The sequence below is a fragment of the Lytechinus variegatus genome, chromosome 3 (genome assembly GCF_018143015.1).
Source record: "Lytechinus variegatus isolate NC3 chromosome 3, Lvar_3.0, whole genome shotgun sequence".
NCBI classification, from domain to species: domain Eukaryota; kingdom Metazoa; phylum Echinodermata; class Echinoidea; order Temnopleuroida; family Toxopneustidae; genus Lytechinus; species Lytechinus variegatus.
This window is the reverse complement of record NC_054742.1, coordinates 32,106,489-32,178,577: the sequence shown is the minus strand read 5'-3', so window position 1 is coordinate 32,178,577 and position 72,089 is coordinate 32,106,489. Positions and strand designations below refer to the sequence as shown.

At 35.3% G+C, this 72,089-nt stretch overlaps 1 protein-coding gene across 2 annotated transcripts; it reads right to left on the bottom strand.

The window, feature by feature from the left end:
• Positions 1–14,970: 14,970 nt before the first annotated feature.
• LOC121410785 (tudor and KH domain-containing protein-like) lies at positions 14,971–41,567 on the bottom strand. 2 transcript variants are annotated; one of them, XM_041603096.1, is made up of 11 exons: positions 41,467–41,567; positions 35,544–35,683; positions 32,905–33,023; positions 31,316–31,517; positions 30,770–30,909; positions 29,528–29,675; positions 23,590–23,783; positions 22,592–22,767; positions 18,188–18,252; positions 17,485–17,639; positions 14,971–15,749 (listed from the first exon to the last, which is right to left on the bottom strand). In XM_041603096.1, the coding sequence occupies exons 2-11, from the start codon at positions 35,641–35,643 to the stop codon at positions 15,585–15,587; spliced, it is 1,464 nt and encodes a 487-aa protein (XP_041459030.1). In that variant the 5' UTR covers positions 35,644–35,683; positions 41,467–41,567; the 3' UTR covers positions 14,971–15,584. The 2 variants fall into 2 exon arrangements, with proteins under 2 accessions (XP_041459030.1, XP_041459031.1); XM_041603097.1 differs by lacking the exon at positions 35,544–35,683.
• Positions 41,568–72,089: the final 30,522 nt, after the last annotated feature.

Below are 72,089 nucleotides of genomic sequence, written 5' to 3'. Positions count from 1 at the left end.
TTTCATTTTTCATTTCTTACTTGTTTTTCTACACTTTTCCCAAACTTTACAATGATTAGCAAATTGAAAATCAAGCCTAAGCCATTTCATGTAAATCACAGCTCAGTGTAAAGCAAATATCGTCACGATGGCCTCTGTGTTTGGGGGAGTGGGATGGGGCGCAATGCACTCCTGGAAGTGTTTTGGGCAAGGAAACAAGTTTAAAAAAGGTAAAAGATATCTTCAAATCAATCTTACTAGCTAAATTACACGTGTTCTTCATGATTAAGATAAATTTATTAGCATAACTATTTCAAAGTTCTGCGCAAATCATTTTCACTAACTTTTCAAAAGTAAATGGTGCTCACTCAAGCAGAAATATTTTTCGACAGTTATATCGTCATTATTTTGCTTAAATGGATCTGTACCAAAGTTAATATGTGGAAAAATCATCAGGATTTTACAAATGTATAAGTTTACAAGATGTAAACAAGTTTAAACTTTTTTTGATAAGCACTGTATAATCTTTTGGCGTGTGTTTATATTGAGACCAAAAGAAGCAGAACTGCTCTGAAAAGAATAATTGATCATTGGAAAATACCCCCACGTACGTGTACGTGGAGAACTTTTCTTCAATGGGACAATGGCATTTATGACAATGACAAAGACATTTATTCCCATGTCACCCATTGTAGAAACAAAATAATGTATAAACTCATCAATAGCATTTCATCAAGTAATTCACAAATTATTTAGAGTATACCCAGTTGTTGTGTTATGTGTATCCGGACGGGTTGTGTGTCCGGACGATCAATTTTAGAAAGTCATTTGGAACAATTTACCAGCGAATTTTCATCAATTTTTCGTACAAAATATTAGGAAATATTATAAAGAACAAAATAGAAAATGATTACAAGTTACAAGTAATGAATTCATATTTTTAGTGGAATCCACAGACAAAAAAGAAGGCTTCAAAAAGATAAAGTGTCCGGACACCCCACCCCCCATCCTACATTTTAGAAAAATTCAATAAAAAAATGAAAATTTTAAGATTATGCGCGTTACCTATTGATAAGCGGAATTTGCGCAACTCATCGCGCATCCATAATCATTCGCGAAGTGGGAGCTCGCTTCTTTTGGAGGATCAAAGATCAGGCAGTTGTGGTGACTGGAGGAACTTTTGGGTTGGTGTCTGCAATGGAGATAGATTATTTTCTTCTTTTGCTTATTTTGTCAGAAGGTATGTACTGAATGGTACTTCACAAAAGTGAATGTAGGGGGGGGGGGTAGGGATTGGATCCGATTGGGAGGGGAGTTTGAGATAAAGGGGCATAATAAAAAAAGAGGTAGGATGGGGGTCGGGTGTCCGGACACTTTATCTTTTTGAAGCCTTCTTTTTGTCTGTGGATTACACTAAAATATGGATTCATTCCTTGTAATCATCTTCTATTTGTTCTTTATAATATTTCCTTACATTTTGTACTAAAAGTTGATGAAACTTCGCTTGTAATTTTTTTAAAATGACTTTTTAAAACTGATCGTCCGGACACACAACCCGTCCGGACACACAACAACTATACGGTAGGAGGGAGGAAAGAGATAAAGAAAAGTGGTAGGTTCTACAGATAGATCTGAATAAAGGTTCCCATAGCCCTAATTTAGACAAATTTTTGTACATCTCCGTTATATTCAAAACTACTTGCTAATATTACCAGATATTATTCTATAGGTCTTTACCGAAACCTAGGGAAATAGGCCTACCTCACATTTTTTCCTCTTCCAGACACATGTATTTTCGTTGGTCCTTTGATTGCGACCTAGGTATGAGATGGTTTAGTTTTCGAGAAACCTAGACACATGGGACAACCACGATAATGATGATTAGGAATGTTTCTGTGTTTTGTGTTGATGCTATTCTTTGATGTCATATATTTCACCAATAAGAAGTTTGGGTGCAACCCCCCCCCGCCCGATCTCTATTTTTTTATTCCTCGATCGAATGAAATTTTGTCATCGTTCTTTTTAATCTCCGAGAATGACTTATGACCCCTTTCAAGAGAGAGAATTGAAAGGGGTCGCTTTTAACTTAGGATCGAGAAGTGTTGTTTTTCCTTTGACGGGTCTGAATTATTATAAACACACACCAAAAGAAGACATCATATCATGCGACATTCTTTACATCATGATAATGTCATAGAAAGTTTATATGATGTTTTCTATATATTTTTAAAACTATTTCTTTATTCTTTAACTCTACATTATTTTGTGAATATTGAGATTTATATTAAGCATGATTTACCAACATATAGATTCTGTGATGAGGAAAATGTTTTGTAATTTATTCCTCACACAACCTCGTGACATGTACATGTATACTCAGTTGTGGGGTGTCCGGACGATCAGTTTTAAAAATGTAATTCGGAAAAAAAAATACAACCGAAGTTTCATCAAATTTTTGGTGCAAAATGTTAGGAAAGAGAACAAAATAGAAGATGATTACAACTATTGACTTCATATTTTAAGTGTAATCCAAAGACAAGAAAGAAGGCTTCATGAATTCAAAGTGCATGGGGAGTGGACATCCCCCCCCCCTCCGTGACAGGCGAAACCCCGGGGGAAACAAATTCTTTATCAGTGGCGTACCGTGGGTCATGGCATGGGGGCACCAGCAAAAATAGTCACCTAGTGAGCGCGCGAAGACCTAATAGAGAGATTTTAAGGACGGTGCCATTAAACGGATATGTATCACACTGGTCAAATAATATTAAAATTTTGATATTTAGACCTAAAAAGGGACATTAAAATCAATCTTTTGTAATCATGATACGTACCTGTCTCGCTAAATAATGCGAGCGCAAAGCGCGAGCTGAAATTTTTGTAAATATTGACCCCCAAACAGGAGGATTTTAAGGACATTAGTTTAGGAATCCATTAAGAATATACACATCTCACCTTAGTAATTTATTGCCAATAAGCGCTTGCTGATTTCATTAGAATTACACCTAAACATATGCATATAAAGCACTTGAAATCATGATTAACATACCCATCTCACTAATCAAATCTTGCGAGCGCGAAGCGCGAGCTGAAAATTGAGGAAATTCAGACCCGAAGAGGCTTGTTTGTAGGAATTCACGAGGACCATACGTAGTTCACTAACTAAATGATGCGAAGTGCGGGCTGAAAATTTTTGATATTCAGATCAGAGAAATGGACATTTTAAGGACTTATTCTAGGAATTCATGGAGAGCAGACATACTGCGAAAGTACGTAAGCACAGACGGGTAATGTTTTACATCACTTTAAGTAGTCATTAAAAAGAAGCATACTATTGTACATAAAACATTAACTCGAAGTGCGAGGAAATATATTTGGCAGTTTGGTGTATATTGACTTGAAAACGCGAGGTATTAAACCGTTTTAGTACAACATGATTATATATCTTGTTAAACAGACAATGTAAGCACCAGGAACAATGAAGACATGGGCCCTGATAATGAGCAAATTATTTTTCATAAAGTTATGAAAAAATGTTTCTTATGTAATATAACATAATTATGATAACATAACATTATAATGAACAATAATGTCTTTTTTTGCCCCCTGCCCCCCCCCCCCGTAGTTACGCCACTGTTAGTTTAAAATAACTCCTGAAAAGACCTGAATTATCAAATATATCTGCTGATTAAAAAAAGTTTTCACAATATCATTATGTGCGATATGAAGAAGTCACGAATTTGGCAGATCAAAAATTATTTGCTTGGTGATTAAATAAATAAAAGACTAAATAAGATTAGATTAGAGGGGTGGGGACTAAAGTAGCCCCATGCAGTCAGGTTAATCGTAGGCATTTTAAATAGCTTGGTTTTTGTCATCAGGAAACTAGTCTTGTCTGTTTATTAAAAGATATGTGTATAAGCTCGGAAAGTATGGTCTTCTTTTCACGTGTGTCGAAAGCTATAAATTCAGAAGTTTCTTCAAATTGCAATTTTAATCAGAATCATCATCCATCTCCTAATTCTTTGAAAAAACAAACCTTCAGTTTTCCTGCTGGAAGGCCATATCATCAGATCTCCAGCTCTCACATCCAACGACTCTCTTCCTACACTGAAATGGGATGAACTAATAGCTACCCCATCGAGTAATAGAACCAAGGATGCCCATCTAATTGCTCCCAAGTTATGGATGAAACATCATATCAGCATCAGGGAAGTGGCAGCTATTCCAAACCATCATAATCAGGCAGGATCGCTTGCTGTCTATGTAAGACAAAGTATTTTCCTTTAATTGCAACAATTATTACACTTATCACGGCCAGGAACCATCCCGATTGTAAGCCCCCATCTTTATTTTTTCCAATGATGTAGGCCTAAGGGCAACCCCCAAACAAAAGATGGCCAGACCGTAAAGGATGATTTTTCTTCTATTTACCAGGAAGGCCGTCTGAAGTTCGATTCGCATGGTTATCATTAAATAACTTACTGTTTGTTGGATGTGTCTCCATGTTTTTATTAGCCTCCGATGAGTAAAAAAAGTTAAATGGAACTAATTTACCCTCAAACCAATAAAACTGATCAACCATAGAGAGCGAATTGATTTTTACCATGATTTAAGGCCGTATAACTTATTTTTGCAATTTGGGCAAACACATACCAGCATTTCAAAATAACACATTTTAGTACGAGTCTAAATACATCCAGTTTTGAAACAATAATTCACTCTATATAATCATTATTACCATATCATGATCATCTTCACCTGCACCACCACATTTGACGTCGTCGTCATCATCATCCCCATCATCACCACCGTCACATCCTCCTTATCATCATCACTCCTATTGTCATCATTATCCAGTATTTTTTAAGTAACAGAAAAAAACAAGTGATAAAAAAAATGCTCTATCTATTTTCATTCAGAGTATTCCGGAGCCTCCCGTCGCCGAGAAGAAAGCCTCCAAATACTGGGATCCTACTATATTCTACTGCACCATTCTAATAATGTCATCTACTGTGGTTACAGGGTGCTTGTTAAGGAATTGTCTCTTTCCTGCACTCAAAGAGGATATCAAAATGTGCCCGTGTTATTGCTGCTGAATGCTACATCACCAACGGATCTTCTGCAACGAGCACGTTCCACAGAGTTGCAATCAAACACAACTCCAACAATCAAATGTTTCTTGATTTGCAACCAATCAAAAGTGTGTATTTTAGTGGGTTGCAATCAAATTGAATTCTGTTTGGAACAAGCCTGTTGCAGAAAGAATTGCAGGGGTCAGTAACGGCAGTCGTTACTGGTTATGGAGCTGGATGGTCGATACAGGTCGAAAATTAATTATAAAATAACTGTTTATAGGTTTTGGTTGCACTGTAGAAGTCTGCTGGATATACTGTATGTACTTCATGGACAAACGGATACCATCACCCACCACCATATATATACAGAGGAAAAAATTCCGCCAGTTTCAGGTCTTCAGAAATACAACTAATTTCAAATCAGTGGAGTTCAAGTATATGGTTGCCATAGATTTACAATTATATGCAATCATATTATTCATTGCATTATGGTGCAAATATAAAAATATAATGTACATGGGCCATTATTGGTTGAAGTGTCCTTGCTGGATCCAACATTACATGTACATGAAGGGATCATGAATATGGTCTGTTGATTTATTATACTGGAAGAAATCCATGTTGGGAAGAGCTGTTAGTCACCGACTATTCATTCACATGTTGAATCATTATCACGGTGTAGGGACATCATTAAATCTTTCACATTGGGCCTTTGATTAATTTGCAATCATTTTTTGTGGGCAAGGAATCCCCTACATGAGGAAAATGAACTGTTCAAAAAGAAGAAAATAACTAGAATTTAATTCGTCATGCGGACGAATTAGGTGGTCTGTCATGATTTTTCATTCAGAGTCGGCTAATGTATAAAATTAATAATTTAGATATGATTGATAATCTTGATTCTAGACATCCTAAGAATAAATTTTGACCATTGCTCAATGTGATTATTAATGTTTCCCATAGACTTTACACGTAAGCAATTTTGAGAATTACAATTCCAATATTGCAAGTGAAAAACGGGCATGATCCCGGCATCTGATCAAAAAGTGGAGGGCACATTACCGAAAGCCCAGAATCTCAGCTATAACATATTAAAAGCTCCGGCAAAACTGACAAGAAGAAATGGAGATATGGCTCACGAAATAGAGGAATGTCGAATCTAGTTTTGAGAAAAAGTCATGTCCCATAGAGATTACACACAAAATACATGTGATATGAAAAAAACAATTATAATCTGTTTTATCTTGCTAAATTTTAACTTTCATACCTTTTAATTATCATAAAGGATCATGTAAGAGGTGGCAAAAAGAAAAAAAAATGAAAAAAAAAATCATCTTTTCTACCCCAGGAATCGAACCTCCGCCCTCGAGAAAGCAAGTCAAATGCGTTATCCATTGAGCCACGATATTCCCCATAGAGATTACACGTAAGCAATTTTGAGAATTACAGTTCCAATTTTGCAAGTGAAATACGGGCATGATCCCGGCATCTGATCAAAAAATGAAGGGCACAGTTCCGATAGCCCAGAATCTCAGCTACAACATGTTAAAAGCTCAAGGAAAGCTGACAAGAAAAAATGGAGATATGGCTCACGAAATAGAGGAATGTCGAATCTAGTTTTGGGAAAAAGTCATGTCCCATAGAGATTACACGCAAAATGAGGAAAAATGACATGCCTCTTTTCATCGCTGTTTTACGCAATGATGCGTTTCTCAAAACGAATATTCATGTTCACTGAGGAGAAAGAGTACATTATAAACTACAACATATTGAAATCTGGGCGAAAAATGATCTATATTCGAGAAGTTACAGCCAAATTTGCATAAATTTGATGACGTCATTTTTGAAAAAAATGAAATTTTTAGTTTGGGCGCCTATTTGATGACGTCACGATATAATTTAGGGACAATGGTGACATGAAATCAAATTTACAATTAATACTCTATCGATATATGAAAAAAAAATTGGGGGTCAATGGACTTTTTAAAGAGCTACAGTGAATTTACAATAGGCATGTTTTTGCCCATATATGGCCTATAGTGAGAGCTCGCGCGCACACGTGCTGCAAAGTTTAACGGGTGTTAATTTCGTTATTAATGGTTGTAGAAGGTTGATCAAGGTATCAAATTGCTCAGAATTTTATTAGCGATCCAATGATATTAAAGAAACGGTTTTTCTGCGTTGCGTTAAGGTGAAACGCGCGAAAACGCGCGCGCATACGTGCGCGCGCGCAAATTTTTGAAATGCTTAAAATGACCTGAAACGTACCCAAAAAATTTTATAGGTCATTTGGACGATTTTTTTACCTTTGACGCGCGCGTCATGACCTCTACATGACCTTTGATGACATTGACAGTTGACCTTTGACATGAAGTTAATGTCATGTAAATATTGTTAATTTTTGATAATTGATAATGAAGATATGATCAAATGAAGAATTTTACAAAATGGCGCGTAGATGACGTCATCATGACCATATGACCTTGAAAAGCTTATTTTGCCGTCTCTATGATAGATTCTATATATGACGAAAAAATCAGCAAAATTGATTCAGCCAATTTCGAGAAAAGTTGGCGACAAAAAATAGGTACCATGAATAAAGAAATAAAGAAACTAGAATTTAATTCGTCATGCGGACGAATTAGGTGGTCTGTCATGATTTTTCATTCAGAGTCGGCTAATGTATAAAATGAATAATTTAGATATGATTGATAATCTTGATTCTAGACATCCTAAGAATAAATTTTGACCATTGCTCAATGTGATTATTAATGTTTCCCATAGACTTTACACGTAAGCAATTTTGAGAATTACAATTCCAATATTGCAAGTGAAAAACGGGCATGATCCCGGCATCTGATCAAAAAGTGGAGGGCACATTACCGAAAGCCCAGAATCTCAGCTATAACATATTAAAAGCTTCGGCAAAACTGACAAGAAGAAATGGAGATATGGCTCACGAAATAGAGGAATGTCGAATCTAGTTTTGAGAAAAAGTCATGTCCCATAGAGATTACACAAAATACATGTGATATGAAAAAAACAATTATAATCTGTTTTATCTTGCTAAATTTTAACTTTCATACCTTTTAATTATCATAAAGGATCATGTAAGAGGTGGCAAAAAGAAAAAAAAAATCATCTTTTCTACCCCAGGAATCGAACCTCCGCCCTCGAGAAAGCAAGTCAAATGCGTTATCCATTGAGCCACGATATTCCCCATAGAGATTACACGTAAGCAATTTTGAGAATTACAATTCCAATTTTGCAAGTGAAATACGGGCATGATCCCGGCATCTGATCAAAAAATTAAGGGCACACTTCCGATAGCGCAGAATCTCAGCTACAACATGTTAAAAGCTCAAGGAAAGTTGACAAGAAAAAATGGAGATATGGCTCACGAAATAGAGGAATGTCGAATCTAGTTTTGGGAAAAAGTCATGTCCCATAGAGATTACACGCAAAATGAGGAAAAATGACATGCCTCTTTTCATCGCTGTTTTACGCAATGATGCGTTTCTCAAAACGAATATTCATGTTAACTGAGGAGAAAGAGTACATTCTAAACTACACCATATTAAAATCTGGGCGAAAAACGATCTATATTCGAGAAGTTACAGCCAAATTTGCATAAATTTGATGACGTCATTTTTGAAAAAAATGAAATTTTTAGTTTGGGCGCCTATTTGATGACGTCACGATATAATTTAGGGACAATGGTGACATGAAATCAAATCTACAACTCATACTCTATCGATATATGAAAAAAAAATTGGGGGTCAACGGACTTTTTAAAGAGCTACAGTGAATTTACAATAGGCATGTTTTTGCCCATATATGGCCTATAGTGAGAGCTCGCGCGCACACGTGCTGCAAACTTTAATGGGTGTTAATTTCTATATTAATGGTTGTAGAAGGTTGATCAAGGTATCAAATTGCTCAGAATTTTATTAGCAATGCAATGATATTAAAAGAAACGGTTTTTCTGCGTTGTGTTAAGGTGTAACGCGCGGAAACGCGCGCGCATACGTGCGCGCGCGCAAATTTTTGAAATGCTTAAAATGACCTGAAACGTACCCAAAAAAATTTATAGGTCATTTGGACGATTTTTTTACCTTTGACGCGCGCGTACGCGCGCGTCATGACCTTTACATGACCTTTGATGACATTGACAGTTGACCCTTGACATGAAGTTAATGTCATGTAAATATTGTTAATTTTTGATAATTGATAATGAAGATATGATCAAATGAAGAATTTTACAAAATGGCGCGTAGATGACGTCATCATGACCATATGACCTTGAAAAGCTTAGTTTGCCGTCTCTATGATAGATTCTATATATGACGAAAAAATCAGCAAAATTGATTCAGCCAATTTCGAGAAAAGTTGGCGACAAACATAGGTGCCAAGAATAAAGAAAGAAAGAAATAAAGAAATAAAGAAAGAAAATTCTGACGAAAACAATAGGTGATCTGTCAAAGACAGACCACCTAATAAAAAAAGGAGAATTAAGAGGAATAAAAAGGGGGACAGAAAGGGGAGAAGAATATGGGGAAGGGCTGGAGAGAAAAAAGTTGATAAAAGAAAAAGAAAGATAACACAATGAAAGAGTGGGAGAATAGAAGAAAATAAGTTAATATCTATTGTTAATGAATTAAAATTCTCTTTTGACAAATATGAGCTTGATGTTTATTAATGAAAAATGTTGCTGAGTACACTGGACAGCAATACCATGACAGCAGTGAAACATACAAGTGCATAGCATAATACATTACTTACAGGTAACTTAGAACCTTTTAGGCGACATACATACAGTGATAACAGCAACAGCAGCAATTCTTGCTTTCCTGTTACTACAAACATATATGTTTACAACTCTCAATAAAAACAAGATTGAGGCCTTTAACATAAAGCTTTTCTATATGCGAGTATGAAAAAACAAATAGATACTCTTCCCATTAAGTCAAAGGTGAGACATTTCTCAGTACTGTTATTTTGACAATTTCCAGTATCCTCTCTACATGATTAATGTATCCAATATTCATTTGAAATCACTACGCTTCATTTCCTATTATCACTTGATTTAATTATCTTGTCTGTTTTCTCCAGGGTGCCACCCTTTTTCACGATGTTATACGGTAGAGATGACAAAAGCCATACAATATATGTAAGAAAATGTAAGATACTGTCAAATAAAAGGCATGGCAAGTTAGTTACAAAATTACATTAACTTACTTGTAATCATGTGTATGAACTACACATTACTTATTGTATTCATGTGCAATGAAATAATAGTATTTTAATGGACAAAAACAGTACATGTAATTCAGCAAGGTACATAGAGCAAAGCACGGTAACAACATGATTAATAACTTCTTTCAAAATGAAAGCTTGGATGTCCAACTCCCTTATACTTTCTATAAACAACTTGATTAGGAGCCTGTAAATGCAGTTTTAATAATTGAACGATTAATACTTGGGAAAAAAAACCACACCATCAAACAAAGTTCTTGATCTGATATTTTTTTTAAGTTGTGTGACATCTTTCCTTGTCTAAGAGTAAGAAAGAGAGAGGGAGGTTGAAAGTTTTGAAAGACACTAATAAAAGATGATCATGATTTGAAAAAAAATTACATCTCGTCAGAGACTAATATTTTTTTCCTAAGAATCAAGACTGCCTTCATTGTCTTTGATTTCAAAAGTGTAGGTTTTAAGCCTGTGTGATAACATAATTTTGCACACTACCAAAACTTTACAAAGGCATTTAGAAGTTCTGCCTCCGACTATGATTATTATCCTCCTGAAAACAAACATAAAAGCTAGACAAAAAATATTGTATACTTGTATTATATTAAGATACTCGTAAATCATATATTTGAAAGCATCAAGTGGAAAAGGAGATATATCTACAACATACTCACAGGAGTTCAACAATGTTCAATTATTTACCCCCAAACAATTACAGCCATTAATTGAATGATATGGACATGCTTCAATATGGACTTTTCTTCAAACTGGGTACATAGTTCTGACAACTTTTCAGACAGATAATGAATTACACATATCCATACAAACAAAAGTACATCTGTATACATGTAATAATCCCAGTATTATTACTAGTAAACATGCTCATATTGCACTTGTCTCATGCAAATATACATTTGTTACACAGCCATATAATCAGCAAAGAATTACTGCAGACTTGGTATATGAACTTAATACTTCATTTTTTAAAATTTATGAGTACTTAACACTACATAACTTCCATAGGGTGTTCAGGGTTTTAGAGCATGTTTATTTGATGTAGGTACCTTTTGCTACACTCTTCAATAAGTACTTAAACTAAAAAAAAAAAGATAAATAATAAAGCAAACCAAATACAGCTTATGCCCATATTAACATGTATTATTTGCATAAACTAATGCATAAAATTTGATATAACATCTCTCATCAACAATTCATGGTTCAATGCAATATTACTAGGATCTTTCCTTTCCTTGACAATCCACATGGGTGGGTAGCCTTGGATTTGAGAAGCATCTTTTGTTATCTGGAATACTGCAGTGTGACCATAGACTCTTAACTTGCATTTCTTTTGCAAGTTTGTTACAGAGTTTGTGAACACACAACTATAGTGAGTAGCACCATAAATTGGGTTTAAAGAAGGAAACCATAATAGTTTTTTAACATTCTTAGTTGAATGCAGTATGCTCCCTATCTTATGACCTACCCCTGCTATCCATTATGAGGGGATACTCTGTAGCTTTGAGAGAATAATTTATAATCTGCTTCTGAAAATGGGATATTAGGTTTGATTGAGAGCAGTTATCTTGCACAATAAGCATTTCACAAAAAATGCATTTCGATTCTAGAGCTCCCTAAAATATAGAGAACATGTTGTAAAGATCTTTTTTTGTCTATAATTTTACTTCTTACATTCTAGCTTTAGGTATTTTATTTTGGAATTCATTACAATTGTTTTTCTTTTTTGAAAAAATATTTTTCCAAGCCAGATACCAGAGGTAGACATTTAACCATTAGTGCATTTTTTCTACCCATATCTACCCAACCAAATTAAGAATTTTTCTATTTTAATCATGTTATTAACTTGATACAATCCACACTGGGTTTGGGAAACAAACAAACATGATGTAAAATATACAAACACTTTTTCCTGCTAACAGAAACAAGGGAATCCCAAACTTGCACTGACCTGGGTAACATGCAACACAAAGTTTAATGATGGATCACAAATATGAAAGAGCAATTCTGATTGGTTCCTGGCTGGTGTGTTATAATCCCCAAACCCCACCCCCCAAAAAAAAAGGGAAAATGATCTTGATTTACTATTGACATTTACTTATCATAAACCTTTGTTATGAATATAAGCCTTGAAGTGCAATCATATTAAAGTGCTGCTAAGATCAAGATGTAAATTAACTTGCACAAGAGACTCAAATTTTCGATTTTTAGAGTAAAATATTTTGTGATTGGTATGAAAATCAACATGAGGGACAAGAATCTGGAGCTGAAACTAAAACAAAATCTGCCAAAATCAGTCAAACAGGAGGCTGTCATAAACGTATTTAAAAACATTGTTGTGTTGGTACATAAAAAATCTGCATTCTCACTCGTGAAGCACCTTGAGATTTGGGTGCATTTTCTTCATTACCTGATTTTGAATATAAATTATATCATCTGATGGAAAAATGAATTATTCATTTGCTGATTTTATCTTATTTTTTTTTAGATATTGATGATAACCTACATAGGTCAAACTATTTTTCAATAAAAGTTGTTAAATCTGGTAACACTGGTGTGCATTGACTTTGTTTGTGACAACATTTACTAATTTTTAAGGGCTTATACTTTGTGATATTCATACAGGACTAAGGATCTTCAAATGCAACAAAATATATATTCATTGGCCCGAATTCACGAAAAACCTAGCTCCTGGTTTTTGGTGGTTTAAACCCCCTCCTGGTTTAAACCTCCTTTGTGAATTCAGGCCATTAAGTTTGCAGCTGTTGGACGAAAAAACCCAGGGGCGGTATTCTGAACTTTGTCTTTTCTCCATATTTTATCTTCTCTCAGAGATATGACAATATCGATATTCTGGTGGATGTCATAACTTTTGTCACAAAAATTGTCATAAATTTTGTCACTTCTCTCTAGCGCGCAGCAAAAATACGCGGCTTTAAATGCGCGTAATCCTTTTATACAAGCAAAAGATATGACAAAAGTTATGACAGGGGGGTAGCAGTCATAAATTTTGTCATATCTTTTAGTACCAAATATCCCGATACCCTGCCGACTGAATGTCAAGCAAATAATTATATTATTTAGATTAGATTGTGGTATTAGTTTCACTCATCTTCCATGACAATTTTCAAAATAATTTTTTCATGCTACAATTAGTTAGGCCCTACATATTTATTCCTCTTTTTTTCTGTTTTCCTTACTTTTCTAATTCTCCTCTAAAATTCTTCACAGCTCCCTGTCTCTCTTTGTAATTAAGCGCATCAATATACGCGTAGTTGCACGATGCCAGCAACTGTTTTGGGGATACGCCCTACCTGCCACGGGGCTTTCCTATTGGCTAGAAGGGCTCCAACTGGGAACTAACAATGATTTTGATTGGTTTGCTTCCGAAAAGATGGGTGGGAACTTTGAGAGATATGACAGGGAAAAGACAATGTTCAGAATACCGATTTGTGACAATCATAGCGGTGTCACATCTCGGAGAGAAATGACAAAATTTATGACAAAAGTTATGACAGAGTTCCAGAATACCACCCCAGGTAACTATATATCTTTACATATAGACCCTGTGTAAGACAACATATACATATATTAAAATGAGAAGTGTATACATTTATCACACAAATTAATATATTCATTCTGAAGTCCTTTTAAATTCTAGGCAACAAAAAACTAACCCGACGATATCAATGCTTTCATTCACATGCAGCAGCTAAATGAAAAATCATTGGAATTGCAACTCAAATAGTTGAAACATGTTGAAAAATCAAAAGAAAGCAAGAAAATAACAGCAAATCAAACAAAGCATTCATCTTTGGTATATAGCACTTACTGTTACTGCTATTCCAACAGGCTGAATTCAGGAAACACTTGTTATACTAGAGATTAGTCAATGTGAATTCTTGTCCCACACATCAAACTTCAATATACCAAACAAAACATTTCTTTACAAAAACACTTTCCAATGATAATTTGTAGTATGTTGAGCATGCTCCTTTCCCCTTTATTAATCCCTATTTGTATTTCATTCTTATTCTTTCTTTAATAGGGACATCCCAATATGCACTGTATAAATGATACTGAGTTTATAATCACAATCATTCTGATTTGTTGCTTATAGATTTCAATTCTAAATCAGTGCAATTATATCACTCTATCAACACTTAAGCACAGGGCCAAGCAAGACAACAGAGATTTGAACATATTTGCACACACACTTGTGATTTCATATTCTTCAACTCCATAATCTTCAATGTATCACCACTTGGAGCAGAAAACCTTTGTGGCTAAATAAAAAACAAACAAACAGGGCATTCTTACTTCAAACAAATTCTATCTATAAAAAAAATTTTACTAAAAAATAACTTAATTTGAATATAAAGTATATGTAGATAGGGCTTTGCAACCCGATATTAAGCAACAATCGTTAACAAAGTAAAGAAAGAAACTTTCTTTGGGGCCAGCACACACCATGTACTAAATGATTTAACTTTAGAGTGTGTATATAATAAAATATGAATTTCCATTGAATGCATTTACAAAACATACTATCGCTGCAATCAATTAACAATTTAGGTGAAGAGAGAGTAAGGACATAGGCAGACGAAAAACAGGTCAAGTGTAACAATGTAGAAATAACATTTACTTTTTAAAGTGAAAAAGAGATCTAGAGCATAGTAACCACTCCAATTTGTCAAAAGAGAAAAGTATTGAACATTCTGACCAATTTCTATCACACGAATTACAGTAAATTACAAGATTAACTAAAGAGGTAAAAGAGATCTGTATGCATATAGTTATTTAAAATGAATTGAGATGTGATAAAACATTTTCATAAATTGAACAAACATGTTAGCAATATGAACTCTTCACTTATAAGAGGCTTTTAAAATAGCTTTGGTGAGAATTTTGGCTAAACATATTAAACCAATATAATTACAGAAGTTAATATTTCTTCAAAACCCTCACAATTGTCATAGCGTATTAATGTAAGTACCATTTTTAAAAATACCCAAAATGTGTTTACGGTCGTATCTGAACTATTACTCCAAATTCAGCCTATCTACACAACAAACTTGACAAATCACTTGGGTCATGGTTTCCATTTATACTAAAAAAAAAATGAAGCAGATCACATGATTGCCACTTGTGTTTGGTATTACTGATATTCATTTCCCATGTTATCTTTGGTTTGTTGTTATATCTGGGTAGCAATAACAATATAGAAAGAGCACAGATGTTAGGTAGGTGGAGATATGATTTGCATCATAAACTTGCATAGTTCTCTGTATCATAAGCACCATCTCCTTCTGACCGTACTGAAGCACTGGGTAAAGTAGACGATGTCTCTGGACTTGTCATTTCTCTCTCTTTGTCTCTTTTTGATTTGGCAAACCCATAAAGTCTCAGCTGCTTTCCAATGTTTATATCCTTTGAAAGGATAGAGAGGAAAAGGTGTAATGAATAATTTAGAAATTATCATAACAGAGGGAAAAGCTAATGGTACAACACAAGTCAGTGAAACCTGAGGTGGTATTCTGAGATCCATTTTATCTCAGATAAAATAAAATATTTTATCTCCGTTAAAATCAGTGAGATAAAATACCCTTAAAATCTCTCCGAATTGGTATTCTGAGAACCATTTATCTTCATTTTATCTCTGTAAGACACACCTATTTTTTAATCAATATCCAATTAGAAACGCGCTTTTATAGCTCTCTCATATCACTCAACCAATTAAAATCCATTCCGCCAGGAGGTGTGGCAAAGGGGCTAGATTGCGTCAATTTATTGACTTCAAATACGCTTGCACTATACGCTTGCGCGTCTTTACGGAGATTTCTTTTTAACAAAAAGGACAATACTCTCATCTTTTTTCGAAGTCTTTATCGCATCTTTTCAAGCATCATTTCAAAGACAATATTAGTCAAGAAAAGTTTAATGAAATACTCTCTGATTGTACAGGAACAACGTTAAGGTGTTATTCTCAATAAATATATAATTTTTCTTCATTTTTATGTCACCATTTGGTGTTAATTCACCTAGAAATATTGGTGAAATAAACGTCGCAGAGATAAAATAGCCTCTACCCTCTTTTAAGTTTATTTTATTTTTTCTTCAAAGTAACATGGGCGCAAGCACATCATCTGCAATGCAACGGCCAGATACGCGATGGGTAGGTGTACGCAGGCATTGTTTTGTTGCGTATCATCTGTAGATACGCAAGATAAAATTTATACGCAAGATAAAATCTAAAATTTTATCTGAGAGATAAAATCTCATCTCAGAATACCAATTTCATTTTATGAGATAAAATATTTTAAAGATAAAATGACCTCAGAATACCACCCCTGATCCTCAATAGGAATGTCCATTATCATCACCAAAGCTAACTTTCTATCATCAATCATGTAAAACTGCAGTAGGGAGTCCAACATTTAAAAATTATTTTGCAAAGTCATTACGATCATCAAAGCACCCGTGATTTTGTTTGGTGTGATTTTCCACAAATAAAAAAAAAAACCCTGACAAAAACCTATAAACTTATAGATAACATCGAATGATCTCTGGAGAGGCTGCACTAATCCAACAGTGGTCATGCAGTATTAGGGAACATCTCCACAGTAATGTCACAAGATTTCCATGTAATCCAAATTCAGCCTCAGTATCAATTTTTCCCAGAATACCTCTATAAAACGTTAACCCAGAAATAAAATGGCCCGAATTCACAAAGGTGGTTTTGAAAACCCACGGTTGAGTCCATGGTTTATGCAGATTTCCTGTATAAATTACGCTTAATTTAGTGCGTATCGGGCGCATGTATGAAACATGTCCAATGCTGATGTGCATTTTTGTCACAGTGCGCCAAATTGACGCCTGTTACCATGGTTAGATACGCTATTTTATTCATGAGTCCCCTGTTTGAAGAGTGGACTCATGAATAAAAACTGGACTCATGAATAAAATAGCGTTGATAACCACGGCAACAGGCGTCAATTTGGCGAACTGTGACAAAGCGTGCATCAGGAGTGGACATTTTTCATACACGCACCCAATATCGTTCTTAAAGATTTTCGTACGTCATAGCCCTTGGTACTTCACTATTTCCCAAAATAACTTTAAAAAAAATCAAAATATGTGAACTAAGACTAGGGGATTAACTTACAAAGCTATCAGCAGTATCATAGAGATCAATGCATGGTATAGTACCAATATCTGTACTCTGATAGTCTATTATCTTGGCCTGAAGTGGTTTCCATTTGGCAACATGAGTTAATTGCTCAAAATATTCTATTGCCTCCTCTGTCCATTCATCACTACCTAACAGCAGAAATAAAGTGAAAAAAAGACATGATCAATCATAAAGAACAAGCAGATAAATCCGGATCAATTGTAACATAATTGCAATCATTTCAATGTAAAGAAGCTGACAATCAAAACATAATAGGTGATTTCCAGTGTTCAGTGTTTGTGTTGGAGGCACATTTTGGATTGTGTTTCTTAGCTCCAAAACATATTCTGAGTTCAAACAAATAATCCAGATCACAATATTGACAACTCAAAACATAGTGAGGTGACTTTTCAGGACCATCTTCATGTTATATTTGGTGTTACACTTAGGTAAAAATTTACCTAACACCAACATCAAGAGGTCAACACTTAACTTGAAATCACCCAATGTCACACAACCATATTTAAATTTGAGCTTAGAAATACACAATATGGAAAGTTTAGACAGATATATATTACTAACATGAATTCCAGTATGATGACCAAACTGTAACAAAGAAAACTTAGACATCAATATTTGATGTTTAAAAAATGTGAAAAAAAGCGAATAATATGAAGTTTGACAAAAAATGACTTACCTGATGGAAATACATTAGCAAGTGAGAATTCCACAGCTTGGAAAGGTAGAATTAGGAAATCATCCCTGTACATATCAGAAATATAATAATCAATATACAACCAAGATGATACAATAACACTGATTATATTTCACCCAGATAGATCCTTTATCTGATGGGTTGTTTGATATCAATCATTCAGCCCATTTTACAATGACATCATCATTTATGTAATTTTGGATTCATTCATCATGCATTTAGATACATACAAATTTCTCCATTGCACGCCTGCCAACAGCATCGGCACTACAAGTAAAAATCTTGTGTGTGTGTGTGTGTAGCGTGTATTGCTACAATCAACAGACCATGATTGCTGAAGATCAGCTGCACTCACTTGCATCTAAACTGTGACACGGCCATTGTAAAGACAAGGATCTACTTAGAGGTGTCATATAAAACAAATAATGAAATATCAATCATACATGTAATGGACATATTTCATTTGGTAAAAGATCAAATGACCTATTCAACTTCAAGCCATGGTCAATTGCACTCATACACATTCATTATTTGCATAATAGTGAAATTTTACACAAATCAGTAAATGCTAAAGCTATATGTTCATTAAAATAATTCTTTCCATTTATAATATCATCAATCCATAACCCCACCCCAATATATATATATATATAAATATTGTCGAGAAAAATAAAGTTATCATTAGAAAATGACCTGTGTGAGTTAAGTAAACAAATGGATGTTAATGTTGATGATGAAAATGTGCATAAAAACTATATTGATGTAAAAGATAAATTAGAGAAAATGTACAAACATGATTGTAAAGGAGCTGGTATTAGGGCTCAAGTAAGATGGATGGAAGAAGGAGAAAGAAGTAACAAATACTTTCTTGGGTTAGAAAGAAATAATGCTAAGAAAAAAGAAATTTCACAAATGAAACGTGAAAAGGACCAGAAAGTTATAACAAAAAATGAAGATATTTTAGAAGAGGTTGTAAATTTTTATTCAGAATTATATAGAAAAGAAACGTGTGAAGAAAATGACATTATTTGTATGAAAAATTATGTATCATCTAAAACTGTGCATCAATTAACAAATGAAAGTAAACAGATGTGCGAAGGATTGTTAACACATGAAGAATGTAAACGTGCTATATTTGCAATGCAAAAAATAAGGCCCCTGGATCAGACGGACTTTCGATTGAATTTTATCAAACGTTTTGGCCTTTGTTGAAAGACCTTCTTGTAGAAAGTCTGAATGAATGTTACATGTCAGGAATTATGTCAGATACCCAGCGAAAAGGTCTTATCACTTTATTATTCAAAAAAGGTGACTGTAAAGAACTTAAGAATTGGAGACCTATTACACTGCTGAACTGTGATTACAAAATAATAGCAGCTGTCCTAGCTGCCAGAGTCCATAAAGTTGTTGACGAAATTATTCATGAAAATCAAACGGGGTATATAAAGGGACGTCTCTCAGCTTGTAATGTAAGGTTAACAAAAGATGTTATCGGTTTTTTCAATAAGCATTGTAAAACAGGTGCCATTATGTTAGCAGACTTCACGAAAGCTTTCGATGTCTGAATATAGAATTTTTAAACGTGTGTTTGGAAAAATTCAATTTTGGTGAATCATTCCGTAAATGGATTTCAGTTCTTTATAAAGACATTTCAAGCTCTGTTTTGGTAAACGGTTGGATCTCAACAAGTTTTAATATTGGAAGAGGTATAAGACAGGGATGTCCATTATCAGCTCTTTTGTTTATCATCGCTGCCGAATTTTTAGCAATTAGTATAAGAGAAAACAAAAAGATTAAACCTATTGAAATTACAGAACATGACGTTCAACTTAAACTCTTACAATATGCTGACGATACTCTGTTTTTTGTTCAAGATGAAAAATCGTTAAGAAAAATATTAAATGAATTAAAAACCTTTGGTAGAATAGCAGGACCAAAGATTAATAAAGAAAAAACAGCATTGATATGGTTAGGAGATACAAGTAAGAAATATGATATTAAAAAATACAATTTATCTTGGACTGTAAAACCTGTAAAATACTTAGGTCATTATATTCATTCTGATAATGACAAATCGCTAAACTTAGAGTGGGAAGAAAAATTAACTAAATTGAAAAAGACTCTTGACAGCTGGTCAAAACGAAACTTAACTATTTTTGGTCGGGTAACTATTCTTAAATGTTTAGCACTTAGTCAAATAATACATTTGAGCATTGTTGACTCCATTCCAACGAAATTCCTGAAAATGTTAAATAATATAGTGTATAGATTCATTTGGAACAGAAAAGTAGAAAAAATTAAAAGATGTACTTTAACAGAAAATTATATAAATGGTGGAATAAAAATGACTGATGTTCACCATCAAATGTTAAGCTTTCGGTTAAAATGGTTAGGAAGGTTTTTGAATGACAAAACAGAAATATGGAAAAAAATGTGTTCATATTGGTTTGACCTCCTAGGAGGTATCTCGTTCCTTTTAAATTGTAATTTCAATATTAAAACACTGAAAATTATAAACGAAAGGAAAATACCAACTTTTTACAAAGAAATATTGGAGGCCTGGGAAATTTTTAGAACTGTTACCACATTGAAAGATGTGTGTATGTCTAACCCTAACTGTAATGATATTCGAAATCAAATACTTTGGCATAAAAAACATATAATATTTGATAACCAGTCTTTATTTTATAAAGACTGGTATAGAAGTGGTATAGTTTACTTAACAGATATTATTGGGAGAAATGGTTACATACCAATGGAAAACATTCAGAGAAAGATCGATATAAAAAGAAGTAAAAATACTGTTATTTTCGACTATACAAAATTAAAAAAGGCAATACCAGCAATTTGGATAAAAAGTTTGAGCGATAATAGTGGCATCACTATCCGACCTCATGGTTTTATTGCTCCCCAGGTAATGATTGGAAAAAGTTTGAAATGCATCAGTGATCTGAGTAGTAATACTATATATAACCTGTTTCCCTCAAAAAATACTTTCACCAATAAATGCTGTTTACATTAGGAGAACAAACTTGATATTAATGTAAATTGGGCAAATGTATTTAAAAATAATCTTATTCAAGTTAGAGAAAATAAATTACGAGAGTTCAATCTTAAGTTATTATATAATCTCTTACCAGTAAGAAGTAACCTGTTCAAATGGAATTTTGCAACAGATGATTTGTGTCCAACATGCAAGGTTAAAGAAGATATTATACATGCTTTTATTGACTGTGAAGTAAATAAATCCTTTTTCAAATATATCAACATTATTTTGCGAGAAGTTTACAATGTAAAAGTGGAAGTAAACATCAAGCAGTTACTTAAAGTTGAAAGTGATAGTAAAACAAATACCTTTGTAACTATTGCATTTTGGTCAATATATAAAGTTATTTTGGATAGAAACAAATCAGGAATTGAAAAAAGAAATTTTGTTTTGAAACATGTATTTATAAAAGAAATTAAAAAACGGATAGAAATGTACAACATTGCTAGTAAAAAGACCAAAAAAAGAGATGAACTGCCCAAGAGCTTGTTACGATTCATGTAAGAAAACCTATGTAACGTAGATATGACTTTGTAATTATTGTAATAATACTTATATTTTTCATGATTTATGATTGTGTAACCTTTGATTTGAATGTGACTTATTGTGTAACCCCTGATTTTGATGTTAATAAATCCTCTAATAGAGGCAAAAAAAATAAATAAATAAATATTCTGAAAATTTTCTTTTGCATTTCATGAAGGGCATTTTATGAAGTAACATGGGAGTATTTGAATAAACATCAGCCACTAAATACTGTATCAGCTTAGCCTACAGAAAATTTGACAGTGAAAAATTTGTGACAAAATACTTTGATAAACACTCATCAGATGCATTTCTTTACAACAAAGTGTTATCTTAAAATACCTCATAAAATAATTCATTAGACTTTATGTGATTCTGGTAAAGAAGAAAACTATTTTTTTTAGGTTTCATCTAATAAACATTGAACAGTTACAGCTTTGCAATGCAACTTCTCTCATGCTCTTTTCACAAGCTTGTGTCTTGATGCAGAATCACTTCGGGATTTGTAAAGATGCAATAAGAAGAATTTTAGCATCCTAGCTTCAAGAACAAAGAGAAACAGGAGATGATCAATTGTATTAAATGAGCATATCCATTATTTTGACCGCTCACAGCACATGCCCTGTGTTGTGTGACTTTAAAACAATATCTACAATAGTAGAAATAACAAAATTAAGACAATTAAACTTACTCAAATTAACAAATGTGAGAAATGAAGGAACATTAAGGATTGAAAGCAGCCAATTCATACATGTGCATACTGCATAAAAGCATTTTGTGCCGGCAGAGAAATTGTGTGTAATGCTGCCTATTACCTCAAGGTGCAAACAGATGATTTGGGAACGGCTTCAGAATCCCCATAGTCGACGAAGTAAAGGTCTACCATGTCATCGTCAAGGAAACCAAGGATACGAGTACGATACCACATCTGATCATGAGAGAATGGAGCAGCGACAATCTCACCTTTCTGGAGACTGTCAGGTTGAAATGCCTGGTATAAAGTAGAAATCAATGATTAATCATGACTGCTTTTGAACAAGCAACTGTTGTAAAATATACTGCATGAGCTGTACTGGAGGATGGGAAGGAGTGGTGGGGGAATCAAGGAGTGTTTGGAGTTAATATTAACTGTTTGACATTTTTCTTTCAATAATATATTAATAAGATTTTGGTGATGGCCTCCTATCTTGGAAAGTCTCTTCACTGGTTGCCCCCAAGATAACGCAAATTTGTCAAGATCCTTTTGTCTTTCATATTGTCAATGGATTTCATCCAGTTACAAGTCTTTGATGCATACAGACATCATGGGGGAATGGGCCAACCTTGTGGAATTCACTTTTTTATCAACTATCACTGAGAACTTCATTTTAGATTAATTTTTTTCATTTACACACAGCTTTGTTAAAGAAGTGTGCTAATCATAAATATGATTGGTCAGTGATATAGTTGATCCTCATTATCTATTTTTTTCAAGCAAACATAATTTCTGTACAATATCATATTTATGAGCGATATGTTAAAATCACTCTACAACAGTTTGACATTGAGATTTTACTCTCAAACTTTTAAGACCTTCCGGTGTCATGCACTTACTAAGAACTGAGGTATCATGACCACTACCATTTCTTAATGAACCGATTCTATAAAAGTGATTGATCACAAAAAGCCACAACTGTAGTGTCATACTTAAACTGAATAAGTGACTAAAATTCTAAAATAATACATTGTGGTAATTCAGGGTTGCTCTAGATGAAATCTTTGTGGTCATCTTAGTAATGGAGTATCATTCTTCAATCCTTTTCTTCAGCTTTACCTTCTGATTATCTGGATTATTGTAGAACTCTGTCATATTCATAAGCATTAGGTCCAAATCCTTGGCCTTGCTGCTGACGATCTGCAACCAGAAGTGTCCTGGATGTTCCACGGCTGAGACGTAAACTGTGAAGAAATCTTTGTTTTTGGGGGGCTGTGCAGTGGAAGTGGTGTCTACATGCCATTCTTCTGGTTCTGAAATAATGCATAGACAAAAAGTCTTGCTCTATAATGTTGCAAAAATTACTTTAAGTGTTAGAAGCATTCTACAATAACCCATCATAATAAAGATGGATTTAGCAGAGCAGAGTAGCTGTTAGTCACTCTTATTTCAAGAAATTCCTGTCAGATGCCACTTTACCAATAATCATGATTTGACTGTGCATAAATCATCAACCTCTCTTATCGGCTCACTTTTCATCTTTCCAACTGCTAAATTAGACCGGTGATACGGCAGCTGGTCCTTGATTCATCTGAACAATGCAAAAGGTAGCAGCATACATAAAGGCCTGGTCACAACGCCCAAGCGTTGTTGGAGCGGAGAGAAATAATCATCCCCGCTCGCTACCGTTCACCATTTTCGATTGCTTTTTTTTTTTCGATTTTTTCCCCAATTTTGTGAGCGAAATTCGCATTAGTCTCTGATGTTTTGTAACGGTCTGTCAGTGGAGTTCAGATTAAAAATAGAAGATGTAATTTCATATACAGATCCAATGAACATTCTGTTTTTAGCTAAATCTTATAAATATATCAATATTTTTTTACTGAGTAAAATAGATTTATTTCAAGTTCTTTATGATTGGAATAGTAGCGCCATTTCCTGACAAAGGGGCCCCCATCTCCACAAAAAGAAAAATATCCTTAGGACTTCTAGGGCTAGCCCCAAAAGAACCTTGACGCTTCACGCGATATTTCTAAAAGGCAAAAGGAGAGCGCCGCAAATTGTTTTAATACTTTTTTCTTTGAAGTCTCGTGCAACTTATGAGACCAAATTCCCGACATGAAGGTATAGCATCCCAATGGCACATGACTTTTTATGAGACAATGTCATGCCGGAAAGGGCTCATTCTCATACTTAGTGTACAAAGTCTATGGAAGATGAAATTCATAAAATGGTGATTATTTTTTTGTCCCAATTGGTCAGCTTAATTAATTTAGGGTTTAATTTAGTTGTTAAATGGTCTGTAATAATTTCCATTGAAAAAAAACAATGAAAAGCAGAGGATGAAAAAACAAAAATATACATAAGGCCAAGTAAAAAAAGAAAGTAGTTGATCGTCCTCTCGCGCATCTATTTTGGCCGCCGCATGGAAATTTTTGATATTTACTATTTTCAAAAATTGGCTAAAAAAAAAAAAAAATTGGGAATTTCCTTTTTGATGTTCCCTTTTTCATTGCAGCATCAATTTTCTTGATATTTACTATTTTTATGGCTGCTGAATAGCGAAAAAAATCACAAAATTGGCGAGCGATTTGCTCTCATGTGGTTTGGGATCTCTCTCGCAACTTCAAAAACAATTGCAAAGTCCGATATCGCCGTAACTGCAGGAAAGAAAAAAAATCTGATTTGGTTTTCTATTGGAATTTTGAAGATACCATCATAAATTAGCAGGAAAATAAAGTTTGCAAACTCGGGGAAGATCACAGATTTCTTCATTTTTAGTGCATTTTCGGGGACCCCGCTTCCTGAATCTGAACTAATCTGTCGCCTGCTTTGGAAATATGGCGCAGAAAAATCAATTTTAATGACGTAAATTTGTATTTCGGCTGGTTTTTTTGGTGAGTGATAGCACCTGTACTTCGATGTGTGTAACGGTGATTGACTGTGCTTGTTGTGACTCTGTTGGGTTTAGACAGCTGGCAGCTGTCTGTTTCGAGGAGTTTTTGAACATTATTTTTTTCATTTCTCCTCGTACACAGAGGCTCGCTATCGTGCAGCCACCATTAGGGGACTTGCAATGCAAAATCCCCCCGTCGGGGCTTTTCAATTTTTGTCTTTAATGAATAAAAATTTCGAAAATTATAGTGACCAGAGTGCAAATTTATATTCCCTCTTGGCATCAATTGCCAAAAAAACGGAGAAAAATGAAGTTAAAAGGAACAAAAACAGTGACTTACCTCGGCTGTCGCGCAAATTCACTTCCCCGTTTTATCCGATCTTAAGTACATAAACATATGGCCATTGAGTCCCCTGTACAGATCGCGCTAGAACTTCGGTCTCTGTATTTGGTGAGTGAAGCCAACGAAGTTCAGCTGAACAACCAACAAAACAGAGACCGAAGCTTTTGGTCTATGTTGGGTTATGCATGACTTGTGTGCTGGGATGTTATTGTTTGACTGTGCTGGCGCAACATGTGAATTTGTGAAATCAATTGAGTTTTCTAACGTTAGCAGGCAGTGCATTGAATATTCATAATTTCAAGTGGGTTATTCTTTATGAAGATTGAAAATCATTAATGGGATTCCTAAAAGTGCCAATTCTGTTCAAATTTGATAAACTTTATTCTTCCTTGAGCTATTCAATTTGATGGAAAATTGTAAAAATTAGTTAGTAAATATATCTAACACAATTACAGACATGAAATAATAAATATTATGTGAACAATTAACAATTTATTCAATCATCATTTAACATTTGATATCAGTTAAAAAATTAATAAAAATTGAACAGTATTAAACAATATGTTAATGAATATACAAGTAGCTGGAAAACTGCGATGAGAAACCATGCCCAGAACTAAAAAAGAGATTGGCTCTGGAAAACTGAACATGGCTCCATGGTAATAAAAATGACCCCATCCCAATGCATTTTTTACCTTTACAATATATATATATATATATATACATTAATATAGAATAAGGTTTAAATCATTCAATTGACATGAACGTTTTGTTTTACAATACAGTACTGGTATACATCAGTATTTTAAATACATCGATAGATTTTTATTGCATAATACATTTTCCATAGATTTCCAATCAATTGTATGTATATATATTTATGCATATGTATATATATATATATATATATATATATATATATATACATTTCTACTCATTTATCATTAATATTGAGCATGCATCGATCACATATTTCAAGCTTGACATGGCCTGACAACCATTTGAACAAAAAATAGCAAAAAAAATAGTAAATAGTAAGGACCTCCCTCATCACTAATGTCAAAAACGGGCCGAGAAAATGCCTCCTTGTTTTTAAAAAAAAAAAAGATAGCAAATAGTAAGGACCTCCCTCATCACCGCTCTCAAAAAACCCGGACGATCAACTACTTTCTTTTTTTACTTGGCCTAAGACATTTAAAAAAACATGAAAATCAAAAGGAAAAAATTTGCTTTCGCAATTTTTCTTTGTGGAAACCTTTAAACATGATAACACAGATGACATCTGGGGAAAAAAAATGAAGTGAAACTGGGTGTTAAATTTGCAAATGTTTTTCACAAATAAACTTGCATATATCTTATTCCTAATATAAACAAGGCAAAAGCAATTTTGTGTCTCGCCCACTTATGAAAATGACCAGAAATATCATGATTTGTGAGGGCACCAAGAGGATTATATCAAAACTTCATTGTGAAATAACTGGGATGGAATAACACTTGTCATAAGAGCCTTGCACGTAAACTTTACTGTTGACCTGAAAATGACTTATGACCTTACCATGTGACCTCCGACTGCAGCATAACATGCAGGTTGCCTAAGTACATATACCATCCAAGTTTGGTTGAAAAGCTACTAACGGTTGCGGAGTTAAGAGTCTTGCATGTAAACTTAACATTGACCTGAAAATGACCTTTGACCTTATCATGTGACCTCCGGCTGCAGCATAATATGCACGTCCCCAAGTCCATCTACCATCCAAGTTTGGTTGAAAAACGACATACGATTGCAGACTTAATTGTCATAAGAGAGTCTTGCATGCAAACCTTATCGTTGACCTGAAAATGACCTTTAACCTTACCATATGACCTCAGACTACAGCATAACATGCAGGTCCCCCAAGTCCATCTACCATCAAAGTTTGGTTGAAAAGCGACTTACGTTTGCGGAGTTAAAGTCTTGCATGTAAACTTTAACATTGAACTGAAAATGACCTTTGACCTTACCATGTGACCTCCGACTGTAGCATAACATGCACGTCCCCCAAGTCATCTACCATCCAAGTTTGGTTGAAATTAGTACTAGTTGAAATACGACATATGGTTGCGGAGAAGGCCCGTTTCGGGTACACGTACGGTCAAGTCAGAGCACGTGTACTAAATTCCATCACCGTGTACACGGTAGCATCTGCATAAAGCTTGCAGGGGGCTACAAAGTCAGTGAACAAGCTCACAGCCACACATTAAATCTTAGTTCTCAGACACTGCACATGTTTTAATTACTAATATGTCAAATATATTTCAATTAATCCAGAGTGAGTTCACTTCCAAAATCGCCAATTTAATCCACATTCTTTCTGGAGACTCACGTTTTTGTACCACGAAATGGGTCTGCTCCAGTCTCGCAAGCTCGAAAGCGTTGCTCAATCACACTCAGAGTCAATTTGAGAATCACCAATTGCGATAGTGATCATCGCTACAACTTACGTGTTATACGCTGGCACACATGTGCTACAAGCCTACAAACAAACGCTCTTCAAATTGGCAACATAATAATGAAAATCAATCGATAACTTCAGTTACACTTATTCTGCAGCGATCTGTGCATGCATGCATGGTACAGTGTACAAAATGCGCATCCAACGAACGTCGGCGCTAGCTAGGGCCCTGCACTGATTTTCTTTTGCATTCTTTATTAATTTAATGCGCTGCTAAGCCGAGTAAACTTTTAATTTGCACCAATTTTTGTGGATTGATACTTCAAACTTCTCAGGTAAGCTTTAAAACCGTGACTTAGGCTATACAGACCCCCTTTTTATGACATGTTGATGCGGGTCTGTGTCGACATGAAAACAGAACTCGCTCTCACAGTGTTTACAACGTGTACACGTGTACACGACCGAAAAACACGCCGTGTACACGTGCATCAAAAATGGACTTTCAAAACGGGCCTATTGCGGAGTTAGGTGTCATAAGAGAGTTTTGCATGTAAACTTTAATGTTTACCTGAAAATGACCTTTGACCTTACCATGTGACCTCCGACTGCAGCATAGCATGCACGTCCCCCAAGTCCATCTACCATCCAAGTTTGGTTGAAAAGTGACATACGTTTGCAGAGTTAGGTGTCATAAGAGAGTCTTGCATGTAAACTTTAATGTTGACCTGAAAATGACCTTTAACCTTACCATGTGACCTCAGACTGCAGCATAACATGCAGGTCCCCCAAGTCCATCCACCATCCAAGTTTGGTTGAAAAGCGACTAATGGTTGTGGAGTTGCGTGTCATTACAGGTTTGTGACGGACGGACGACGGACGACATTTGGATCCCTAAGTCTCGCCTTAACCTCTGGCTTGTGCTAAATGTGATAAAAAATATGCATGCCAAATTTTGGCACAATCGTGCAAACTGCGGCCAAGATCAATAGTCCTCAATCCATCTCAAATAGCCCTGTCCTTTTAGGGTAAGCCTAGTTTGGTTATGTGCACATGCTTAACTTTTCCTGTACATGAAAATGTGTGTCTATATGGGAATAATGACGTAGTTTATTTGATGTGATGCAGAGGCCCAAATTCAACAAGGTAGTATCAATAGTACCAGAGTACAAAACCATGGATTACATAAATTTTGTGTTCATAATTAAAATTATTTTATATCGTAAATTAAGAATTTAAACTAAGACAAGTCCAATCATAAATGCATGCTTCATGCAAAGGGCGTGAAGTTAGCTTGAATGGAGCACAATAATAGTCCATGGTTTTGTTACCTTGTGAGATTTTCAAACAAAAACATTAAGCTCTCTTATAGAGATTAGAGTGACTTACCAGGTGCAGTGTCGACAGTTAAAACTGGTTTAGGTTGAACACTTTTATTAGATGATTTCCCTGTTGGTCTTTCTTTCCTATTAGCAGCTGCATCAGCTAACCTTTGATTGTAATCCTCCATTTCATTAATTTCTTGTCTTATCATGTACTGTGTAAAAAAAGACAAATATAGTAACACATCATGTTCAAGCACATGAAATAAGTTCCATGAGTGCAAATAATACAAGGGCATCTCCATAAAACGTGCATGTCCAACCAGCTATATGTGGGACCTGTCACAATCTTACAACGATTTGCCTTTCTTTTTTGAGTCCTTATGAAAATACATAATGCTTTCACATGATTATGACTTGGCCAGTCCATGAAACAGTTCAATGTAATCAATCACAAACACGACTGTAGGCTCCAGATAAGCTATAAGATGATGCCCTTATTATGATATCCAAAACACAACATTGTGCAGTAAAAGAGGTAACTTATGCAAATTAGTTAATGTTTTACATACTTAACATAGCTAGTACTGTGGATACATTCACATTGTAATATGAAGGGTCACAGAGGTTTCTTCTATGAGGAGCTCTCCTCAATATAATGAACATCAGCAGAGTCTAACTTTTTGATTTCAGAGTTTCCTTAATAATCTCACAACTATTTCCCTTTCCAGTCTGCTAACAAAGATCACAACACCAATCATTCGATGATTCAATGTGTTTATTAAAGGTAAATGCTAGTTTTGGTAACGATATCAAAATGACTTCATACAGAATCCAATGAAATGACCACAAAGTGTCCGTTTGTATAAATAAAACGCATGTGCCAAAGGATTCTGGAAGAAATTGTGTAATTGGTGAGAAATAAGCAAATAAGCACAGGATTCAGGTAGAGGGTCGGGCCCGACGCTCTAAGCGATAATTTTACATTGTCCCACGTGCACTTATCTGTGTTGGGGATCTTCGGTGTGAACATTTTTCAGCGTAGATTTCAAGATTTCACAAAGTACAGTTAATGTAACTGTACTGATCTAGATCCTCGATGATATACTGACAATTAAACCTTGTTTTTTGAGACTTTCTCATGAAATCAGTGTTTACTGCAACCACTGGAATTTCTCTTTAATATGAAAATAACTGAAACCATGCAACTTCTTGAGCATCGATCCCATCCCTTTCCGTTTCCATGCTTTAGATTTAACTCCCAACACCCAAAACTCATACAAGGAATGACTCATTGATTGCAACTCACCTCAGCAGTGTCAACTTGTGTCAGAGTTCCTCTGATTGTGCAACGCCTGAGAGTATCTATCCCGTCTACAACATCTCGGTCAATCTTCACTCTGGCCATACTGCTGTTCTGTATCCTCCTAATGTTAGTACCCTGTCTTCCTGTCAACAGAAAATAATGCAACATGTGTTCAGAGATCAACTAAACATGGTTCTCAAAATATCAGCAAGGTTTTGTTATTCCATCTATTAAATGTAATGTTGCAGTTGTTAAACTTAATGCGAAATCACTTCTCAATTACACTTTAAGGATATCACATAACTGAGACCTCTATTTGTCTACCTCTTTTTCTTATGTTCAACTTGAAAAGCCATAGGGGATGGGTGTACCCCCCCTGATGCACCCAATGTCAGTAGCACCATCCCCTTGGAATGCATGGACTTTGCTTTTTATTCGCCTGCAGTGACTTCAAGCTCTTTTTCAATGTTAAATCTGATTCAAGCAAATCGAAGAACTCCAGGAAAATATCCTTTCACATATCTTAAGAGCTTTATATCATTGACTAACCAATGATCCTTCCTACTGCTTGCTGGGGAAGCATAAGTGTCTTAGTGATGATTTCTGGTTGTTCTGCTAAGAACTCGTTGATGAGTCTCTCTGCTAGCAAGATGCTATCTCGGTTACCATGGATACGGAGGTGTCTGTCAGCTGTATCATCTCTTTTGGTTTCATCAGAGAACTTGATCTGAGCTCCACTTTCAGCCTGGATCTGCAATTAGATCAATAAGAACATGTCTCACATCTGTATATGACTTTAATATGAAATATTAATTTCAAATTAATTTGAAATATTCAATCAGAAAATGTTTAAAAACAATTTGAAAGAAGACAAAAACATTCCAACAATCAAGTCTCATGAGGGACATTTAAGAAAATAATTAGACGAGAGCTCATAAATTGTACCATTTGAGTGTAAGAAAAAAAAATCCAATACAGGATTTAGCACTCTAGCAGAGTTCTAAATGATTGCCACACTCACTACCTACAAATGAATTTGTAGCTATAAAGCTACAAACTACAGCTATAAAGCATGTTTTAAGTAACTTCACCAGTATGAACTATTTGAATGCAAGCCAATGCGACTCTACAGTGCGTATCAAAAAAAAGTTTACACTTAGAAAAAATCCTGTAAAATTATATATTTGTAATATCCTAATGATTTTTCCACATTTTAGCATTGGTACAGATCCAGTTAAGCAAATGACGATATAACTGTCGAAAAATATTTCCGCTTGAGTGAGCACCACTTACTTTTGAAAAGTTGGTGAAAAATGATTTGCGCAGAACTTTGAAATAGTTATGCGAATAAAAGTAGACCTTAATCATGAAGAACAAGTGGAATTTAGCTATTAAAATTGATTTGAAGATATCTTTTACCTTTTTAAACTTGTTTCCTTGCCCAAAACACTTCGAAGAGTGCATTGCGCCCCACCACACTCCCCCACACACCGAGTCCATCGTGACGATATTTGCTTTACACTGAGCTGTGATTTACATGAAATGGCTTAGGCTTGATTTTCATATTGTTAATCACTGCCAAGCTTGGGAAAAGTGTGGAGAAACAAGTATTAAATGAAAAATGAAATGTAAAGCCACTTTAAATGATAAAAACTTAGTGAAAAGTGCTGGAGATGGCTGATATAAACTTTTGTTCAGATTCAGGTATGTCCTCAGATCTAGCTGGCACAAAAAGGGTAGAGGTTGTGCTTACTAAGTGTTAAAATTTCAAATTTGGGCGGCAAAATTGTTACAAAATGCTTGAATGTATCTGTTTTATTTCAATTGGCTAAAAGTGCTAGGGAAATTTATGAGAAATGCTTCGCAGGGTAAGTTTGATTTCGCCCTTTCCCCTTGACACAGCGTGAAAACAAGCATTTCTGCGCAAACAGATTTCTGCGAGCTTTACAAAAATGGACAGTGCTCACTCAAGTGTAACATTCTGTCAAAACTTTTACTTTCATTTGATAGATGAGACCCAAACCCATAATTATATGTGAAAAAATTACCCACATGTTGCATATTTCTAAATTCCCAGGGCGTTTTCAAAGTGTAAACTTTTTTTTGATACGCACTGTAGAAATTGTTGGGATACTTACCCTCTTGATATTGGTGCCTTCCCGACCAATAAGAGGTCCAACCTTGTTATGTGGGATATTCATATCAATTGTCTGTCTTTGGATAGTAGCAACATGCTTGGATGGTGCTGGTACATCATCTATCATCACACAAAATGATATACCCATTATTGCATTACTTCAGGCAAATTTGCTCTCAAATGATATATGGGAAGTAAGGAAAGGGAAGAGTCTTACACAGCAGGTCTGGTTATTATTAAAGGTCAAATCCACCCCAGAAAATTGTCGATTGGAATCAATAGAGAATAATAAAAAAAGCATAATGCAGAAAATTTTACTAAAATTAGATGTAAAATAAGAAAGTTGTGAAATTTTAAAGTTTTGTTATTTTTCACAAAACAGTGATATGCAAATGAGTCGATTATGTCCCTCACTCTATATTTCTTTATTTTGTTTTTTATTGTTTGAATTGTACATTATATCCCTTACTTAAAGGACAAGTCCACCCCAACAAAAACTTGATTTGAATAAAAAGAGAAAAATGCAACAAGCACAACACTGAAAATTTCATCAAAATCGGATGTAAAATAAGAAAGTTATGGCATTTTAAAGTTTCGCTTATTTTCAGCAAAATAGTTATATGAACGAGCCAGTTACATCCAAATGAGAGAGTTGATGACGTCACTCACTCACTATTTCTTTTGTATTTTATTATATGAAATATGAAATATTTTGATTTTCTCATCATTGTCATGTAAAATGAAGTTTCATTCCTCCCTAAACACGTGAAATTCCATTATTTTAACATTTTGTGCTTCAGACAAGGAGGTCCTAATTGTCAAATTCGTAAAAATTGAAATATTGTATAATTCAAACAATAAAAAACAAAAGAAATAGTAAGTGAGTGACATCATCGACTCTCTCATTTAGATGTAACTGGCTCATCCATATAACTGTTTTGTTGAAAATAAGCGAAACTTTGAAATGTCATAACTTTTTTTATTTTACATCCGATTTTGATGAAATTTTGAGCATTGTGCTTGTCTGATTTTTCTCTATTGATTCAAATCAACATTTTTCTGAGGTGGACTTGACCTTTAAGATGATTGTATTGAGAGTGTACACAAGGAGAAAAAGAATAATTTTACTACGAACGTTTGCCATGAAATAGTTCATTTTCCTTGCTGACGTCACTCATAGTCCATTTTTTCCCTAGGGAAAAAGTGAACTATACTTTTTTTTACCTCGCTATTCGCGAACTGTGTGGCGCGATACGAGCAGAGCACTGCTCAGCAAAACGGTACTCTCCACTGCATGACACAGGAAACTTTCGGCGAGCTGCACTAACCAAATGTGCTCGCTGAACATACGATCCATCCAGAAAGACTTATTTTCTCAACTTCTCAACGATTGTTCTATATCGACTTATTAAAAATCGATTCGCTGTAAAATGGTTTGAGTGGAAGTGATATATAATAACCCATTCTCAGAACAGGCTAAAACTATTCGCACTCAGGAACATCACATAGTACTATTCTCCCTCGGGCCGATGGCCCTCGGGAGTGCTATGTGATGTTCCTTCGATGCAAATAGTTTTGGCCAGATCCTCGAGTGTCATTGTTTAATATTCATGTCTTTCAGATTTTACAATAAGCACCAACAATACTGAACCACGTAGTATCAAAACAATGCTAATTCTACATGTTCAGGGATGAACAAAATTTGGTTTCACATGACAATGAGGTGAAAATGAGAATTTTTTTATTTCATATGAAAATACAAAAATAGCGAGTGGGTGACGTCATGAGTCTGCTCATTTGCATTCTGACCAGGATGTGCATATTACTATTTTGTGAAATGAAACAAAACTTTAAATGTAATAAATGTTTTATTCTACATCTGATTTTGATGAAAGTTTCAGTGTTCTGCTTGTTTGATTTTTCTCTTTTTATCTAAATAAATCTTTTGTTGGGCTGGACTTGTCCTTTAATTGTGATACAAATCACTAGAACATTTCAGATTAAAATTTATAAGCTCAATTGGCACTCTAATCATTCGTAACTACCTGGGAATGAATGATATCAAAATAATTTTCTTCTTCACAAAAGCATGGACTAAGAATGGAGTACATGTAAATATAAGAAACATACTTTTTACATTATACATATTTGGCTTCCCATAACTTTAGCACAGAGTTAGACCATGGTCTTAATTGAATTGGAATTCAGAAAATGCGTGCACTGAAAACAGTTTCATGAGTTGCAATTATGGATAGCCAGGAATGCATACATGTAAATCTACAAAACATAAAGTGTTTTCTACACATAAAGTATTTTCTGAACATAAAGCATAGTCAGATATCCATGCATCATAACTATTGCGCCAGAATGCCAGATGATTCCAAAGGTCATTGTCAACGTTACTAAAATTATGGAATACATGTACATGTATTTCTATACTTTTCTATACTTGTGTAAAGTCCCTACATCCATGTACAACATTTTTTGTGCAAAGCATACCATTTCCACAATTTGTGTTACAGTACCAAAATAGTTCCACCTTAAAAGAACAAGAAAAACTTTGGGATTTCATTTAATTAGTTCAAATTCATGGATAGCTTTAAAAAAATAGCAAGACAGTTAATTTCTTCAAATGCTTACAATCATCTCGCTTCTTGAATAAGAGATAGATGAGAACCATAGATGCTGGTAATGCAATGGCCAGGGCCACCTTCTGTCTACTTGACAATTCTGACATCATACTTTTTAAGAGGTCTTCTGCTCTATCAACAGGAGTTTTTCTGGAAGAGATATAAAAAGAGAACTTTATTATATACTTTGAAAAAAATATTACTATTGAAATATTTGAGATTTGAAATTTGAATCATGGTGACTTGAAAAATTTAATTCTGTAAGAACTGTATATCTATGACTCCCATTCTCTCACTTCTAAAACATGGCTTAAACTTTGTTCACTTAAAATTTCATATCAGTTGGTCAACCACAGTGTTCTTGATTCTTAGAATTAAATAAGTCTTTAATAAATAAAAAAAAGTTTACGACAGGCATAATATGAGTAACATTTTTGCCAACAGTATTATCAACTTTCTGAATTAGATCTAGGCAATATATATTAAAGCAATATTGACTGGCATAGGGGCGATACAACATAGATGAGGGTAATATCAATTTGGTGAGGGCGATATGTCCTTTTGCCCCCAGGCCAATTATTATTGCTAAATTATTAACCTAATCAGACATCTAGAGCAAAAATCGTTAAAATTCAGATTTTTTAGAGTTTAAGAACAGGAATCTATTTTTGTCATGTTGAGCAGAGTGGGCCTCTGAACTTACTACATGTACCAATGTGACGTAATTGAAAGTCGCGCCCCTGGCATGGGGACGCAATATCCAGAGTTGTCTCAACTTGATTAACATTTACCGTTTACATGCTGCATTGGCTTTTTGAAGCGTGTAAACATGACTAACTTGCATCAGCTCTCGGTGCAAAATCAGCAATTTTACACCACCAAAGTAGAAGGTTCAGAACCGTGAGCCTATGCAGAATCGTTTTTTTCTACGTGTAAACAGAAAGCCAAATCTGCATCGGCAATTTGCTTGCATTTCATTTACTTTACCATTATGATGTACTTGTAAGCGCATGGATCCAGCGTTGTCTTTATCATGACGTACATGTATATTGTTGGTGCGCGGATCATTTCAGGTTCTTGCTGTGAGCTGTGACATCCATGTGAACGCGGTGCAAGATAAACCTAAAACCTAAAACCTAAAGCCAATTCTGCATCGTTTTTTGTTTCTGAATCAACTGACCACTTGATCATAGCCTTAAGGCCACCGCACACCTTACGACCCGACTGGTCTCCGACTGGCTTGCGACTGAGGGGACAAGGTAGTCCCAAGCCTTGACACCACACACCTTGCGATCCAATCTGCGACTCACGTATGCGCTTTTTGGCATAGCAACTAAGAAAGTGCGCTTACTACCGGTACTCATATGCGCATTTTTTATCATATACGCATCGTGCAACTCTGCTGTCTGATTGGTTTGAATTTGGATTGAGCTTGCTATCCAGGTCACATAGATTTGACATGTCAAATCCTTATGATTTTCCTTGCAACTTGTCTCTGACCGGTCTGCGACACACAAGCTGACATGAGCTGTGACGTCACATCTCTCCTCACTCAGTGGCAAGCCAAAGACTTGAAATAAAACATTGACATACTGCTTCTTCCTGCATGCATTTTGTACATAGTTTTTGTGGCTCAACTTACCCCAGAAGGTGGCACAACTTACCCCACATATGGGGCAAGTTGAGCCATTTGACATCGTTTTTTTCAAAGGTCACAATGAATTTCAGTGTGGGGGTAGAAAGTTATATATAGGTGAAAAATATTTCCCAAGAATCAAATTTAAAGGCAAGGTACTTATTTCTACAATATTATTGGTCATATCACTTCTAACATGCAAAATGCAAAAAGTGTCACAACTTACCCCGCCTTCCCCTACAGTGTGTTGGTGGTGACTAAAACTAGTCCTAGTATATTCAAATTATTTCAGTTTGTTTTCATTCAGTTGGGTTGGCCATTGAGATACCTACAAAATAGTTTGAATGTATTGAAAAGTCATCACTATGCTTTAAAAACAATAGTCTTGCATTTTGAACGTAGAAATGTCTGAAATGAAGTTTTATCCCACGTACATGATTTGGGGCTAGATCGTTTAGAAGGAAATTAGAATCTCGAAGGTGAAAGTTTCAGGTTTTGTTTGGCGTTCTCTGCGTAGGTGAATGAGAAGGAAGACCTGGCTTCATTGAGAGTAAGCCTACGTCAGTAAATGATTTTTACTCTCAAAAAGCCGCCTGGCTAGTTTCACCACAGATTAAGTAATAGCTACACAGCTATTGCATACGATGTTAAGAAAAATCTACCATTTATCATACATGTATTGTATTGATTTGAGCTCCTCAAGGAGAGAGATTCTGAGGAGCTCAATTGATCTCCTCAAAAAAATAAGGAGAGTGATTTATTGAGCTCCACGAAATTATAAACGTGAAGGACTGTTGTGGTCACAATAACTTGGAAAAAAAATTGTGAAAACAGAAATTTTGCAGTTACCCACTCATTCAACGAACAAGGTTATGATATAACAAAAAGTTCTGTCATGATACTTCTCCTAATTCTTTCAAAATTCTTAACATAATGGCCGATCGAGTCTGGGGAAGGAGACTTTTCATTTTTTGAGGTTCCAGTCTGTGCCTCAATTCAAGTTTATTTATTCAAGTTTATTCAATGTCACATGATAGACCTTCATCCATAATCGTGGTAAGTGCAGAATTTCATTTTTCACAATTTCATTTAAAAGTTATTCTGACTACAATGTACCCTAGTCCCGTGAGTAGGCCTATGAGTACCGTAAGTTACGGTGTATTAACCGCACCTTTTTCTCGGCGGGGTAGAAGCAAAAGTCAGGGGGTGCGGTTTATACACGGTGACGGGTCTGAGCCAGCCCGCCGTAACCCCTCCCGTACATGTACGATGTCTGCCAGTTCACAACACATCGAGTGGCCGGGCGTAGCCGCCCAGGCAATGTCGTTTAGAGGGGTATGAGCCGCGGTTAATGGGAAGCGATTATTGCAATATTAATTAAATGTTGTCCATAACAAACGCACCAACCTTCATGACACTAATTTTGACTTTATTCTCGATTCAAAGTAGTGAAGTTCCCTGGCTAATTTAAAAGAGACGCCAAGCATACTCGGTAATATTTTGTCACCGCTGAGCGAGAGTTGAGTGAGCTTAACTTAGAGATTGCATTGTAATGTGGTTATAGTGTGACTAAAGCTGGCGCTATTCAAAGTACCGTTTCGCGCCAGCTTGTTTTTTTTTCCTTCCTGTTTGCTTTTCATAAGATACCATGTAAACCACGCACGAGAGAGACGGCACGAAGCCGTAAAAAACAACTGGAAAAAATGCCAATTTCTTTGTTTCTTGAACCTTCCTATAATCCCGTATCCAAAATTCATGCTAAGACATCAAATTTCTGAAAGTGATTGTGAGATTGTGATGCAAGAAATGTGAATGTTTCTTCCTCCTATGCTGGGAAAGACACAGATCATAATTTGATAAGATGTACTGGCATGACTTGTACTGTATCGTAGTTTGCTATGTAATGGCAGTGCTGTGTGTGTACACTGACTGCGAGGTGAGCGAGTGTGTAAGTTGCCAATATTGTCGGGACCGTTCTTTCTTTCTAACATTTGTAGATGAATTGATCAAGAACAGCATATTTCTGCATACCGGTAATCTCTTTGGATACTTTGAAATCTTAAAAACTTAGATTTTGTTTCTTCGTACCTCAAATATGCATGTAAATGTGAGATTTTTTTTTTTTTTTTAGTCCAAAGTTGGGGGTGCGGGTAATACACCGTTACTTACGGTAAATGCACAGTGAGCTGGGCTCCCTGGGCCGGGTTAGACTAACGTTTTAAAGGCCCAACCAGGGTGACCAGATGTCCTGTATTTCCCGGGATTGTCCCGTATTTTTCTCCTTTGTCCCGGTGTCCCGACCAACCCTCCCCGGGACGCCTAATTGTTCCGTATTTCAGAATATTGAACATAAATACATTTAAAAGTGACAAATTTTGATTAAATTAGTAATAACCAACAGTTGACGAAGCAGAGACAACAATTAAATCGATTACTGTAAACTTTGCAAGTTCTGCGGTGATTTTCTTGCTTCTGTAACCCAATACATTGCAAACAAACTGGCCTCCTGCCTATGTGTGTATGGCAGGCTACTAGCTACATGTAGGCATGTATGATTGGAGCAAATTCTCCATGGTGCAGACAATCTCACATGATAAACAGTTTTTCCACCAAAATAGTCACAAAGTCGGCAGGAAATTCTTATTATTCTCAGATTAATGATTTGGAGATGTAATCGGCGCAAGAACTTATTAACTTTTCATAGAACTATTTTTTTCAGCTTTCGTTTTGAGTCTTGGTGTGTATGATTCCGCGATGTTTCATCTATTTTTAAGTTTGACAATATGTTTCACTTTGAATTTTATTCCTTTCTAAAACATTTTACTTTTTGAAACTTTTAAAATACATTAAGAAAAACACCAAATAACATTATTTTTATCAGGTGATTAAATTTTTTTTGTATACTTGAAGTTTGATTTTTTTCCCCTTTTTCTCTCTTTTCTACCCTATCCTTCCTGCATGCCCCTCAAGTTTCGTTCCATCTATCCTTATTTCCTACCTATCTTTCCTGAACATTTTTTTTTCTCTCTGTTCATTTTTCTTTCTTTCCTTCTTTATTAAATTTCCCTTTTTTATTTCCTTCATTCTTTCTTTCTTTAAAATTACCTTGACTTCTTTCTTCCTTTCCTATTTCTTTTCGTTCTTTATCTCATTCCCTTATTTTCTTTTTTCATTCTCTCTTCCCTTCATTCTTCACTCCCTCTTGTTTCCTTTCTTTACTTTATTTTTTCTTCGTATTCTTTTCCATTTTTCTTTCTTTTCCTTCCTTCCTCCTTCCCTGTTTTCTTCTTTCTTTCAAAGAATGAAGGAAACATATTCTTTCTTTCTTTCCTTCATTCTTTCTTTCCTCCTCATTTTTCTTACTTTTTCCCTTTAATTCTCTCCTTTATTTTGTCTTCACACATTTTATTTATCTTCCCTTCCTTTCCTTTTCTATTCATTTCAAAGAATGACGGAAACCCTTTTTTCTATAATATTCTTTCTTTCATCCTTCTTCTGTTCTTCTAACTTTCTGTTATTATAGATCTATATATTTCCTTAATTTTCTTTCGTTCTCAATTCATCTTTTTTCTTTCTCTCCTTCAATCTTTCGTTCACTCTCCCTTCGATTTCTTTATATTTTTCACAAGTCTAACACTGCACGTGGGCTTCTTTGTTGATCTTTATTTGTCAATTGTCCCGTATTTCATTTTGTAAAATCTGTGCCTGGCCTGGGCCCAACGACACGTGTAACGTTAGAACTACTAAGTATCAGGTTGCATGTTTTGTTGCATCATCATAATGGGATAGTTAAGACAATAGCAACGATATTAAAATATGGGCCAAATCGTGGTTTTGGAAACCACTCATAGATTTGTGTACGCGCATTTGTGTACAAAGTCAGTGAATGGAGGTGGAAATACTAGGGAACCGTGCGTGCGACTGAATAAAGCGCTGCTGTATGAAGTGAATGGTGGTTACCTATATCACGATAATGCCAAAATATGACTGATTGGCAAAAAAAATCAACAAAAGAATAATCCAAGTTTCTATTACGTTTGTTAGGAGGTTAGGGCTAGGCTCTCGCGCCAGAGTTATTTTGGAATAGCGGCGCATAGTAAGAGACCACCGGGAAGGTCCGGGCCACATGATCGGTAGAATCTCGGTGGTAAGGCTGCGCACGTGAGAGTTGCTTTGCCTTGTTCCGAGTTTTCGTTCAATTTTTGTGAACATCATTTCATAAAGACAGTGTGGAAATAGCAAAACAATGGATAAACAATTTAATGCTAAATTCAATTGAAAATACAAGACCACTTACATTATAATTCGATGAAAATTGATAGATTCTAAGTTAAAAATTAACTATTAAGGTTCCGCCGACCGTCCCCGGCGCATATGCACTGTACTGGCATGGCTCATCCCCAGTGTGTTATAGTAGGGCGACCTCTACCAGCAGGGCGCATTGCACTTACTTAGATGAGAAACTCGATTAAAAACAGAAGAAGATGAGGAAGAAGAAGAAGGAGAAAAATGATGATAATAGTAGTAGTAATAATAATAATAATGATAATAATAATAATAATAATGACAATTTTAATAATAAGAAGAAGAAGAAGAGAAGAAGAAGAGAAAGAAAAGGAAGAAGAGTAAGAAGAGGAGGAGGAAGAGGTGTGTCATTTTTCCCTCTCTTAATCTTCACCCCCCCAAAAAAACCAACTTTTCCGAGTCCTTCTTCGAAATGAATAATTAATCATTGAATTTGAATACAAATAATATAATATTTCAACTAAAATACATATTTGCGAAAATTTGATTTTGACATCTTACTTGAATTTGTTCTCGCATATCATATTTTCATTTCGTTTCATTTCATCGATCTCATTCAAATTCATTCTTTTTATTTTTCGTATATTTTTATTTCAATTATATTTCTATTTTTTATTCAAATTTATTTTATTTTACTGTGTGCGCTCTGAACGCCTAGCTTAGCCGGGTAATATGGGAACGCCTTGAGCACCTCACAATGAGCGCAATTTAAATACCCTATATTGTAATTTTTATTTCATTAATGGTATTTCATTATTTTTGTTATCTTTTATTTGATTTTGAATAATTCTTATTTCATTTCATTCAGTTTCATGATTGTTAGTCCATTTTACCTGCTTTAAGCTGTTCTATTTCATTATTTTTGCATTTCTTGACACACTGTAATGCTAACAAACATTGCCCAGTGAGCAAAATATATGGGGCCCAAAAGGGTTACTTGTGGGCGTATCTGGGCTAAAAATGTGGGCCCCATATGGGTTGCCAATGTGGGCTATGTAAGGGCCCATCTGGGCCCTTCTTCTGTTTTTTGCACCGTACACCCCGTCTGGGGCCCACATGGGCCAGGGTTTCGCGTGGGGTAAATATGGGCAGGCCCACATCGTCCCCATGTAAACCATAAGGAGCCCATTTGGGCTATGTATGGGCCCATATGGGCCCCACTTTGCCAATCTGGGACCCATATGTACACCCTATGTGGGACCCATTTTGGCCAAGTGGGTTGAATGTGGGCAGGCCCACATTGCTCCCATATGGGCCCCGTATGGGTTGCCCCATATGAAAACAATACTGTGTTTAATCGATTAAAAAAAATTATATTAATTTGTGTCATTAAGGTGACTTTACAACCCAATAGTCTAATCATATCCTATAATCCTACATTCTAACCCCAAATCCTAATCCTATATCCTAATCTTATCTTACACCTAACCACTGAATCTTGTTATTGACTTCTATATATTCAGCGAGTTTGCTATACCAGGCAGGCAATGGTTAATAACTATTTAACCATATTTAATATTATGGTTTATTATTTAACAATATTTAACCTTGAAAATTTTGTCCTGAAATTAAATGTTTCGATTTTTAATTTTACAGTAATAAATTACATACTTTTCTGAAACTTTTTACGGTGGAATCCTTGCATAAACATAAACATTTCAATTGTTGTAGCTGTTTTAGCTAAAATTTTGGTCATTTACTGTTGTAATGAATATTCACGACTGCAGTCTAGATAGATCGATCCTGTGATATGCCCATCTCCAGCACAGCTGATATTCATCTGGTACATATGGGCCCAGATTTAACCCAGATGGGTCCCACATATTTTAGCCCATCTGGGTCGCACTTGGAAATGCCCATCTCCAGCCCAGATGATGTTCATTTGGTACATAATTATGGGCCAGATATAACCCAGATGGGCCCCATATATATGGGTCCCATGTGAACCTACCCACTTCTAGCCCATATGGTTTCCATATGGGCCATATGGGTCCCAGATAACCCACATTGGACCCATATATTTTGCTATCTGGGTAATTATGCCATTTCGCCCATATAGATACCACATGGTTTTATTATGTGGGTTCTAGGTGGGAAAACTCATATAGGCCCCATATGGGTTTTATATGTTTCTATCTGGGCTCAGCCGATCCATAATTATACGAGGGGCCCATGTGGTTTTATTATCTGGGTTCTAGGTGGGAAAACCCATATAGGCCCCATATGGGCTTTATGGATGTATGTATGTGGTGATTTATTTTACCTGATTGCTAAGAAAGCATGAATGCTTGTAAGCAAGCAACCAGAGGACCGACGGCTTAAAGTCCCCTCCGAAGGACCTGGTACTGAGGATTAATGCCTTACCAAAGGGCACTAGCGCACCTAGTTGGAATCGAACCCGGGTCACCATACGAATCCCCCGCTCTACCGACTGAGCTATCGCGCCTTATATGTTCCTATATGGGCTCAGGCGACCCATAATTATGCCACTTCGACCATATAGATACCACATGGGGCCCATATGGTTTTATTATGTGGGTTCTAGGTGGGGAAAACCCATATAGGCCCCTTATGGGTTTTATATGTTTCTATCTGGGCTCAGTCGATCCATAATTATGCCACTTCGCCCATATAGATACCACATTGGGCCCATATGGTTTTATTATGTGGGTTCTAGGTTGGACAAACCATATGAGCCACATATGGGCTTTACATGGTACACATGGGCCCCAGTAGGCCCACATGATTCCCATATGGGCCCCAGATACTTTGCTATCTGGGTGAGAACTTCATAATAAGAGTAGACCTAATCGAAGATAAATCGCATAATTAGCGCTGAAGATTGTTTGTTATTGCTTTCCTTATCAAAAGATTTGAACGATATCATAAAAATGCGGGAGATGGATGCATGCTTAAGAAATTGACAATAATCGAGGCAATTGATGTTAAAGGGGAGAGAAAATTAAGAAGTGCCCAAAACAGGGACAATTATCAAACATATCAGTAAATAAGATGATCACTGTAAAAACGCTGTTTAAAATTTCAAGCACGCTGTTTAAGCACGTTTAATTTTTTTAACAAGTTGTTTGAAAAGTTTTAAACATCATCAAAAAAAGTTTAAACAACTTGTTAGAGTGAAATAAAAAGCATATTTCGTATTCAGATTCATATTCAATTTTATTTCCAACAGAAATAACAAATATTTATACAAATCATTTTCATAGATTATAACAAATATTTACAATACATTAATAATAATCATGACAACATAAAAATATGATACAAAATATTCGTATGTAGGCCTATAGTCTGTTTACTCCTACACACAAAGAAAAATAGTTTCATCTTTGCACCTTCAAAGGTGCAGACACAGATGTCACAATATAGCGCACCTTTAAGGTGCAACTTTGTACCTTTTTGGAAAGTTGCAACTTTGCACCTCTCTGAAAGGTGCAAATTAGGGAAAGAATTCCATAGGTACCCCCCCAAAAAAAAATAATAAAAGATTGTTAAGACTTCCGGTTTGTTCATTTTTAAATGTTGCTTATACCTTACTCTGGGCTCGACCTCACTTCGTTTTAGTCAGGTCCAGCCTTTTTAAAAATGTGCTCAGAAAAAAAAGCTCTCAGGCATTTTGTGCAAATGTTGATTTATCAATCATTTAAGGTAATTCAGGGTGCTGAATCCAAAAATGGTGTTTGCCAAACTTGATTCCCACGTTTTCATTGTCAAATTGGGTAAAAAGAACATGGCGGCATTTTTAATGCGCTTTCCCCTATTAAATAATTTCTATAGGTGATTATATTTCAGAAATTTGGGTCTATATTATATATTTTTGATACCCAGGGTTGCAAACTATTATCCGATTGATTCGTCAGCCATCTTTATTTTCAAGATGGCTGCCGTGATTCACAGCTGCTGATTGAAAATTATATGGCCAAATGTTTGATAATTTTTTGGAGATGCTGGCAAAATCACATCATAACTTTGAATCAATGTTCGCCGATTTTTTTTCTTGCCTGCATAGCAGAAGCAAAACATGGACGTCGCCTTTCCGACGGCGGCAATGACTTTGGCGGCTGCGAAGTTAACATCAAATTTTAGTCGGGGCCAAGTTTTTGAAATGCCATAACTTTTAGGGTATAAGTATATATTTAATGAACCTTAAGGTTAAACAAAATCTAGTAAGACTTGTTGTTGTTTTACAAATGTCGTCCAGGGTACCTAGAAATCCAATATGGCGTCCAAAACGGCAGTCGTTGCACTATCAACTAAAACATTAAAGTAAATAATCTATTGCTTGCTTCAGCTTCAACAAATTAGCTTATATTAAAAAGCTTTCAAGGCAAAAATGCATCAGGACATGTTCACAAGATAGTGGGTGTGCCAGAGAATCCAAGATGACATTCCAAAATGGCGTCAATAAAGGAAATTGACACTTTGAAATGGTGAAAATTGATGTAATATCCACCTAAACATAAATTTAGGGTCTACCAAAAAGAAAAGGAAAAAATATGGTTCCAAATGAAAAAAAAAAAATATATATATATACACGATGGAAAAGTTTCAAGTTACATTTGTCAGTGGTGCAGATTGTCCAAAAACACATGGGTTTCTGTTTATGAAAAAAATTGGATGCAAAGTGCATTCTGTCTACCTAAAGACATTTTTGTCTTTCCCATGATTTCAAGGGTTAAATAGTGTAGGTAAAGACGAATTGCAGGGATATACGCTGTTGTCCAAAAATCGAAGAAGGCTCGCATTTAAATTGGCCACCATTGATACAAAATGCCAATACTTCATAATTTATATGGATGTAGAACCATTATTCTTGTGTCTCTGCTATAAAAAAAGTAAAAAATAAATATAAATAAAAATAAGTGTTGAAGGTACAAAATCAGGCGGTGTTAAAAAATATGTAAAAACTCGACAAAAAATAAACTTTAAAAATTGGGTACACTTTTACGTAAAAACTACCGTTAAATAGCTGATAAGTACATCAAGACACGTAGTGGTGCTTAGAACAATACTATGGTTTCATAAGTAGGGAACAATAGTCATTTTTATGCAATTCTTGAAGTCACTTTGGATTTTTTATTTGAAAAAAAGGAAAAATAGACATCCTTGTTACTTGCCCGACGTATTATTTCAGCCTCCAAACCACAATAGTGCAGACACCAAATATTTTTTTCACATAGCTATCACTATTTTTAAACTTAATGGGACTCATGTTCGATGTATTTTTTTAATCCATATTTGAGGTTTTTGGCAAAATGGACTGCATCTAAAAGTATTATTTCACCACTGAAACCATACGGTAGACACTAGACATCAAAATCATATCTCCCTGGTGGATTCTTAATGAACTTATTAAGTAACAGCTAGCAGCCATCTTTGACTCCTTTTTCTGAAGCCACCTTGGATTTACATTACAATAATTATTATTACCACGATCAGCGGAACGTTCATCGGTTGTTCGCCTCTTGCGACCAGAGAGAAAAGGTGAAAAACTCTAACAAAATCATCAGTGGCGTAACGTGCGTCACGGCATTGGGGGCACCAGCAAAAATTTTGAGTCACTTAGGGAGCGCGCGAAGCGCGCTCAGTTGCCAGGTATATTGACCTTATAGAGACATTTTAAGGACATGCAGTGCCATTTAACGGATATGTATCTCACTGATTAAATAATGCGAGCGCGAAGCTCGAGCCGAAAATTTTTGATATTCAGACCTAAAAAGGGACATTACAAGCAATTTGTTTGTAATCATGATACGTACCTCTCGCTAAACTAGCAATATATGTATTTTTGTATATATTGACCCCAAACAGGGGTGACTTACGAAGAGGCTTTCAGGGCGTCGATCCATTTTTCAGATATATAACTCATGAGAAAGAGACACATATCTCACCAACAAATTGATTTGAGCGCGAAGCGCGAGCCGAAATCTTTAGAATACTTACCTGAAAACAGGAAAAAGTACCTGTTTAGGACTGTTTGTAGGAACTCATGAGGAGTATAAAAATATTTCATTACATAAATAATGCGAGTGCCGAGAACGAGCTGAAATGTCATAATATTCTGACATGAAAACTTGATCTTCTAAGCATTTTTTGTACCAGAGATTAAGATGGGTATCTAAAAGAACGATATATGCGAGCGCGAAGCGCACGAGCTAAACATTTTGATATTTCGATCTGAAAAAAATGACACTTTAATGGACGTTATTAATAAAGAACAAAATATATAAGATTAATGCAAATCGAACCGGGAATTGTTTTGAGGTTTAGAACTGAAAACGGGGCATCCTATACACCTATTAATGTTTATATTCCAATCTGAAAAGTGGACAATTTGAGCACGATCTTAAATAAACAACGAGTTGTGTATCTCAATCTCGCTTTGCTGGTTTTAGTGTAACATTACAATCTTATTTTAATTTTTGCACATCCAGAATTAGGGGGGGGGGGGCAAAACGATATGTTTGCCCCCCAATTTTTTTTCATTGGTGGAGCGATCGCCCCCTGCCCCCCCCCCCCCGGCACAGGATCGACGCCTCTGCTTCCTACAGTCATCAGGTTAAAATGTCACGACTAACCATAACCACGTGCTTCATGTAATTTGTATTTGCATTAAAAGTTGTCTTCGTCTCCCAACCCCTTGTAAATAGTTTAGTATAAGGGTGTCCAAGGTGGACATTATTCCAGTTGTCATCCCTGCCATTGGGTCCTCTTGACCCTTTCTCAGCCTGTTCGTGACATCGCAGCTTAGTTATTTCTATTCCTGCTTCATCAATGATCACTTATCTCTTCGTCATCCACCTCATGCGTATGAAGGCGAAGTGTTGGGGTGGATATCAAATTCTCGCCCTAGAAAATATGACTACCGGTTGTCTATGACCTTCCTCGGTGATTGTATGGATGACAATGTGATTTTTGAGGCGTTCTTCTTGCCCTGGTCCCGTTGTATATTTATTGGAAAGACAATACATAATTATACCAGTGTCATAAAAATAATCACGACCAAGAAAAAAAAGAGAAAGGGAAGGAAGAGAAAGAAAGAGAAAGAGCAAAGGGTGAAATATCATTTTCTGAACATTATAAAAAATGTGACATAATACTGGATTTTTGTAATAAGAATGTCGAAATTTTTATCACTCGCTTGGCTTTCTTGCAATTTTTGAATAAGATTGTCCGATACGCCATATATCTAGACCCTCATATCTTTTGGCTCATTACGCCAATTAATTCTAAAAATCCATCTAAGACAAGCTCTGATATGCGTTTACGACTTTCGATCACCGACAATCTTGCAGATATCATCTGACGGAAATCTAAAAAAGCACAATTTTGCGATGTAGGATGGCGGTATACAAATTTTATATGGGCTGGTTGCAGTGCATGTTTATAATATCATATGTTTCATATCCTCAGTTTTATTTCTGGGTCTTTTCTTTCCTGTAAAGTGTAATTTTCTTAATAAGTCAAAATTTTCAATTGTTTTGATATACGAACGTTTACTTTAAAGACGCGTTAGTTTTGCCAGCACTAATTACTTCAAATGAATTTAATTTAATCAAACAATTTTGTTCAAAAGTAATTTCAACTTCAATTCCTGACACTTTTACATATTTAAAAGACTTATTTTATTTTGCCCTCTTAAACATTCTTGCAACGATACAGGAACAAAACAACAATGTCAACAACAAAAAACGAACAAACAAAACCAAACAATTTTTTGATATCTCACGGCAAGACATAATTTATTGCTAGACAGATTGGTCTTATGTGATGTTTTGAAAGTTTGCACTATATCATGCAAGGTCGTGAATCAGAAAGTTCCTCCCCTTCTTCCTTTCTACTGCAAGGACAATTGAAAAGCTAATGTTCAGTCACGGCTTGAAATTTGAAGGCCTGAGACAAGAGTGAAACATAAGCCCGCAGATAAGCATGATCACCACAGGCAACCAACCACGTAATCGCTGTCGTTATCGTAATTTCTTGCGGATACCCCTGAGCGGGGGTACAAAACAACATTGGTAGGGGGTCTAAATGTTATACAATCGTGATGTTTCTGGAAAAAATAGGTTGTCTCATTACATGCTGAATCCCGGGGGTTGAATGAACAAATACGTCAAAAGCAAAATGCGGAACAATAATTATTACCATGAATACAGAGCAGATATCCAAAATTAATACACCACAAACTATCTGTGCATGTACCTGTGTGGCTCCTATTGTGTACCGAAAAAAAAACATGCACATGAAAACTTTAACAATAACTATAACTAGGACCTATGTATTCCTGCATAAATTGTCAGAAGCTAAACATGCGGAAATAACACATATCCGATACAACGTAAAATGAAACATATTGCAACGTCATGAACTCCCACTCTCTCTCTCCCTCTCTCTCTGTTTCACAGAAGAGTGTGCAATGAGAGTATACGATTTTGATCTACGTGTGCAGTAATTATCTTCCCTCAGAGACTCGTGTTTTTTCACCAGTAAATCACTGGCGGATCCAGAAGAAAAATTAAAGTTTATAATGTAAAAATGTCATTAAACAGAGGTATGACCCCCTCTTTTGAAATTGAAGACCTTTTTTTTGGGTTGCCCATTTTTTTCGGGTGCGAAATAAATTGAATATGTGGTTGAAAATTTTTTTTTGCTTGTCAAAATTTTCCTCCGAAAAATTTGCCCCACCTTTTGGAAAATCTAGGATCCGCCCCTGAGTTAATGATGTCACTTTGAATTTCAGTTTATCTAACATTTAACAGGAGGAAAAAGGAACTTCATTCTAGATTGAATAAAAATTTGTCTGTGTATTGATGTGTAAAAAGAAAAAAAAGACAGTATGCATAAACCAGTCCTGTTTCTCTACTTTTAGATTGAATCTATTTAGATCGACTGTATCATTAAAACAATAATAATAATTTCGTTTCTTCCGAAAGGCTCGGACTGATATATTTTGGTTAACTACTTGTTTCAGTCATTAATTTTTTTGATAATAACTTCCTGTTGTTTCTTTGTGATTAAACCAAAAGGGAACCTATCACTTGAACATGCCCGTGAAGGAATGTGTAAAAAAAAAATTGTTTAATCCCATCTTATTTTCATTGGTATTTCTCGGCTTTTGTCATTTTGTGACTTAGGATTATGAAACCAATTGATACGAGGGGCTTTAGCCTCTCTGTGATTGAACCAATCGTACTTAGCAAAGATAATTGAAGATATCGCCTGTGTTCAAATATTGTTCATTTTGACTGAATGGAATTTTTGCAGTGCCTTGTAAAAGCTTGATCGATTTCTTTTGGAAACCAGTTTACAGTCGGTGGTATTTCTTTTGCAATATGAAGAGAAAATGATTTCGAAACTTGAAATGAAGATAAGGCGCGAGAACCCATGGTTTTTTGGCATTTCACTTCGTATAATTTACGGACATCGTTTTAGCTAATATAGCATGACTCGTATGAGGATACAATTTTCGCACCAAACACAGTAGCTCCATCTTTATTTGTAGATGCCAGATTAGGTATCTGTATTGTTATATAGCCCCATTTATACACCTGGATGATGATTGCGCATTTGCAATTTCCAACTTTGTTATAACTTCCTCCCAGTTGTAATAAAGGTCACATCCATCAAACTACATAGGAAAGAAATCTAAAGATACATCAACCTAATACAAATGATTACACCCAATCCCATTGTTTTTTTTACTTTGTCAGTATAAACCGGGGTATAAACGTCCTACTTTATATATAGAAACATTATCAAATAATTACCTCAAACTTAATTAGGTTGCAATCAAACTCCACAATGGTGTTGTGGTTCATAACATAATTTGTCATGATGAATAACTGATCTAATATTTGCTGTTTAAAAATACGATAAACGATATTAAAGCAAAGTGGAGCGCGATGGTTCCAAAATAAGTTTGATTACTATTAAAAAAGCTTTACATGTCCACCATTTACGTATAATCATTCCTTGACCACGATTCATATTTCATTGTAAATATCCATTACTATTTGCACTCGGTTGTCTTTACAAATAAGGCTATATCGCGCATTGCGGGTTAAATGCAATTAATATTCACTTATAATCCAATTTATATTAATTTTCCATTTTAACTGTCAGGCTATATTTAGAATTAAGTGATGAAAGTTTCATCTCTTAATCCCTTTGTCGCTCCCGGTATATTACATTTAAATAACGGAGGTTATGGGTCCTGTACCGTTGATGCAAATTAAAATCACTTGTAATAGAGACAATTTATTTGAAAAATTATTCATTTCTTATTAAGGTTCAGTACAACTATCTGTCATAAAAGTGTCGAGAAACAATGGTGTTATATTAGGAAGAATGTGTATTGCATGGCGTTTGATACTAATATCATACTAAATTGAATATTCGCAACTTTAAACTTTTAAGGTCATCGAACTTTGTGAAAGTGGTTGTAACTTGTTAGAGCTAGCTAAGACGTTGTGTGTGAACATTTCTATTTAAATTATATATGAATAAATAAATATATATATATATATATATACTAAAACATGAATGCGTTAATCATGCTGAGCAATGATACACATTCGATAAGTTGTATCTGATTTTTTGCTTTGTATTAATATGTTTAAATGGATATTAAATAAAGTCCTAAACACGCTTTTCAACAATGGCGACCCTTTCACGTGAATGAAGGTTTATCCTGCACAGAAATGGTTTCTTGTATATTGAATATTACAAGTTGAATGACAGCGACGATATTTCGTTGATTACGTACTAAAAATGGATTGGTAAAACTCCCTCCTGTATAAAATACACAGTGAATTTGAAATACAAGGAAATTGAATTTAATTACCTTTTATCCGGAAAACAGTGACATAAAGGAGACAAAATATTATCATGAATAGTCGGGTTAATGAAAGAGTTTGCCTCAACGTTGATTACAATTAAACCAACGACACCAACTTACTGAAACACACCCACCTACCCACTCACCAACCCGTCAGAATAATAACACGCATTCATTCATTCATTCATTCATTCATTTTATCAATCGTTCGCTCGCTCGTTCGTTCGTTTGTCCATTCATTCCTTTTATTAATCGTTCGCTCGCTCGTTCGTTCGATCGTTCGCTCATTCTTCATTCATACATTCATTCTATCTATCAATCGTTGGTTCGTTTGTCTGTTCACTCATTCATTCATTTAATGAAATAAACATTTAGTTTCTTCCGTTCTTTAACAAAATGTATTTTTCAAAATTAATTATAAAATATCATTTGTGATATTCAGTATAATATATATTATGACTGAAACTGAAAATTCTGTCAAACCATTCTGCTATTATCGCAGGCGTTAAGTGCTAATTAAATTTTATGAAAAAGCGATTTTTGATGACGTATAATGCTTGCCATGAGTTAATACCGGTCAGTGTCATTACTATAAAGAGAAGGTTATTTTCGTAATTTACAGGTGTTCATGAACGCTATTTGTCTTTGAACAACATCCGCTGGTGCTCAGTAGCCTTATATTATCAAATAACTATTGTAAAATATAATGTCCTAACGATCAGTGAAGCATTACCCGACATTGATGAAAAATGTGTAAAAGAATTTAAAAAGTAACGGAAGCTAGGTATTGTTTATTCACTTTTCTAGACTGAAACAAGACTTGTACACTGTGACGGTTGAAATAATTACGTCAATCCTATTCATCAAAAGAGGTATTTTATAGCAATGTACCGGTAGATAAAATTTCTAGCTCAAGCGAAAGTCGAACCCTCAACTTTAGCCCTAAGCGGACTTAGCCTATCGATTTTACAACTAACATGTGACATGAAAAGTACATGTTGGTTCCGTTACAAAGCTGGCCATTTTAAAGAGTTGGTCACAATTCATCTCACTGAATATGTCTCCAACTAATGAACAACTTTACGAACAAATGCAATTATTGCATCTACGTAATATCTCTCTTTTAATAAGAACTAGGACATATACTGGGTCCAAAATCACTTGGAGGCATTTAAACGATAATAATCAAATAACCCAGCCTCGGAATGTTTTCAAAATCACATCTACTCTTTAATTTTGTGCTTTTAGTTGCTCTATTTTTTATTAGAGATCGCAGTGATAAAAACGTTGCTGTCGACAACACAACGGTTAATCTCAAATCATGACAGCGGAGAAAAACAAAATTAAAACCTTAATTGCATGAAGAATGCATGTCAGCGTCGAAATTTATGATTAATATTTCCCCCCATTTCGCATGTTTGAACACCTGCTGAAACGATGCTCTCCGGATATGCGTGATATTTAAAATAGCATCAATGAACCGTTTTATTGATCGTGTTTTAGATCAGCTCACTGAGACAGAGATTGACCTGTAAATCAGTGCATAAATATCAAATTCATTCTTTGCACTCGACTTTATAACATCCTACATAGACGCCATCATATGAAAATTCTGATATATCTTAGTTTAGATTGGCTAGATTTTTTTGAATATTGGGGATCTGTGTCACAAAATCGGGATGGAAATTAAAAACTACCAAATTGAAGTTTCAATTCAATTTCAATTCTTTTGTTTCATTTCCACTCAAAACATAATACAAGGTAATATAAAGCAATACAAATCAGGTACAATTTCATAGGGCATTCTTACTTCGTAAAGTTCTATCACTCCATGAACAAGTATTGAAATATGAGGATATGAAAACATTTTCTAAATGAGAAGCGATTGTCCATAACGCGATCCCTGATTGAAAAAAATAAGGAGTAAGTTTAAAGGAAATTACCACAAAGCAAAACGATTAACTCTCAATCATAAAATTGGATATGCCTATAGGCGATAGGGGTCGCATAATGGGAATGTGTAAGCATGCTACGACAGAAATACAATAAAATGAAACAATTTTGGATAATGTTGGGTCGAAATGGGTGGAAATACCAGCTTTTAAGTTCTTTATTGTTCGGGTGACATGACCATACTTACTGTTATTCAGCTTTATACATTATTGCACTCCTTGATGTTCTCGAGTTCTAGCATTACATATAGTCTGAAGAAATGTGTTTTCTAGAAATATTTAACAGGATAAATGTGAAAAGCAGAGTTTGATGCGGGTGTTTCATATTTCATACCCTATGGTGACGTTGTATGGTAATGTGCATGGGCGGAAATCCCAGGGGGACGTGTGCCCCCTGCCCAAAATAGAAGGGGGACATAATATCAAATGTCCACCTACTATTTTTGGTATCTTAGGAATGATGGAAAAAAAAACATCATTCAAAATCGAAATAAGGCATGTATTTTGGACAAGATGATTTTTTTTTGGTGATAACCCTTTTTTTTTGCTTGTCAAGTTTTTTGGGGGGTCGAAATTACCTTGCATTTGGGGTGAAAACCTTTTTTTTTTGCTTGTCGAATCTTCCAGCCCCTGGTCCTCCCACCTTTGGGCAGAGACTTCCGCCCTTGGTACTGTGCCATTATTAGGGGTATACAACTAATAACGCCTCGAAGTGGCCTCATTCTAAATTTCATAGAATGAAAAATAATTCCAGATTGACGATGACTCTGATAATGAATTGAAACGATATTTTCACATTCATTTCAAATCTAAAATGATTTAAAATTAAATTCTGTAGGATTTGACTGATACGGAGACGACTCGTACCCAATAGTATCTTGCGTTATTGTTACAGAATTCCATACGCCTGATTGGATTCATCCTCATTTCACTATCCCACGATTCCCCCCCCCCCAGCATCCAATCAAATACATATATGTATATAATATTAATATAAATCCTTGCTAAATTATCATAAAATAGTGAGATTACAGGTTATTTTGTTCAAATTAATTTAAACAAAATCAATAAGGCATCAAATGAAAATGCATCACTGAAATCATGTATGCTTACATTACCTACATTACATTAACATAATTATTTAATGATGACTCATTCACGATGTACAAAGTGAATTGCATGTATAATTGAAATGAATCATATTAGATTTAGCATAATTTGTCTAATTCCCATTACACCCCCAAGCATCCTATAATAGTTCCTGCTTTCTTAAAAATAAACGTCGGATCATACATCTCATTTATATTCTTTGCTATAGTCTACTGTTTATCTAAAGCTAGTTAAACATCCCCTGACAGCCGGGTATACACCCAGGTTTAATCATCGATAATTGTAAGTTGTCCAAGATGCAAAAGGAAGGAAGGAAGTCAATGAACGTGAAGAGTTTCTTAAAACCTTAGCACAAAGAGCCCCATATCAGTGCAATCAAAACGAGTCTTCAATTTTTATATGATGACATTCTAACATCAACGACTTCCTGAAAATAAATGACACTGTTTCACGACAAAACATTAGAACTTATTTCATTGCTCTAATGAAAATTTATATGGTTGAACAAGGATATATTTAAGACACTGTAACCTTTCAAAACGGCAATCGATGTTCCCCGAATTCAAGATGTGTTTACTACCATTTATCCAGTAAGCGGGTACGATGATCGATCACTTTGGGTGCAGTACTTTCAAACAGAGGCAGACCGGTCGAAATCTCGCTGGGGAAATCAGAAATATAGGTTAAACTGGAATCTGATATTCTACCGATTTTCTGTAAAACGGTCGGGAAAATCTGTCACAAGCATAAGTCAGTTAAGAGAATCTATAGATGAATGATGCCTTCTCGAATTCTCATGTGATATATCATTAGGTCAAGAGGGAAGGCACTTTTTGAAAGATTTTACGTCACATTTGATGAAAAAATAAAGTTCATAAATGTGACATATAAATGTAATAAAGTTGACCATATGTTATTAGATGTTTATTACATCAAAAAGTAATGCAGATTAAAATACTTCTGGGTAATATTAGAATAGAGGAACCTACCCCCCCCCCCAGTTTTCAGTTCAGTAGCCGCTATCATGGTTTCCATGACTTTTCCCAAAGAATGCGTTTGTGTGTGGGTGTGTTAGTGTGTGAATGAGGGTGTGTCATAGAGATATCTGTCTCTATGGGGATGTGTGCGCGAGAATAATTGTGGTTTGGTCTGGGTTTGGTGAGGGTGTGTCTGTGTGTGCACGTTAGAGCGGGTGTGTGCGCGCAAGAATAAATGTGGTTTGGTCTGGGTTTGGTGAGGGTATGTCTGTGTGTGCACGTTAGAGCGGGGGTGTGTACGCGATAATAAATGTGGTTCGGTCTGGGTTTGGCGAGGTGTGTCTGTGTGTGCGTGTTAGAGCGTGGGTGTGTGTGCGCGAGAATGAATGTGGTTTGGTCTGGGTTTGGTGAGGGTATGTCTGTGTGCGCGCGTTAGAGCGGGGGTGTGTAATGTGGTTCAGTCTGGGTTTGGCGAGGTGTGTCTGTGTGTGCGTGTTAGAGCGTGGGTGTGTGTGCGCGAGAATGAATGTGGTTTGGTCTGGGTTTAGCAAGGGTATGTCTGTGTGTGCGCGTTAGAGCGGGGGTGCGTGCGCAAGAATAAATGTGGTGTGGTCTTGGTTTGGCGTGGGTGTGTCTGTGTGTGCGCGTTAGAGCGTGGGTGTGTGTGCGCGTTAGAGCACGGGTATGTGCGCGAGAATAAATGTGGTTTGGTCTGGGTTTGGCGAGGGTGTCTGTGTGTGCGCGTGAGAGCATGGGTGTGTGCGCGAGAATAAATGTGGTTTGGTCTGGGTTTGGCGAGGCTGTGTCTGTGTGTGCGTGTTAGAGCGTGGGTGTGTGCGAGAATGTGGGTTGGTCTGGGTTTTGCGAGGGTGTGTCTGTGTGTGCGTGTTAGAGCGGGGGTGCGTACGCGAGAATAAATGTGGTTTGGTCTGGGTTTGGCGAGGGTGTCTGTGTGTGCGCGTTAGAGCGGGGGTGTGTGCGCGAGAATAAATGTGGTTTGGTCTGGGTTTGGCGAGGCTGTGTCTGTGTGTGCGTGTTAGAGCGTGGGTGTGTGCGAGAATGTGGTTTGGTCTGGGTTTGGCGAGGGTGTGTCTTTGTGTGCGCGTTAGAGCGGATGTGTGAAGTTTGTAATAAGTGGGCCACAATATAAAAATTTGTAAAAGACTATTGACATTTGCTCCTATAAAATCATTCGTTTGGGGTCTTTAATTTGGGCGTTACTCCAATCAGTCTGCCTGGATCATAATATATATATATATATATATATATATATATGTTAATATATACATATATATAAATATACGTGTATCCGTAAAATTAAGTCAATACTTTCAAAATCTGCCTCATCTTAAGGTTATGAATATTTTTAATGTGTGTTTGTAAACTGAAATCATATCGCTGAATATTTTTCTTTTACGTTATTCATTTCATTTGATCGATAATCTCCAAGCTAGATAGAGTATCTTTGGAGACATGACATTAATATAGTTCTATTCACATTCGAGATTTATGCCAATATCACGCCGATAGCAAGGAAAACCAAACACACTATTTAATTAAAGATCTTATATATATAGAAACGACATCGGACAGAGAAATCCCATTCGTCTCTTAGCTTCAATTTCAGGTTCAGATTAAAATCATTAGGAGAAGGGGGGGGGGCGTGATTTGACTATATTTCTTTACAATATCTAAACTGTTCATTGTGACTTCTTTCTGTGCGGTAAAAAAAGTATTTTATGAAGTGAATGCAAAAACATTGTTTTTGTTACCCTTCTCCAATAACATGACAATTTTATGGAGAGCTTCAACGAAAAGCTTTAGTCAAGTATTTCTGACTCACTAGATATTATTCAGAATATTCTGTTTTTTCAATTGTTTGAAAGTACTCTGGGCTACTGCCACGAAAAAAATAATTTAATACTTGATGAGATGTGCGAGGACCAGATTTAAAATCATCTTATTCCAGACAGTTGTAACTGTGAACAAAAGCAAAATGTACTGAATGATAGATGGGATAGTGAGAAACTTGATTTTAGTCATAACTATATTTGCACGAGAGTTAAGCTCATAAAAATGTTTCGTAAATATTGTGTAGAAGATTGTAAGACTTTGGGATGGTGAGCTGCTGTGGCTAAAGTTTTTCAACGCTCATTTATTTCCATATTGAAAAGGTATATGCTCTCCTCTTATCGTTCAAAATCGAGGCATTGCCTGTTAAAGTGATTGACCAACCCCAAAATGTGTATTTATCTAGCATAATGAATAAAATAGATCAAGGTCAATCGCAAACAACGTAATGTAATACACGAAGCCGATTGCGATGTTTCAGATGCACTACGAAAAGTATGCATGGTGGAAACACTGCCTTTTTCTATTTATGGAATACCATACACTATATAATGATCATCACTTGCATTTGTTTGCAAATACATTCCCCAGACCAAATCCCACGTAAATGAAGCTGGGATAGAAGATGGAGTATTTTTGTCGTCTTGTTTTGTATAACCGCGCGTAGTGTGAAATCCCCGTGATTGAAAGTCAACACGTGGGTTGATCTTCCAGCGGGCGTCAACCATCATCACTTTGTCGACGCTATTTACAAGAATCTAACGACTAACGACCCTGGCGATGGCAAGTGATTTAGAATGTGATCCTGGGTCGTGACTTTTCTTTCAGGTTTTGACGCCATTAATTGCACCCAAATGCATATTGACACTTACCCCCTTTATTTCACGCCTTCAATCACCATCAAAGGCGTTTCACGAAGGCAATTTATCTCTCTCGTAGTCCTTTAACGTGTCCATTATTATTTACAAAGGCGCACCACTGTGCCATTATATGTTTGCATTCTTCGATGTCAATTGAAGTAAAGTCTGGGCTTCTCCCATTTCTTTCTATTTCTTGCGAAACGCAAATGAAAAAGATATTTTCAGAGAACAGCCCAAAAGGGCAAGAAATACAATTAGTGTGAAGTTGAATTAAAGAAATGTGAAATTATGTAACGGAAAAAAGCGGCCAGAATAATCACTTTTTTTTAAATCTCCGTTTACCCCTCGGATGTTCGTCAGAGTACTTTTAATTACCCTGTCTTCCTCGCCAGTTCCTTTATATTTTTTTTCTTTACTTTGATAACAAGATAGCAATAATAATTGCTATGCGCTATCAGCCAAATAGTGATTATCATAGCACCTACCTAAAAAGAGATTCACATGAACGCTATAGGTTAAGATTGATGAAAAAGGAGAAGTATTCTGAAAGTGAAATATCCAGTGGAGTGTATATGGATAGGCGTATATCATTCTATCTTTTAGGAGCTAGCAGCATTACTTGTAAGCAACGAAGAGAGTGTTAGGGATCAGATTAATGTGTAAGGAGGGACCTTGTGATTAATTGGTTTGGAAACATAACAGGGAGAGCTTGAACTCTACATATTACGAGAGAAAAAGCCCAAGAGAATTTATTTAAACAGAGAGAAATGAAGGTGTTCTATACTGTCAAGCTTTCTTGTCTTATGTATTTGTAGCTCTCGGAACATTGCACTCATAAAAAAAAATCAAACTCGATCAAAATATAGAAAGACATTATAAGAAACAACCTAAACTCCTCATAAAAGTAGACATTATGATACCACTCAATTTCTGATATCTCTCAAATAAAAAACCCATATATATCGTGATTCACCCTAAAACACGTTAAAAACGACATTGTCATCTTCTTAGATAAATTCATAAAAGGGAAGTCCACCAACACTACACTGTTTGATTAAATACCGAAAAATCGAGTGTTTCAAAACAGAAAGGACAAAAACGCGAAAAAATGATCGTTTATATTCATTTTAATGAACAGAACAAAAAGAACAAAAATGTCTTCATCAATCCACTCATTTGCATGTCACATGTGTTGCGAATATCACCTTTTTCTGAAAGCAAAATGTCATCAGCTAACCGATGTGCGGTAGATGTCAAAACAAACAGCCCCTTGTTTCCCCGAATTCTGTATTAAAATGTGGTTTTTATAAATTATCATATATATACATATATATATATATATATATATATATATATATATATGTATATATATATATATAGTTAAAACAGAAATATATACTGTTTTATATATATATATATTAATACTGTTTATATATATATATATATATATATATATAAACAGTATAAAACGGAATATTGTTTGAACATTAATTTAGTGTGACAGGGCGAACCTATCCAATACAGGCAGATCTCCCACTGGAAGCAAATTTGCCCTTCGAGAATATCTTTCTCCATTGTTATCTTGTTTAAATTGAAAGCAATGTATACCCCAACCCCTATAAAACAAAATGTCATTTGCAAAACAATACCTCTACGTCTCATAATAAAGAAAAAAAGTCAAGGCTCTGGAAAGACTTTTCCAGGTGGGCGAGAACACGAATTGGTCTAACACTCCTAATTCGTCAAATTCGTCTTTTAGTAAATCACAGGAAATTACGAACATTATTGTCTAATGGAGTATTACTAACATAATCCCTTGGATCTAAATTACATATATCCAATCATATATACCTATATTTTACCCTAAAAGGCTTAGAAATGTCTTTCTTTTTTTTGAGTACTACATTTAGTTCATGTTTCCATAAATTCGTTGTAGTGAGGCTCAATAGGCCTACATAATTATGTAGAGATATGCATAACAATCATGACAACAAGAACGTCATTAGTGATTTGTTATTTGCGCATCCTCTTGTGGGCATGACGTAAGTACATCATTGTAGTCTATTTTATGTTCACAGACTTCAAAGTCAGTACCATGAAGCTCACATAGATCTAAAGACTTAGTTTAAAGGAAATCCACGCCACCGTCACGAACAGTTGATATGTCGGGCATTAGTAGTCGACTTTGGGCATGCTCACTGTCTCGCATTGCTTCGCTCCGTCGACTTCGTATATATTGAACAAAAATCGACAATATACTTCACTAGTCGACATGAAAAGGGGAAAGTCCCTATATCATGCAATTGTCACTCATTGACCCCAATTTATCCCAGGGGTGAGATAACAACAAGTCTTTGACTAACCATAAAAGAATTTGGAAGTCTGAATCTTCTCCGAAAGCAAATCTGTACGTGATCAAAGCAGGCCACAAAGTGAGCATGAAAATGAACGTAATCGAGTCGGCATTGCCTACATTTTGATGTGCCTGACTACGTTGTGTCGATATTATCTGAAATCGGCAGCTTTTACAACTGCAACGTGGACAGATTAAAAACACAGTATATCTATTTGAAGCGTCCGTCAGATAACAAAGAGTAGCTGGGCGATCTTTGGTGAGCCGGAATAGCAGTTTCGTCCTACCTTTCGAACCTGACGAAATATTGGCATTGTGTCGCTTGGCCAGAGTCCAGGACGAAACTGCTCTTTTGTTTAACAAATTTTCGTCAAAGACATCTTGTGTTTTATCTTGAAGAGTATTTGACAATACCTTTTCAATGTTCTTGAATGACTGTCATGCGTCATCGACCCTTGAATAATTTCATTCATTTCCATTTTTTTTAATATGAATTTGAACGTTAAATCAGATTTATCCCCGTCTTTCAGTTATGTTACTCAAATAAAGGTAATTCCAGCACTGATATCATTTTGTGTTTTACAATATTTATCCCAAGCTTGGAAAAAAAATTACCGCAAACTGTAATTGTTTACCCGACATTATATTTAAATTTTATAGTTTTTGGCATCCACCTTGCAACATGGATTTTATTCTTCATCTTTTTCATCTGCCACTGAAATCAGAGTTTGAAAATTTACGAACCTTACATCGAATAAATCTTCATTGAGGCTTAATTCAAATTCATTGTTTTCATGAATTAAGAGTCCAGTAATGCTTACTACCTCATTACAGCGGAATCCTTTCAAGCAAGAGCTCGTTCGAAGACCAACAAAATGATAATCTGACAAACTGAAGGACACAGATTTGATTGCCTTACATAGTTGGCAACAAAATTTACCTTTAAAAAAGATGTATAATGAACAATAGAGGCCGTCCATTAATATTTTGTAAATAGTGTTCATATTTTATTTATGTAATTTTCAATGTTTTGTTTTGAAATAATGGAGGTCAATTTCATTAGATCACCGAAGTAATTCCACAAGGATTCACATCAACAGACCCTGGTGTATTGTTAATTAAATTTTTAATCAATGTTTGTATTTTTCAACGTTGACATTCACAACGAATACTTTTGGATATTCATCCGATTGAACTTGATAGTAGTAGGTTTGTAGTTTTATTTACAATGATTATCTTTTATTCTCCAATTATGACTCTGGGCTCAGTTTCTCTGCTTTGATATCAAAAGTTACTCCATTATGAAATTATACTATGAAATTAAAATCAAATCTTGATGGATTTCTGGCATAAATATTTCGAGCGAAGAGGTAAAGGCTTTTAAATAATACCAAGCCTTTTAAAAATGTATAGAATTTGAAATCAATTAATATTCGATTACAACACTATAATATGCACCTATGTCCGCATTTATTTTGTTATATAGCAAAATACCAAAAGTAAATATGTTTCGAAAATGACAAGTGGCGTTTTTTTTCGGTTTGGTGATCACCAATTCTTAGGTATCTAGTCCAGGGATGTGAATATTACCAACTAATATCGCTAACTTTCTATTTTTACGACCTCTACCAAAACATGAAACTATATTGTTGAACTAGCTGATATATCTACAGACTAAGGGCGACAAATCGTACCATGGTGTTGGGAAGGGGGAATCCTGACTCAGATAATTATTTCATGTAAAACAAAGTGGAGCGACATCAACTAGTCCTTATCTTTGACAAAGTCATCATAACGCATATAGGCTTCGTTCTACTCTATTCTGCACACATAGGAATGCCACGCAAGTTCTATGGCCTATGGATTCCTAATCAGAATAAGTACACATTCTTTGAATCCGCGTATACATGTCGATATCCGCTTGAACGTCATAAATCATAAGAAGAAAACTTAATATCATAGACGATCCGTCATCTTTGGATGTATTTTGTTAGGTTTATCAAATTTATCAACACGCATATTCAAGATGGTGTGCATTGTGGGTAGATTACGTAGAGCTTTCAACTTTAAAGTCGTTATTGATTGGTTCTGAGGGAAGAACTTTTCTGGTGTCATCCTTCAGGTTTTATCGAATTACCATCTGGCTCTGGATTTCTGTCCTCCTCAGGTGTACGATATATTGTTCTTGCTCTTCATGATGGATTGTAATAAGCCAATTCCACCCCCCCCCCCGCAGATTGATCAATGTGCATTGAAAGGAAACAAGAAATAAATCTATACATATAGCAAAAGAAGACTTAATGACAAATATCATGCTTAAGAATAAAGGATATATGATAGAAAGCATTTTACACAGGCGCGTCTTATGCCCCTTTTACTTTTACACTTTCAGGGATGCAATAGGGATCATCACGGATCTCAGTCCGTGGTGATCCAGAGTGCCAAAATGTGTTTCTACCATTGCCGGAGGGAATACGGATTTAACTGCACTGTTAAAAACACTAGTAATTTTACAAGGAAATCGTAAATACCTTTTAAAAACAGACGACACAATGATTCAACAAAGTAAAATATAAAAATCTTTGTAAAAATACCAACGAACCATCGTGTTTTACATGATTGCAGTGCATCTATCGTATTAATAGCGTCCGTATTTGTAAATAAACGGCGATTTTCATGTAAAATGAATGTTTTTTTTTGTTTTTCTTTAGTTATCTTCTTTTCTTTATTTATTATTCATTTTTTACAGCCCATTGTTATTTATCAGTTCATAATGTTTGTGAGTCCCAGGTGCCAGTAGTTATTACTGTTTTTTAACAGTTTTATTTCTAACAGTGTAGGTATTTACACAGAAATGATAGACAAGGTATATCAATAGAAATCTATACTTGATAGGGGCTTGATACGCTACAGTGAATCAACACGGAATACACGGATGTTACTAGGTCCTTATACACGGACCTTCACGGTGGCTTGTGGTCTCTGCTGGAATATCTCTAAAGCATTGGCTAAAATGATAGTTCCTTGTATTTTTGCAACGTCTGAAGCGTACACATACATGGCCATGAACATGCACTATTGTGCATGTACGTAAAAAATGGAAAATTGTCGAACCAGGATATAGCCGGTATTAACAAGGACCTCCAGGTTCTTGCAAGGAGCCTCTCGGGTGCATTCCGTGGCTAGACGGATGTACAAGGTGGCTACAAGGATGAACACGGATGATAAAGATGAGAAAAATTGTACATGTTAATTTTTCTCCCCCACATACGCCGGTACATCAAGACATCAAGGATGGCCTAGATGAGTAGGATGAGTTGGACGAACGTAAGTTCAAATATGGAATATATTCATGAACAAGATCATTTTTGAGGAGCAGAAGTATTAACGAGTGGAAGAGAAGAAGTAATATCTTAAACAGGTGTAGTCAGTAAAGGTGATGATACACTTACGTCGAAAGCGGTCTGAGAAAGGCGTCGGAGGCAGCACGAATTATTGTGTAACATCTCCTCCTTTTTTAAAAGCCAGGCTAACGCCGGCTCAGAGTGAGTCTACGTCTAAATATATTTATCCTGTTAAATCTTGCAACTGGTATAGTATAAAACCCCAGTTGGACTCAGGCCTGTTCGGCCACTGGACGAGAAATTGCGAACAATGCATGATTAATGCAATATTTTGACATGAAAATTTAAGTGACTCGTATCACATGAACAGGCGACGTGAAGCCGGCTTAAGTGTGGATACGTATCGCAGGCCTCAGACCATGTGTAACATGAGTGGGGGGGGGGGGGGTAATGATCCCAAGACGGCTTCAGATTGCAAGCGTGAAGGCGCTTCAAAGTCGGGTTCTGGGCCAGCTGCAAACTCGACGCTTGTGTAATGGTCAAAGGTCTTTTTAACACAAGGAATATTCACTGTGAATTAAGAACTTCCAAAGAAACTTACGAATGAATAAAGTTAGGAACATGAGATTTGGCTATATACTTATCCCCTTATATAGTTTTTAAACAACTACTTTTTCTCGTTATTCACCATTATTTTAGCTCTTCACCACATACAGGTCCATCCCTCTCACACACCCATCCCCACACGCAACCAAACCTCTCTGTTAATCTCTCTCTCCCACACACACAAACACACCCCCACTCACCCAGATGTGTAAGAGCGCATTAAGCACATAGATAATACACTCACATGCACGCATAATTTAACATTCCTTCCCAACCCATCCACAAGAAACTATTGTCATGCCAACCTTGTTCGAGTTACAAACCTATAATTAAATCCACCTTGATAAACACATTTTAACTAATTGATGAATAACGTCATGTAAGTAAACTAATCCTCAATCAATTCCATGACCCTGGATACTAGCTGCAATTTGGCGCCATTTCTCGGTTAATGGAAGGTGTATATCACATAATGCATGTAGATTTTATTGAAAATAGAATCATCATTGTCATCCAGCACATACAGGGTGATCAAGGAAACGTGAAATATTTAGTCAATCATTTTAAGAACTCTGTCTCATTCTATATGAATGCCATGTAGAGATCGTTTTATCGAAACGTTTCATAGAGTTTATGATGGACTGCGATTTTTAAAAACCTTTTAGAACTAAAATTATGACGTACTTGAAAGAAAGTTATTATGGTCTACAGATTCTCGTTCAGTTGTGTGCACCACCATACAGTGACACCACCCCTTGACAAAATGACCATATAATCATTACAATATACTGGTACCATGACCATGTTACAGATAGTCAACCACGGAACAGAACATTTAGAGAGATAGATGGCGGCATATAAATACCTGTTATTAATATAATTATTATCATGATGTTATAGAAAAGGTGTTGCCCCCTTGACATTATGTATTTGATATTTTATTTTTCTGAGTGAATGAGAAACAAAAAGAGTTAACGGTTATGGATAAGACGAGAGAGGAAAAATACCATAGAAGAGGATAGAGATGAAAATATAGAAGGAAGGAGGAAAAAACATGGGCGTACGGATATAGGTGGAGTTAGAGACTGATAGAGACGGGGGTATAGGAAGGTAGATGTACATGGTTATGTTATTTGTTTTTCACCTTTTATTTTATTTCACCGTGGATTTATGGATCTGAATTGATTCTCAGATAGCATACATTGATCTTAAATACTTAATGGTTATAGATCAACGGATAAAGGTAATATCATATTCATGGAAAGTTTGAGATAGTTCGTTAAAGCTAAACATGCAGTACATGTAAACATTATTTAGCGAAGAGACCATAGTGGGTTGTTTAATCAGAACTTGCATTTTCTATATATTTTTCACGTTGGTGAGGAATTCCATTAGGGTAATATTTGCATTAGCAATCAAACTAATTGTTGCCCGAGGTGTACTTTTCAATATCACCTTTTTGTTGTGTTACCTTTTATGTTGCAACATTATCTGTGCATTAAAGGTATTGGATGGAGGTATATAATAGTTTGGAAGCCTCTCTCCTGATAGCAAGTGAATACAGACATTCATGATCTTGCAAATTTGAGGAAGTAAGGAGTTCACTCTTAGGGGCACCTCTTCGTGTACATCCATATATATATATATATATATATATATATATATATATATATATATATATATATATAAAGATCTTTGAATAATCTTTGATCTATAATATTTTCCTTTTATATTTTTATTGGTTTTTGCAACATTTTTCATAACAAAATTCTGGACACGAAAATACATATCTGAGACTTGACATCAAAATAATGAACAATAGTTTTGTATATAAATCCTCAAACATATCTTACATAAATGAAAATCATTGAGTGGTATTTCCTGTTACAATAAGTAGAATAGTTGCAAGGGTCGTCACAAAAGCAAAGCTTGAAAACGTAACAACCCTGGAAAATAGCCAAAATAATTAATGTCTACTGTCATTAAACGTGCAGGTGCAAGAGGGACTGGGAGGGGGGATGCTTGGTCCTTCGCATGGAATTTTAGAATATAACACGTTTTGTTGTTCGATTTTTAATTCATACATGTTCTAGATAAAATTCAATGTATAATTAAAATAATGATAACAATGGTAATGATTTTCTTTTTTTTTTCAATTTGTTAGGTTTTGGTTTAATTGCAATTCTTTTATAGTTCGTTTAAAGGAATAAAATGATCTTGTCAGCTTGAGTGAATCTGGCAATGCATTCCAAATATCAGGTCCATGATGTCTTAGTGTTTTATGTGCAAATAGTGTCCTGGGATTGTTTAAGTAATATTATTGCATGTTTTTGTTGGATAAGAGTGTAAATTGTTATTATATGAAAATAAATCCGTGAATACTGGATGAAGCATGTCGTAATTATATCTATACATAAACAGTGCTATTTGTAAAGTATTAATATCATTTATCTTAAATATTTTCAGACGATAAAAAAGAGGGTCTGTATGTGAAAGATAGGCAGAATTTGAACAAATTCTAACCGCTTTCTTTTGCAATAAAAGTATATGATTAATCCTTGTCTTGCAGCTATTCCCCCAAATGAGGTTACAGTAGTGAATATATGGTAAATCAATGTATTATATATCGTAACAAGAGATTTCTCTGGTAAGATTTTTTTTAGTCTACATAGTATTCCAATTCCTTTAGCTACAGAGGAAGACACGTTGCTTATGTGTGGAGTCCATGATAAATGCTTGTCTATTGTGATACCAAGGAATTTTACGTATTCTTTTTTATCTAAAGGCACATTATCAATTTTAATATCTTGTGTAAAATTTTCATTTCTGTGAGATGATTGAAAATGCATAATATGAGTTTTACTTATGTTAAGAGATAACTTATTACATTTAAACCATGATGAAACTTTATCTAATTCTAAATTCATTATATTTATTAATTCTGGTAAGTCCTTGTGAGATAACAAAATATTAGTATCATCGGCGAATAAGATGAAAGAAAGAATGGAAGATGAATTTACTATATCATTAATGTATACTAAAAATAACAAAGGTCCCAGAATAGAAACCTGCGGGACGCTGCAATTGATAAACGATACAGGAGATTTAACATCATTGATAAAAACGAATTGTTGCCTATTGGAAAGATAACTCTTAATCCATGACCAAGCAATGCCCCTTATCCCGTAATTATACAACTTATGAAGAAAAATACCATGATCAATGGTATCAAAAGCTTTACTTAAGTCGATAAATAAAGCAACGGTGTGATTTTTTTTTTAAAGTGAGTTTACAACTTTATCCAGTAATTTGGTTATTGCGAAATCGGTCGAGAAATTTTTTCTGAATCCAAACTGGACTGGTGTAATAATCTTATTAAATGACAAAAAGGAATCCAATTTTTTGTAAACAATTCTTTCTAATATTTTTATATGCATGGTAAGAGGGAAATAGGCCGATAATTTGTAACTTGAGTAGGATCATCTTTTTTATAAATTGGGATTACTTTGGCTATTTTCATTAGATCAGGAAAGCATCCAGTGGAGAGTGATAAGTTAAAAATATGTTCCAATGGAGAACATTTTAACAACAAATATCTATAACAACAAATATCTATAACAACAAATATCTATAACAACAAATATCTATAATTTTCCTTAACAATAGAGCTCAGACGTCAAACTGAATGTAACGTATAATATTTTGTCAGACTTCAAAGAAAAACAGATCTTGGGAGATAAAATGTTTTATGTTTTTCAAATTCTGTGGGGAAAGTTCACGTGAAGATGTAATGTGTTATTGTTGGTGAGGGAGGGTGTGTGCGTGTGTGTGTTTGCAAACGTTCCTTCTCGGATTCCCGTCAGGGCTACGAAGATATACGAACCCACTGGACTGTTTCTATAAAAATACAAATCCCACATAAAAAAAACAAATTGATTTGAAGTAATTAAGAAAACACAGAATTTCTTCCGTCAAATCGGATGCAAAAATATGAAAGAAATATCACACTAAGTCTTTGCTCTCATTTACATTATAAGGGCGATAATTACGGCGAAATCCAAATGGTATGCTATGGAAGCTTAAAAGTGCCACGGAGATGTTGAGATAATTATCTCGGGAAGTCGACATCTTGATAGCAAAAGATAAGATGACGAGATCCCAGATCTCATCATGTCGACATCTTTTAGAAGAGATGATGAGATGACAAGATCCCGGATCTCATCATGTCAACACCTTTAAGAAGAGATGATGAGATGACAAGATCCTGGATCTCATCATGTTGACATCTTGTAGAAGAGATGATGAGATGACAAGATCCCGGATCTCATCATGTTGACATCTTGTAGAAGAGATGATGAGATGACAAGATCTCGGATCTCATCATGTTGACATCTTGTAGAAGAGATGATGAGATGACAAGATCCCGGATCTCATCATGTTGACATCTTGTAGAAGAGATGATGAGATGACAAGATCCCGGATCTCATCATGTTGACATCTTGTAGAAGAGATGATGAGATTACAAGATCCCGGATGTCATCATGTTGACATCTTGTAGAAGAGATGATGAGATGACATAATCCCGGATCTCTTCATGTCAACATCTTTTAGAAGAGATGATGAGATGACAAGATCCCGGATCTCATCATGTCAACATATTTTAGAAGAGATGATGAGATGACAAGATCTTGGAACTCGTCATGTCTACATCTTTAAGAAGAGATGATTAGATGACATGATCATGGATCGAAGATCTTGTCATCTGACCATTTCTTCTAAAAGATGTCGACATGACGAGATCCGAGATCTTGTCATCTCAACATCTTTGACTGATTTTTGACTGATTTGTTTTTTGAGTGTATAATGTGATTCGATGCATGATTTGAAAATGAAAAGCACATGCAAAGCACCGAGTGATTGAAATCCATCCGTCAGATAGACATTTAACAGTTGGGTGCAACTAATTATGATCAAGAATGCTAAAAAAATCTTTGATCATAAATTTCTCCCGTTACTATCAGTCTTTGTGTAATTATATATAAAGATAGATATAAAGCGATAAAAAGAGTACAAACTGCAATGGGATGCAGGCTTGTGACTTCCTCATATAGAGCAAACTGCAAAAAAGGGTTAAACAAAATGCAAGGAGTGACTAGCTCTCAGACACAAAATGTGATTGATTGATGACGTTACCTAGATTATACGTATTGTACTGTTTCTTCTCAAAATGTTAAATTTCACTCTTGCAAAAGATATTTTTTTTCTCTAGGTCGCTAAGTTCACTCGCATGCTTATATCTGAAATTATTTTTCGGGGATGAAATTTATTTTTTCGTCGTGGAAATGAATAGCCACATCTGCATTGTTCAATTCTAAAATAGTCAATATTCTGTAGCTTTACATTTTTGGCGAAGATGTGCGTAAGCATATTTTTGTACTAGTAATTACAGTTCGAAATTACACATCAAATTGATAATCGTATTTTTTTTTCTTCAAAACACGACTTACTACGTCCCCAGCATTTCCGAGTCATAGTGGTATACATGGTGTCAAAGAGTGCGTAAATGACTGATGACGATATCAATATTAACCAATCACATGACGCCATTTGCAGAAAACCATGTGATTGGTCTACATAATATTAAACGTTTTGCGCATGCGCGTGTCAATAAGTTGTTTTTCCCCCAATGCTTTTGGTAAGTCGAATTGGAGATGTGATGCTCGCAATTGACATGTGTATATAAGCGACAGGAAGGTTGAGACATCTTAGTGACACGATACGGAGATACGACGCTAAAACAACGAGACTGACTTTTTTTTGGACTGAGATCGGAGAGAGACAGGAAAACCCGATTTCTGCGGCGCAAAATTAGATTAAAGAGAGTGAGTTTCCCTGCCGGACAAAACAGTGACAGCAGTTTACTTGGAAAGCAGATAACAATTCACATAAATTCACAATGACTACGAGGTATGTGAGGATATCATATTCGTATTTCACAGATTTTGGCAGCTGTAAAATTATGCCAAAGATTCAGAAATAGTTATTACTTGCATTGTCTATTTCGAGATAGTTTTGGATCGCTTACTTTGAATAATTATGTTGTTCATTTTCTGCATGCATGTTTCTCATCTTATTATTCATGAATTTGTGCGGTTTTACTTTGATCTATGCCTATGCCGGTATAATGAACTTGTCATGGCCGTGTTGTTTGTTGTTTTTGTTCTTTTTGTGGAAGAAACGTGCTAACAACCTTTTCTTTATATAGAATCCTTAAGGCAAAGGACATCTCAACAGAAAGCTGAGTTGATTCAATAAACCAATCCAGCAAAAATGTAGAAAAAATAGAAAGTCATAAAATTTAAAGTTTTACCTGATATAACAAATTTAATGCACAACTGGGTCGCCGGGGTGGCGTTATGGAGGAATTTTTTTAGTAGTGACAAATAGAAGAAGGGGTAAGAAGGGAAGGGAATTACATCAAAATGAAAAGCCTGTGACGTATATTTCTGTAATACTCTCATCATTCAATTAAGAAAAAAAAATCACCGCTACATCACTTTTCTTCACCCCCCCCCGTTTCAGAACGCATTGGAGTTTATTCAATAGAATGGGAGTGGTAGCCAAATTGAAATAGATGACGTAACACATTTAAACTTTATTTGGTATTCGGTAATAAAACGATACGCATTCAATTAATCATATAGATA

Coding starts and splice junctions, on each gene's coding strand:
- LOC121410785 (XM_041603096.1), bottom strand. CDS start 35,643: ATGATGTCAGAATTGTCAAGTAGACAGAAGGTGGCCCTGGCCATTGCA. Junction 23,784..29,527: donor AACTGTCGACACTGCACCTG/GTAAGTCACTCT, acceptor GCATTATTTCAG/AACCAGAAGAATGGCATGTA. Junction 15,750..17,484: donor ATGATACTGCTGATAGCTTT/GTAAGTTAATCC, acceptor ATCCTTTCAAAG/GATATAAACATTGGAAAGCA.